This window comes from Coptis chinensis, chromosome 5, assembly GCF_015680905.1.
Source record: "Coptis chinensis isolate HL-2020 chromosome 5, ASM1568090v1, whole genome shotgun sequence".
In the NCBI taxonomy this organism is placed as follows: Eukaryota; Viridiplantae; Streptophyta; class Magnoliopsida; order Ranunculales; family Ranunculaceae; genus Coptis; species Coptis chinensis.
The window spans coordinates 74,004,165-74,076,253 of NC_141460.1; the positions used below are offsets into that span (position 1 = coordinate 74,004,165).

Below are 72,089 nucleotides of genomic sequence, written 5' to 3' on the forward strand. Positions count from 1 at the left end.
CGATGAGGAGGAATTGCAACTTTGGAGTATGAGTTCTAAAAAGCGCTAGGCAGGGTTTAACAGTCATTCCAAGTTCAAACAGTCAAACACCAAATAATATACTCCTTAGAAAGACATAAAAGTTCTCCAACAAACATTCCCCTTATTTCAACACATAAACATATGAAGCAGTCAACCAGGTCTATGACACCACTTCTTCAACTCCCTCTAATACTCTTTCCAGCAGACACATACTTATTCTTCATCGGCTCCCTCCTTTGTCAAACTTTTTTTTGTCTCAAATATAATCTGTCTGAAGAATGAAGGACCAAGTGATTTAGAGATTTGGGCCTTTTGTATGTTTCGTCTCTTCTTTTTTTTATAGCCCTTTCTGGGCTTTTATTTTTTTAATGTTTCCGCATAGTCATCCCAGACAATTTTCTGAATGGTTAGAGACCTAGGCGGCCCCAGCTAGTCCCTATTCTCAGAACACTGCACTATATTTTGGACTGCTTCGGTTAAGTGCTGCCCCCTAGAAACTTTTTAAACAATGTTCAGTGCCGTCATCCACACCAACGCTTCGTTTTTTTCCCCTAAAAGTCGATAGAACTGTATCTTGTTGCGTGTTATGTAGCACAGCTTCCTTACGACAAATATTTCTTATATTAAAACTATTCCTCAAGCCAGGCAGCTGATATGTTTGGGGTTTCCTGCATTGTCTTGGAAGATGATATGTTTGGGGTTTCCCACATTGTCTTGGATGATCATTGCTTAAATTACCCTAGTTTAATCTGTGTATGGTAGCGTAAGATGATATGATGTGGTGTTGTGTTTTCTTCTTGTATCACCTTCTTTTGCTTTTGTGTCAGTTGGTTTGCGTTTCAAACTATTATGATCTTATAGAATGCTTTCTTCACAGGCTGAGAAGCTACATACCAAGACTTTGCCGTTCCCATTCACATCAAAAGAAGTTTTTGAACAGAGTATACGAGTTCCTATAGGACCTGAGTTCAACCCTGCAACTTCTGTTGGAGCATTAATTCGTCCAGAGGTAAGTTTGACTAACCCTGAGCATGCCCTTAGATTGCGATATTCTTTTTCTGTGGAATCCCCTTAGTGGTTTTGTAAGAATTGTTTTACTGAAAATTCTAAAAGAACATTTGTTGAGGAATTTCTAGGTTCCCTTTTCATGCTAAATAACTAAATACTCCATTATAAAGAAAAATTGTTTCCAAGAAAATATATTCTTCAATGCTTGTTACTTTAAAAACTGAGATGCTCAGGGTCTTTTTTTTTTCTGTTTTCTTCGTCAAATTTAGTTTAATTCCTACAGGTTGAATGTACTTGGGTTTCTCATAGTAGTACCTTATTTTCAGGTGGTGAAGAAACCTGGGGTCATCATAAAGCCAATTAAGTTGGAGGAAATCAATCCTTATGAGAAAGAAAATGATCACAAGTCAAAGGGGCAGAATCAGAAAACAAAGATAAATAACACTAGCAGTCGCAAAGCGACCAAAAGGTTGAAAGCCAAGTAGAACAAAGAGCCTATTGGAAGTTTCTGCTAACTTGGCTTTATTTATGCCTAGCATTTTTGTTGAGGGTCTTATTTATTCAATATGTAAAACGGCACGTGTATCTACAAGATGAGGGGGGCGAGAAATTGTACTTGCTGATTGAGTGATTGAACTCGAGATGTAATACATGTATTGGAAATTTAACCAACAAAAACTAAAAGCCACAGAAAACTTGGATATGAGCACTCCATTCTTCAGTTGAGCTTTTATCTTCTCAGCATTGTAAAACTTCCGGGGAACATCAATTATAGTATGGTACATTCCAACAGTCTCACAGTCATAAACATCTCTGTCACCTTTTGCTTTGATTGTTAGTATGTCTCGCGCATCTTCTTTTCTGTACCAGTTATATAATTCCAAAATATCTCGCGGCATTTTGTTAGCATGCCACTTGTACGCACACTTTCTATCCATTTGCTGACTTTTAACGTGGGCTGTGTTTTTTATGGCCGCTGCAAACCTGTTCCCATCATTCCTATCTTCTTCTTCTTCTTCTTCTACAACCAAGAAGAAGAAGACTAGTAGTTGGAATGGGTTTCGAGCAAACTTAGCAGGTGACAATGATCCAATGCTCCAAACAGCCATTAGTCGTGCTTCACTTCGTTTTCAAGAGTCTCTCAAACCAGGTATCCCTTTGTTTTCAGATATAAGATTATTTATCAAGTACCCCATCCCATCATGGAATTTTATATTGAAAACCCACTTTCAGATGCCGTATACGTTTCCTAGAGTTCTAGCTTATAATCATCTTCCCATTGAATTGCCAAATGTTAATGCAAAGAGAGACCCTGCTTGTCCAAAACAACTATAGGACACAAGTCTCGGGCTAGAGCTACTCTGGATCCATCTAAACATGAGTACCAGGCTTAAGTTGATTCATATAGACTCTTGGGATTGATCCATACCACCTCAACCCTCCAATTTCTCAGGAAACTTTTTCTTTGGCCTATGAAAGCCTTTAAGAACACTACTAATATGTGGAACATGTTTATTTGAGTTCTGCTTCACGCGACTTTTAAACACACATGTGAATTGGCCTCATATCTCCAACACATTGAAATTTTACACTAGAGATAGGTGTGCATGATGGATTAAAAAAATATCAGTGTGTTATTGTAAATGTCAGTTTCTAGTTCAAACCTCGTAATATCGTCTAGACGCTAGAAGTTGAAACTTGCTATGTTTTTCCTACCTTTAGTTGATGTGTTTAAAGCATCCCGTTTTGTAATCATATAGCTTTTAAGCTTACTTGGCCAAAACCTTAATTAGCTTTTCAGTGATTTGTTTCTAATTCCAGATCTTTATTATTTGATAGATAATTGCACATCAATATGTCACAACTACTTTAACATGTTTGTGACTGGGTTTTACCCGCATCCATCTTTCAATGGCTTAGTCGATCATTGCCAGTTTTATGCAGTGTTTCTTTGAGATGGCATTTACGTGTTAACAGTAATCAACATAATTTTTTAGCCAAATAATTACGGTTGTCAAGTTGTACTTTGTGTAATAATGTTTTTTCTATTCATTGCAGAACCTCTTTTCCTTGACCCATATGCCGGTTGTTTTGTTGATTTTGATGTTCAAAAGGATATGAAGCAGAGCCCATTGTTAACAGCATCAACAAGCCACTACGGCCTCGCAACGAAGTTTATTGATGACAGGTTGCTTAGTGCAGTGAAGGGCTTAGATGGAATCAGACAGGTAGTTCTATTTTATTGAAACAATTAGGTCTTAATCCAGTCTTTCACCCATGTGGTTTTGATTTGCCATTACTATGATATATCATATATGAATATATACTTGTATGCATGCATTCTTGTTTAGCAAATAATGAATTTCTAGTTTTTAACTTATATCTTACAGATTGTTCTTTTAACAGATGGCATGGATACGCGACCATATAGGCTAAAGTGGCCAAATGCAACCATATTATTTGACATATCATCGGAAAGAATCTTTAACAGTGCAGCTCAAAAGCTTGAAGGTTTGTATGAGAGCATAACCTTGATTTTCTTCTCATGCTTTCTTGAACTTTGGTTGTATAAGGAATCATTAAGTTTTCTAAGAGCATAACCTTTATTTATTCCCCTTATTATTTCGGATGCTTGAGGATAAATACACAGAATAGGAACTAAATATCAGTTTCTTGTACCACTTGAGAGCTTACAGCCTCTAAACTTGTTGAAACATCCTAAATCAACCCATATTAGACTGAAGATTCATCACTTTCTTGGGAAGTGTGGCCCAATGTCGTCAGATCGATTCCCACCATCACCTGGAGGGATTTTTTTCTTTTGGGAGGGGGGAGTGGGAGGGAGGGGGGTTAGGGTTGAAAATGAATAAACGTTTTGTTTGTAACTATCAAAAAAGAGAAAACCATCACTTCCTTCTATTCAAGTTAGTTCTCTGAATATATTTTTCCTCCTATTGAACTTGCTTAAGTTTGTAATATTGAAAAAAAAAATTGATATAGAATAATGTTGATCGTCTTATGTGGGATCTGGTGACGGACATGGAGTATACATTGAATACTTTCACTTGTTTGTGAGCTTTTCCTCTTGTTGACTGTGTGGACCTTTTAAAAATAATCTGTGTCGGACATGGCACAAACACATATTATATGTGATATACCTCAATTTTTTGTATTTCGCCGTGTCAGACACTTCATATTTGTGTCAATGTAACTTAGGTGTGGACCAAATAGACACCCCCTAAGTTATGCCACGTGGCAGCATCAAGGGCAAGTGCAAGATTATGAAGCACCTCGTCAGCATTGAAGTTGCAACATAGCAAGGTAGGTTCATTGAACAATGTGGCTAATTAAAGAAGTTGAAGAAATCAATGGATTAAATTCTCCTTCTTGTATTATGATAAAGGAGACCTCAACTTACCATTAATGAGGGCTCGAATGTATGGAGAGTGAGGGATGAAGAAAATAGGGAGAATCATTATTATCATTAACGCAATCAGTGTGGACTGTGGACGTAAACACCCATTTGCCGAACCACAATAAAACCAGTCTTCTTTCTTCAATTTTTCGAATCTTTAAAAAATAGTATGAAAAATAAAGAGAGAGCAAGACACTTTTATTGTGGTTCGGCAAAAAGGTGCCTACGTCCACCCTAATGAATGTGTTAGTGATAATCATCGATCCTCCCTCTTTTCTACATGCATTTCTCTCCGTAGCTTCCAGCCCCCATTAATGGTGAGTTAGGGTTTCATGAATTTACAAGATGGGATTAACTAGTCAATCCCCTGATTTATGCCTTTCAAAGATCCCTTGATTTCTTCAACTTCTTTAATTATCCCGTGGTTCGATGAACCTGGCTTGCTTAGGTGGAACTTCAATGTTAAGCGGATTTGATGACCATGTAGATTATAACATCCCCAATTTTTAGACAACATAGATTACATTATTTGAATTGAAAATAATTATTATATTATGAAGTTTAGCTTGTTCTAGAATTTGTTTGGTTGTTGTTGATTTTTCAAAATTGTTTTTATTTGAATTGTTTGTTAGAACTTGTGTGGGTATTTTAGAATCATTGTTGGGCTTGAAAACATTGTTAAAATGTACCCATTGATATAGGTATGGACCTTGGGTGTTTTTAGACCCATTTGAGGCCCATATGTTAACTTAAACAGACTTAAAACATTGAATAAACAAGACCTGCGAATTTCCTCTGTAAAAATCTCATTATTCAAAAGCAAAACCCTAGCCTCCATTAAAAAAAATGTTTTTGATTGAAAGAAATAAAAAGGAGAAGAAGAAGAAAAGGGATTGGAGAAAAGGAAGCATATATGGATATTCTTTTGCAAATTCAATTTCGGGTGAGTAGTCTAAACCTTATTTTCATATAATTGATTTATTACTATGGTTTAAATTAGTTGCGTATTTAATTCTCTATAATGATATAGAACTTTGAGATCGAAATTATTTGTTTAATCAGAGACTTTCAGTATATTGAGTTATTGGCACCAAAAGTTTAGCTTTGATATATATGTGTTGTTGTGTTCAGGAGTATTTGTATACGGTAGTGAGTAAACCATGTGTTTATTGATTGATTGGTATTATTATATAGGCCTGCAACTGTTTTGAATGATGTGAAGTCATTGGATTCATGTTACAGTGTTTTGATTTTCAGAATTTCATAACTGTTCTTAGTAATTTAAGCATAAAAAATTCGTTTTTTATCTTTTTGATATGAATCCAACGCCTGTCTACTGTAGACACGCATATCTACAACTTTCGTGTTTTGTAAAATTTCATATCTAGTCGTTTTGCATACTGAAATTTAAGTTGAAGTCTGACGCAGAAACTGGGACTGAAACTGAGAAGTCTGCAGTAATAAAATCATATAAAATAAAATATTTACTCTTTTGTGTTGATTCCAAAACCATTAGAATCTAGACTTACAGAGGTACAACCTCATACTTTGACCCGAGTTCATACTCGTGTTTAAGATTATGAAAACTGACTTCAATATATGATAACTGTTTGTGCACATATTCTGGATATGTTGCATTGTAAGAAGTGTATATGACACTATACTTTGTAGATTTGTGGGAAACCAAAACCTAATGAAACCTTAGAGAGTCGTTTATCGGATGCATTGAGCCTCATTTAATTTGGATGAGTTACGGAAAAGATATGACCTCGACAATTCTATACGTCAAAAATTCTATTCGTCAGAAAACAGTTTTCTGCATAGGGTTTGATCACAAATTGCATAAAGTTAGGGGGAGAGTTAGAGTTTTTGTAAAACATGAAAAGGTGAGTTTTATAAGTCTTATTTCTAACTCAATTGGCCTCGTCATATTCGAGATCTGTGGAGGTAGATATGATGTCTGGAAGTTTGAGTGGCAGAAAACAGTGCGTCAGAAATCAGTTTTTGTGCACTGTGTTCTAACCTAGTTTTCGTATACTTAGAATGAGATTGAGTATTGTTGTAAAACATAAAAAAATAAGTTCTGTGTTAGATTTTCAACACAAAAAGCCTTGATGTATTTGGATACCTGTGGAAAGAGTTGTGATATTCGGAAGATAGCCCGTCAGAAATCTAGTTTGCTGAAATTAGGATTTTTACCGTTTTCAACCTAAGTTTTCTTTTAGATGGGCTGAGGTTGGGACTTCGAGTTATACATGAAAAAGTATGTCTACATACCTTAGTTTCTAAATAATTAAGTTACATATCATTTGGATGAATGTAGTAAAAACTATAGCAAATGTGGCTGATAAGAACTACGAAGGCTTGATTCCAATCTTGAAAGATTTGGATACGTAGGCAGCTTTGAGCAAAAGTGCAGCCACTACACTACACTATATTATATATATTATATATTAGTTTTTGTGATAATTATGTGTACAATGTTAATACTTAATTGTGTACGTGATTGTTATTGTTTAAAATGTATTCACGAGACATTTAACTAATGCGTTATTCCTGATGGAACATTTTGATATCTAAGATTTATATAATTGATAATGAGGTGAGTTGATTAGTTATTGTGTTTGGAATCTTTAGTAATGAATTATTGTTTGAGACGATATTTGTTTTGTAATGAAATATTATAATAACTGAGAACTCTTGAGTGTTAAAATCTGGTGTAAAAGTGTCAGGTGAAAATTTAATGTGTCGCCCACGTCTTTAGATCTCTCCACACCTCTTTGATGAAAAGAAATGAAATGAAATGTTTATGACTAATGATGTCATGTGAAAAGCCGCCTTAGAGAGGAATTAAGGCATTCGCCTTGCGGGTTGGCTGTATTTCTTGAATGTACGGGAATGTAGGTGGGTATTTCTTGAATGTGGCAGGAATAATCCAATGTATTCATTGAATGTGCCATGAATGACCTGTTAGTGTTATGATGGGTATTCCTTGAATGTGGCGGGAATGACCCAAGGTATTCATTGAATGTGTCATGAATGACCTGTTAGTGTTATGATGGGTATTTTTGAATGTGGCGGGAATGACCTGATATTTTGTTATGCCCAAAAGAGGTTTTGTGATTGTGTGTATGGGAAGCCCAGAGATGGCTATGACTCACAAGTTATGAGTTTACAAGATGAAAATATGTTTCTTGGAGGTGATATCCCCGCTTGGGACATATGTCTTGTAGTGGTACTCGGTGTGAGTGAGGCACACGGATATGTGTGATTTGGCAAATGTGTGTAGTGCAAATCGTAGAGTAGGAATTAAAGGTTGGGCTGTGTTTTTTAATAAATGAGTCAACGAGATAATTAATAAGCAAAGTAAAATATTGATTTTTACGTGTGACTGAGTTATTGCATATGAATATTTATGTATTATGATGTACATGATATCTTATAAGAAATGTATACGTGGTTTGTGTGAGTGTACTCTCGAGGGATGAGTGTACTCTCTAGCTGTGATATGTTTTCTCGTTCTCATAAGTAGACGAGTGATTTTTAAAAAAAATATTGGCTTTAAGTATGAGCAAGTTGTTGGACTTGAACGTTAATATTGATGATATATTATGTCAGATTGTATATTTTCATGGGTATTATGAGAGAAGTAGATATATGAATTAAATGTTTAGGTTTGGGAAACCTAACTTTGTTTTGCAGGAGGGTAGGACTTAATGATATTTTGTACAGGGACGCTGTCCTACCCTTATACAGAAGGGGATATCAGTAAGATTTAATTCAATGACTAAGTTATTAAAATGAGTTATTATCATGAGTTAATAGAATGGATGTCTTGCTTGGGAAGAAACTATGCCGGTTGAAATGACGGAACTACTACCTGTCTTCCAAGCTGAGAATGGTTAAGTTATGGGTACATATAAAGTGTTTGTTTGGATAATTAAAGTATGGAATTGTTTTTATGTTGTTGGTCAGCAAATTCAATTTGTTGACTCATGTTTGCTTTCTTTTGCAACGTGGGTGTGTTCTTGGAAACATAGATGTTAGAATGTAGTGGATGAAGACGTTTGATTTGGATTCGCTTTTGGAGTCTTACTGGTATAAGTTATATGAAGTATAAAGTCTTGATTTGAAACAGATGTAATAGAGTTGTTTTGAAATTCTTGAATTTGTACATTAAGAGTTGTTCTTTTGGTTTTAATTTGATCTCATATTTTAATATCGTGATTGATAATGGGTTATTAGGGTTTGGTTTCATCCTGGATTTTCAGAAGATGGAATAGGGTGTGGATAATTTCCTATTTTAAATTTTCTGAAAATTTTGGGGTGTGACATAGATGCCCTTTGATGTGTGCCATTCTGCCACATGGCATAATTAAGGGGTGCACAATTGGTCCTCACGGTGATCAATTAAAAAAACATCTTGTTTTTTACTCTTTTGCTATAGAGAGCTAATGAAAGCCGGAGTAAATGTCACCAGATGATCTGTGAGTGTCCATTGGTTAACTGGTCAAGACTCAAGACATGGGGGATTCTTCTTAACTTCCCCGAGGTCTGGGTTCGAGCCTACTCTCACATGTGGAGGGGTCTGTGAAGATTAGGGATTTAGTAATAGTAAGAATAAAACAAAGTGCCATTAAATGATTGGATGTGTGTTCGGGGTTTGAGCCTGCCAACATGGCAAGCAGTGGCGGAGCCAGGGGGCATCAGTATACTTTTCAAAGTAAACGATACAAAACACTTATTACTAGTTACGACAAGTAAGTAGAAAAGATAAAAATGTCATGCCAAATTTGAAAGCTTCGATTTTTGCTTGCTACTTTCCTACCCAAGAAGAAAATCTTGGCTCTGTCATTGCTGCTAGAGTGGTAGGAAAATATATGGTTTCATGGTACATCACCAAACGTTTTCTCTTCATGAGTAGACTTGACTATTATTCACTATGATAAGAGAAGTGAAAATGGAATCGTGCATGTCACCATGTCAGTCATGTACTTATGTACAATACAAATCAAACTGATATCCACACCCATGCCAGAGTCTTCATTTTCAAGTGGTTACAGTATGCCCCTGCATTGTATCTCTGCATAATCGGGTAACGTTTCACTTGATCCAATATATTTTTCTTGCTTTATGTTATTGACAATTGACATACTTCAAGAGTAATATAAAAGAAAGTAATTAGATTGGCATCCGGTGAACTTTGAACGTGCACATGTTAGAATTGAAACCATGTTGACTATTTTGATGTAGCATGTCAATTGCATTCCTTTTTTGGTTCTCTAATGTTTTCTACCTGTCAGTGTTCTGATTGAGTTTTGGCTTATTAAACCTTTATGGGCTTTAGGCCTTCCCATTGTTGATAATTCACTGCGTATGTCATCAAGGCGGAGTTAATAAAAGCAAAATAAACCTGTAGGTGTGGGTGCTAGTATTCCAAAAAGCTGCTTGTTTATCCATATTCCATTAGAGTCCTCTGACAAACAAGAGATCCTCTGCAGAAAAGGTTTTAATGGTACTAGGCCAAGCATATGGGCATTGCAGGTAATAAGCGGTTATCCATTTTCTGTTTTTTTTAAGGGTCCTGTTACTGTCGGACCCCATATTTTGTTGGGCAGACCCCAAAAACAAAAATAATTATTACAAGTGTGTCATTGGTCCCAAAAAGTTGTTTTGTGTTGGGCACCTTCCCAAACCAACTTGAATTTCACTTGTTGCAAACTTGCAACCTTTTAAGCCTTTCTCTTCTTTTATATTCTCTTCTCTTCCACCATCCCAAATCTTAAACTATGAAAATTATATCCTAACACTAACATTAAACACTATGGCTGAATATGCCTGTGACTAGGGATAAATATGCATGTGTGCAGTGGCTGAATGAGAAAATTCGAACACCTTAGGCTTAAACGACCCAGTTAGGTTGTTCGTTATGCAAACCAAACGGTCTGATCACACTGTCTGGTGAGTCCAAAACAATGTGGTCATGTCGTTTGGGATTTGGACTTAGAAAAAAACTTACCGGCGTGGTCACACCATTTGGACTAAATCCCAAACGACTTGGCCACACCGGTCAAGAGGCCAAAAAACAGAACTTCATATTTTTTCGAAGTTCAAATCCCAAACGACATGGCCACACCGTGTGGCCAAGTCGTTTGGGACTTAGTCCAAACGGTGTGACCACACCGGTAAGTTTTTTTCTAAGTCCAAATCCCAAACGATATGGCCACATCGTTTTGGACTCGATCGCATAATAATGACCGCTTGGTTTGTAATAAACCAATCCACCTAGGCTGGGTCGTTTAAGCTTTAAGTGGTGTTCGAATTTTCTATTCAAACCATCGACATTACATACATATTCAGCCCTAGTCACATGCATATTCAGCCCTAGTGTTTAATGTTAGTGTTAGGATATAGTTTTCATGGTTTAAGATTTAGGATGGTAGAAGAGAAGAGAGAAGAGAAGAGAAGGGTTGAAAAGGTTGCAAGTTTGCAACAAGTGAAATTCACGTTGGTTTGGGAGGTGCCCAATACAAAACAATTTTTTGGGACGAATGACACACTTGTAATAATTATTTTTGTTTTTGGGGTCTGCCCAACACAATATGGGGTCCGTCAGTAACAAATACCTTTTTTTAATGGCTATGGAGAAATGGAGATTAATTTATTGTATCTGGACTCTGTTTTAGGGGCTACCATTAATGACTTTGGCATGTTTCATGGATATTTTGCTCACTGTTAGTAATTTAGCGGCGGAAGGATGTTATTTCATTGGGGAATTGCCTGCCTGGTTAACTGAAACTGAAGTTGTAAGTAAGGTCAGGTTGCTCTGATATTTTCGGCATGTTTAGTTTTTAACGAAAATGGAACTCTAGTAAATGATAATCTTGAATTGTATTCTTTGAGAGTTTCCACTGAATTGTATTCTTTGAGAAGACTTTTTTAAATCACATATCTCACACTCAGGCTCACCATATCGTCAGACCTTTCTTGTCAAATCAATTTCCTTCATAATACTTAGATTTGGTCATTTGGGTGAAACAATTATCAGAGATAATCAAACAATTATTTGTGTGGTCTTAAGCAGTCTGACACACTGAAGTGGATAGACAAGCTTTTCATGAGTAATGGCTTTCGCGTTGATGTTATTACTTATGATGAAGCTGCGAAGCATGTGAGCAAGAACCCTCCTTCAGGAGACTATGGAAATATACTTTTTGTCGCAAAGCAGTTGCGGTTGTCCGACACTCAGGTATACACTTGTACCCAAACCACAAGTCTTTAAATTCAAGTCACTTCGTATATAGTAAGTTTTAAATTACATTGTTGAAGTGAGAAACATACATTTGTTTAAATGTTGTGGTAGATTACCTTTTGGGATCAAATTTATGTGGATATCTTTTGGGTCAAGTTGAATAATGCAAGCTGCAATCATCTTTAAGATTGCATGTGGATTTGCTAAAATATTCTAAAAGGATCGTGCATTGTTTCTCTAATTGCAGATAGATAGCTGGAGAACAGAATCTTCAAGGATAGAGGCCGAAGGAGATGAAGAGGGGTTTGAGGAACTTTGACAGCAGAACCTGTTGAGCAAATAAGTCTAAAATGATTTAATATAAGTATATCGTTAGGTATGTGCAAGTTCCTATTGTAACCACATTGATAAAGCTATCATTTCATATGTTCTCAACCCCAATATTTATTTATCAGTGGCATCCACTCCTCTGTTAGCGTTCTGACAAGCATGACGCCATGTTCCTATTTCTTCCTTGCATGTCTAGTAGCCCTGTTCTTGCAGGCTGTTCATACATCCTTTCCGAACATCCCAGAAGCATGGAGATGCAGTTTTCTAATATTCTCGACCCAAAGCAGCATGCACGGTCCCCTCCAACAAAAACTCGGGCCAAGCCTGCATTCCTCATTGAAAGGGCCTAAGCAAAGCAAGATTACTCATTATTGCAGGTGCCGACTAGCAAAGTCAGTAAAATCTTTGGGTGATGATACCAGAGGTCTGGGGTTTGAATCCCGCCAGCATCATAGAGTTACTGATCTCATTTAAAACAGGCTTTGCCAATACAAAAAAAAAAGAAAAAAAAGAAAAATAAAAATTACCCATTATCAAAGCAAGCCCGAGTCAATTGGAGGTTAAAAGGTTTGAGACTTTGAGCATGTATTTATTAAGCAATTTCAGATGAACAAACGTTGAATCTAGTTGTTTAACCACGAATCCAGATAAGCTAACGAGGTACTCAAACCGTCAAACGACAGATGCATTTACAACAAAATTTTCTTGCTAATAGAGCTAAAGTCAAAAACCACACGAAAAACAGGATCACTATAGGACATTGTATACATTTTTTTTATTGGCAAGCCTGTACTGACAGTATACACTGTCCATACAAATTGTTTGTGTGCATGAATCAGTTCAGCATTGTAATGCATGTTGTTAACTTTTATGTGAGGACACTTGCAAAGTTTTAGTCTATTCCTGAAATCTTCACACGCGTACTATATTTGTGAGAAAAGCAACAACCAACGTTCCCGTGAAGAAACATGTGAGAGGCAATCTACTCGTAAATCGTAATCTCATACTAAAATTTCCTCCTCGTCATTAGAGACCATCTAACTTCTAGTGAGAAAGCTAATTAAAATAAGTGAAATATGAGGAATATAGTCTTCAATTAGTAAACAGAATGAAAGTGACCAGGGCCTCATCGATTCAAAATGTTCCTCTTTAGTTATCCTAGAGACAGTGTTCTAAAAAACGCTAGTGTTAGTCGGGCAGTGGGAGAACGCCTAAGCCTTCTAGGCAGTGCCTAGACAGGTTAGGTGTTAGGCAGTTTTTTTTCCTAATATATCTTATAATATATATAAATACACACCTATACTAAAAAAAAAAAATCATTTACCATAACTCAAAAAATAAACACAAATAAAGATACTTATTACAAAAATGCGTAATAGTTGAAGAATACCGACTTCATAAAAAACACATACTCTTTCTTATAGTGGCATATCTATATAACAAAGAAGAGAGGAGTGAGACGACAAATTCCATCTCACAAGGTGATGTTTGGTCGTGTCACCCCCTCACCATAGCCACTAGATTGTTTTCCTAAGTGAGTTAATAAGTTTTTTGGGATGAGTTTAATTTTTTTTTCTCACCTCACCCACCCTTACCCAAAAAAAGTGTGGGCTGTTTTTGGGCTGAACTTTTATAGGATGTTGGGCTCTGGAAATATGAGTAGAGGGGGATGTGCACGGGAAGGCGACGATCCGTGGTAAATGATTCGAAAACATGAGTAGGGGCGGATGTGCGTTGGGGGCGCCGAAGCCGAGGGCGTACGTATATGTGTGTCTTAGCGGATGGATGTGCGGGCCACCGGTTGCCCGCGTAGCGTATCTATGTCGTACGGGAGGCGGATGCGTGTCAGGGGTGCCGAAAATGCGCGTATCTGTGCCGTACGGCATGGGTAAATACTAGTCTATTTAATAAAATAGAACGGTGTGGGGCCGAAAGGCCCCCATGCCGACGGCTCAAAATCTTTTTAAGCAAATTATGACATGGTGAATCCAAGTGATTTAGGGATTTGTGCGATTTTGTTAAACCAAATCAATATCCATGGGATCTATCCAAAAATCACTCAAAACTCAACAATTGCGGCTGGGCTTATAAACATTGGGTTAGCCCATAAACTGTTGGGCCTCCAGATTTGATATGGTACTGCATATAGGGCTGGCCCAATTGATACTATTGGGCTGGCCTTGGTTGGGTTTTCTGGCGCCGAAGGCGCATCGAGTTGTTCAGTGTCGTACGGCACCAGCAAACCCTATAATTTACATTAGACTCTAGTCTTTTAAACTCATTCAAATCTTAAGCCTACACGGGCCTTTAATTTTCAACATTTAATCATTCAAAAAAAAAAAAAAAAAAAAACTTGATTGGACCGTCTAGAGACCGATTAGTCCGCCTAGACGCGCCTAATTGGTCCACCGATTTTTTAAACGATCGAGTTGGGCCTAGGTGAGTCGGTTGGGCACCTAGCGCCTATAGACCGCACAACCTAGACCGATTTTTAAAACAGTACCTAGAGACCTAGTAGGGTTTAAAATCTCAACCCAAGCCCATCCAAAATTTGTCCGGGCTCAGCTTTTCTTGCAAGTTAAGAAAGAGCCCAGCCCAAGTAACGCGAATATTCAAAGATCAGAACTACTCCCGCCAAAAAGACATTTGATCAAATGGCTGAGAGAACTTGGCTTGAATCTCAAGCTGGAAATATTTGACAGCCGACAATTATCTCTATAAATAAACGGCCCACCCATTCATCAAAAAAAAAAAAATCCAAGAACGAAGAAGGTACGTACATTGTTTTCTGTAGTCTATAAATAAGTGATTTATATGTAGTCAAGATGTTTCCGGTTGGATTTCATTTTGTTCCAACTGAGGTTGAGATGATATATTATCTACGTGATTCCTATGCCTATGGAGGAGGTCTACATGGGATAATGAAGAATATTATTGTTACAAAAGACCTATATGGGAGCGACGAGCTTGCCGAGATATTCAACGGAAGTTCGGCAAAAGAGATGTACTACTTCTTGACTGTAGTCAAGAAGAAATCAGATAATGGCGGCGGAACGAATGTAGATAGAACAGTCGGCGATAAAGGAAGGTGGAAGATGCAGGGTCGTGGCAAGACGAAAGGGGGAGTCAGAGACGCGGCGATCTACGACCCTCAAGATAAGTCTCTAATTATTGGGTATATGAAAACTCTGAATTTTTATGGTAATGATGAATCAAAGAAAGAAGTAAGTTGGATAATGCATGAGTACACTTTGAGTGTTAATCCTCCTGGTCAACAAGTATGGGCTCTTTGTAAGATCATCAAAAAGTCTAATAACAGCGCATGTTCAAGTTCAGATATCTTAGAGCAGAATACTAGAAAGAGGGTTCGGGAGGATAACGACCCCCTTCCCTACACGCCCAACCCTAAACCTGCCCGAACTTCTTACCAAGGTTCTCCTATTCGGCTTCAGTTTACTGATTATACTGATGACTCAAGTTCAATGTTGCATCCTTTAATATGCACACCACATGATGATGGTAAAGTAGAATCTGGTGGTGCTGTGAGCGTGCCTACTGATGTTGATATGTTTTCCAGTCCAGACATTCTCATTAACCTAGATGAGTTATTAGCTTCTCTGGAAGATGAGCCTAAATCTCCATCTGATCTTCTTGCTCAGGCATCGAGTACTCAACTGTGTACTAATAATAACAATGACGACAAGTTTGGCTTAGAGGAGTTTTCAAATAAACTAGAATCGGAATTGCTAGAAGAAGAGGAGGATAATGATGCCGGTGAGGCTGATTTAAAAGAGTTTTCAAGTAAATTGGAATCGGAACTGCTACAAGAAGAGAAGGATATTATTAATGTGGAATGGAGAAACTTGCAGAGGAGTGTATTGTGGAATCATCAGCAGACAGTCTGGGCGTTCTTAGTGAAGAGGCAAAGTTTCAGTCTGATGAGGATAATCAACTAGATCATCATGCTATTCCAGCTCAAACTAATTGGGTCCCTTATAATGAAAAAGACATGGAATCGGCTTACGTAGATCTTGACAACTTTAAGTTCTTAGAGGAACTAGAATCTATTGTGGGTACAGATAAGTATGAGTTGCAAGTAGATGATCCGTTTTGTAAATCATTCATGGGAGAGATGGATGTCGCATCTGTAATGCCAGCCTTAAGTGTTTAATTAATTCGCCTACTCGATCAATGTGGCGCAGTACTGATGGTGTGCCAAATATATAACAATCCATGGGCATGAGAAAAAGCTTATGCCGGTGATCTATATAGAAGAGAGGAGGAAGAAGAAAGAATGAAGAAAGGACATAAAAACGAAGAGTATAATATATAGTCAATTGGTGGTGCACTACTGAGGGCTGTGTGCCAAGTAGCAAGCAATGGACATGTGAAGAAGCTTACATCATATCTATTGAAGTATTGAACAGAGGAAGCAGGAAGAAGCTACTGATGGTGTGCCAAATAGCAAGCTATGGGCATGTGAAGAAGCTTGTGCCAGTCATTTATAGAGAAGAGAGGCAGAAGAAGAAAGAATGAACAGAGGAAGTAAGAAGAAGAAAGACGAGATTATGTGCTAATTTCATCTCCAAAGGCAATCCATGTATCAAAACTTGAACTTAATGAAATGATTCTCGCTCCCTGTGGACGTAGGCACAATGCCGAACCACGTAAATCTTGTGTTGTCTTGATTTTTGTTTTTGCTTCTTTTTCAATTTTCTTGTTAGCATAGGAGCTTCTCTAGCTACACATACTCATAGTCAACGATATGCAGGAAACTTTTGCTCAAGAATATGGTCTTTCCTTAGTTAAATGAAAAGAGGCCTTCTTGTCTGCCTAGCTCTATTCCATTCCACTCTAATGTATAGAAGAGTACAGGGACACAGGATCTGTCTGCCCTGCTTTATTGATTATTTATTTTTTCATTTTTTTTTCGATTCGTTTCTTTGATTTCCTATGGTTACATCCTCTTTAGTCTTTGTTTTGCTAGGTTTCGCTCACTATCAAAATGTGAATTTAACTGTCTCCGATTATTGGCTTAGTCTGGTTTCAGGAGTGCTTTCTCTAAAAGCTGATGTTCCATGCATGTGTAACGTCTTCTTATTCATGACCTTGGTCCTTGGAATCGGCGTAGTAATCATCAGAACAATAACAAGAAGCCGAGAAACAACATAAAACACAAAAAGCCAGCCCTTATATCTTCTCATTGTGCACCACAAAAGTCTTTGTCATTACAATGTGTCAGTTTAGTGTATCAACATCTCTCCTCTTACTTAAGCAGATATTCATGATTATGCCTCCTAAACTTGTGTGTTGATCTCAAACTTGCTACTAAGAATTACCTGGTCCTTCCATGTATTTTGTGTTGTGCCAGCAACATAGCGTGTTTATTGTTGTGGGCTTGTGGCTGTAATGGTAAGGTTTCACATGTCTCCTCATGTAGCAGTAGCAGTACGTATATCAACTTCATAGGGTAACTTTGCATTGTAAAACTGAAAGTGATGATTGGAGAGGATCCCACTATCAAATCATATACTCAACTAAGATATTTCTGTGTTATTTATTGCGGAGAAGATTCATAATAGAAGTGTTAATAGGTTGAATCACTAACTCAGTTCATAGACAAACAGTGACTTGGTTAAGCCCCATATTTTCTTTCCATACCTTAGAGAAATAGCATATTAGAGTTGTTACGTTTTCATATCATGACCTGAATTAGTTATTAGGAAGGTACGAATGTGTTTGATTATGGTTGGTGCCTTGGTGGATCTTTCTGTCTTTGAAAACATCAGATGTCTTTCTTGTTTACAAAGTTTTTGACTGCAGCCTCTGGGAATAGAATTATAGAAGTAGAGGAGCAGCTTATAAGCCAAAGATAAGATTGCACTACCATTAGCCCATTAGGAAACAATGATACATTTACAACAAAATTTTCTTGCTAAGATAGCTGAAATCAAAAGCCACACACAAAACGGCCAGAATTCAAGAATAATAATACACAAATGTTTGCACCCACAGATACCGAAGTCCCCAGAAGGAAACTTCCAAATGCAAGCTTCAAACACACGTAGAAGTCCCTCCATGATGGCTCAAGTACTATCCGCCTCGTTCACCATTTACCAACTTCCAAATACAAGCTTTGAACTTTCAAGTACTATACTAGTAGAAGTCCCTCCATGATGGCTCAAGTACTTTTTGCCTCGCCCACTGTTTACCAAGCACGCAATCTAGCTACTAGACACTCTAGATCCAAGACCCAGTCAAGCCATTTTTTCAAGCACATTATCATTCATCAATTTATTTGCAGAAGCTTTCTTACATATGGCTGGCCAATCCACATCAGTGCACTTTGCATCTAATGGAATGCAACACTACAACTATTACATACTAATCACTAGTGCAGGTCTGGAAGGGTAGGGCGTGATCTGACAACATTCAGTACTCCTCTTGCAGTTGTCTGTTTGATAAGATGAAGGGTCCATTAGTTGTATTGATTTGACCAATGAAACTAGAAATATCATGAAGCACATACAATATAAAGTTTTACCTCAAAGAAGGAATTGAAGTTGAGACGCAAGAGAAACCTTCTCAAGAAGGGGGCTCGTTGACTACCAACAAGCCTGCTACTTCGCAGTATAGTGTACAAAGAATTTGATTTCTTATTAAATTCCTGTGGGGGAGAAAACATTAGGAAACCATAACAGAAGAAACAAAAATGGAACAAACCACCAAAAACAAAAAAGGATGGAGTAAACACAGCCGCATACAAGATATACTTCCAACTTCCTCTACCTCATTCTGTCAAAACTAATCTCGCGAGAGGCTGACTGAACTCTACCACCACAAGAGCAGTCAGCCAACACATTCTTTCTTTTCTGTTTATGGTCCAACTTACTTTTAACCCTAGATCCATCGAGGTGAAGGTGAAAATAGATCCCAAGATTTTTCCGCAATCCTCCAGGCTTGACATCAGGCCTTTAAAGTTTAGTAACATTTTACCTATATGGAGTTGATGTAACATTTATTACATTGCTACCTGACATTATAAGGAGCGATTGTTTAACAGCCAACTACAGGTTTACCATTCCATGTTCTCTTTTGAAAATCCCAGGAACTTAAGAAGTCAAATTGCAAAAATCAGAAAGCAGACATCAAGATCTTTAGTTGGGTATATAGTAGAAATTAGATACTATGTACGAATGAAACGTATTTGTTGCTAGTTGCTACCAACATCAAAGCATGAAAGAAATTTACTTACTCAACAATCAATATCTTTGTGTTCTAATTTTCAAAAACATTTATATACATTTTCTTATGTACATTTCTTTTCTCAGAAATGCATTAATTTACTACAAGTTACTACTATTTTAACTACATATGTGCATATTTATTCTTCCTGCTGCACACAATAGCAAGGCAGTATCTTATGTATACCCTGCCTTACATAGAGAAACCACACATAATTAAAAATATTTGGGCCATACCTCAGTTATATGTTCCAGTTCTGTTGTATTAACACTATCACATTCTATGTTCCAGCAAAACTGCAGGCAAAGCTTCATTATGCTGTCCAAAATCCTCGAGACAGATCCAATGTCCAAGAAAGATTGTGAAATCAGAGCGGACAAGTATCTAAACAAAAGCATAACAATAAGCACACAATTAAAAAGTATACATCATCAGGAATCAAAAGAGACACCGTGATCAGTAAATGAATACTGTGGAGATCAACACTAAGTTAGAGAAGTCCCCTTTGATATATGATCATGGAGATAATTATAGAAACTTGAAAATATATCAAGGAGTCATTGGGATGAAGGGAGGCTCTCAAAGGAAGTGGACAACAAGGTTTTTGCTGTTAAAACGTAGGGAGCACCAACAATGCTGTTTGATTATATCGATTGACAGTATGTCTATGCAAGAAAAATGAATATATCCTGCAATAATCCTTGCAACAATCATATAGGCAAGATGAGGTTTATGTTCAATCAACTGTTCTATCATTCAAAGGTCAAATATGAAGAATGTGGTGACAAGGTATTTGTTAAGATCAAGTTTTTTTTTTTGGATTGGCAAGCCTGTTTTTAAACGAGATCAGTAACTCATTGATACGGTGGGGTTCGAACCCCAGACCTCTGGTATCATCACCCAAAGGTTTTACCAATTTTGCTAGTTGGTATTCGTTAAGATCAAGTTAGAGGTCCATTTGGCCTCATTCAATATCATTTTATTATCGATAAGACCTATTAATTGTTATATCTAAAAAGAAGTATATCAACACCACATTCAATATCAATAAGAGAATCTTGGCAGAATAAGAGCCAGAGGGCTACCTGACATTTGTTTTTAAAGATAAAGAGTAAAAAAGGCTATTTGCTTAATCCATTAGACAATAATATTTGCCTTTATGCATTCAACATATGTTTCAAAGGAACAAAATCTTGCCTAAAAGGGTAAACAAAAGAACAGTAATGAAAGGTTATTTCAGACCATATCCTCAGTTGAAGGTTTAGAGAAAGACGGTAAAGTTCACAAACCCATCTAATAAAAAATCTAAAAAAGAAAGTAATGGACATCCAAAACAGATTGTCATACTGCGTTGATATGAGGTGGGGTCTAGGTGCACACCTGTGTGTGTGTGTTGGGGGGGGAGGGGGTGGTGGATATGAAAGCCATTTAACTTACTCTTGGTGAAACCCTACAAGTTCGGTGAAATCGTGAGAATCTTGGACATGAGCATGCAAAACGTTCCATTGAGATTCTATCACATCAACCTGGAAAAGAAATCAGACCTTATTATGAGAAATGGAACTCTCAAACTGATAATATTGTACAAAGGGCCTGAGACTCCCACAGGCAACGAAGTAGTAAGACTCTGATGAGACGTTCATGACCTAAATATGGGGACAACATTTATCTGTAAACAGCTGTAAAAGGACCGAAGCAAAATATTACATCAATCTTATCAGATCAGATTCTCATTGTATCCCAAAGGTTGGACATACCTGAATATCCAATATCCTATTGAAGTTTTAAGAAGACACTCAAATTTAGAAGATCGGATCTAGGCTAGAAATTAATGAACCAGATAAGGTTTGTGCATGATCAGATCTACTGATAGACACCTTAATGGTGGATAATCTAAAACCCAAACAGTTTTCGATACAATATTAAAGAAAAACCATATGTTGTCAAATGCGTCCAGGCAGCACAGGCAGTAATTAATAATGAAAATAGTTACCGGTGTGTGGTACACTAGTGTTATACACGCACAAAGTCAAGTGCTACACAAGAAGAAAGTAAGCTAAGTACTACAGAAGCATAACATAGGCACAGTGCTACACATGCACAGTGTAATACAAGTGATACACAAGCATAAACGCATGAGATTCACAAGAATGTCAACCTTTAAAGAAACAAATATTCTAACAGATGTTCTGTAAAATAGGAGCATAATTCCCTCATTTGCTCCGTCCCACAAGCCGATGTTGCATACTTGCATAAACTCAACCCTAAGGAGGATTATGTAGAATCTGTTGAATTTGTATTGCAGCTACAGTCTCTGCCCTGATTAACTGTTTTGGTTGTTCCTATTTCCGCGCACGCGGGGGGGGGGGGGCATCCAATCTAAGGATAACTACAATTCTGAATGATATGGCCCTTCTCCCCACAGGGGTAGCAGTAACCCCAAAAACGTTTGCCCTGTTCATCTCTCAATAGTAACTAATGATTCCTTAATCTGTTGCTTCATATGATAATATTGTCCTTGTCAGGTGATAAATGTTATCTTGCTCTAAGAGACATGCTTGATGCTTTTACCTACAACTTCACAAAGTATCCGGTGTTTGTGAGTGATCCGTTAATCCCTCCTTAAATTCCCTGCCCTTGTGGGACTCATCCAAACATAATCGAATAGCAAACGGAGCTAGTCTCCTACTCAAAAACAGTCAAGGTACCCTGCCTTAAAACTTTCTAGTCTTAGCTGATCTAAGGCTCTTTGGAAAGTACAGCACGGGTGAGTACATGCTTCTCCTCAACTCTCGTGACTTCCATCAAATAAAAACATCTCCTCTCAGACAAACTGGAGCTCTATATCTGCACTTCTGTCTAACCCATAACAGCAAAAAGAGTTTCCATATTTTCTCACCAGTCTTTGCTTCTGTAGGATCACTCGTACCACCAAATTTAGGTAAGGATCCATCTTCAAGAACCTCCCTGCCTGTTTTTTCCAGTCATCCTGGTAAGGAACTCTCCCAGCCACGACTGCAATTGCATGTCCTGTTATAGTCCCAACCTCCAACAGAGTCACCCTTTGTGCCCATTGTCTTAGTTGTTTGGTCTAAAGGCCTAGTTAGCTAACCACTTTTCGGGAACCTATCCTCTAGTAGCTCCTGGTGGTGGGCAGGGGGAAGTACTTGTTGATGGCAAGCATTGGCATAGAGACGCATCATATACCACCACCACCACAAGGAGTTACAACAGGAGAGGAACGTGAAAACTGGTTAGCTAATGTGACTGGTTTTTAAAGCAGATGGCTCAGACAGTTAACCAAACTTCACAAAAGGTGACTCGGACAAAAGGTTGGGACTACATCAGGGGAAGTCGCAATTGTGCAGGAATGGTATGACTGATCCTACGGAGGCGGAGAACTGGAAGGAAGATATGGAAACACTTTTTGCCAGTACAGGTTATAAAAACAGGAACAGAGGTTAGTTGCAGTTTGTCCGGAGGAGATGCTTCTATCTAGTGAAAGTTCGTGACTAAAGATAAAGAGCAGCGTCACTCACTTGGGCAGAGCTTTACGAAAGATTCGACTTACGATACTTCCCAGAAAGCCTTAAATACGCCAAGAGTAGAGTTTCTAGGATTAAAACAGTTACCATTATTGTTTTCAAGTCCGAGAATCATTGACTGTCTCGATTTGCTACTCTGTTACATTTGGATGAGGCCAAAACAAGCAAGCAATTTGAGAAGAGATTAGAGGATCACTTGAGGCCACTTGTGAAATCTCGCAAACACCAAACACTAAACACTTCGAGAAGTTGTGGATACAACGAGTCCGCGAGACTCATAGAGCAAGATCATATTGATCACACGCAACAACATCAATGACAACATTATAAGAAGAACCAAAAGACTGGGGGATCATCATCGTCAGTTATTGGATAAACAGATCAAATCTTTTTTGGGGTACTATCAGTACCGATGTGGGTAGAAGGGCCATGTGAGTAAGAATTTTAATTATCTAGAAGAATAGGTACACCCACAGATAAAGGAACAGCCAAAGAAGACACATTAGGCAGAGGCCACATAAAGAAGGTCACATAAAGGACCGTAGAGAGGGGGAGTGGGAGGCAGAGCCGGGGGCACGTGAAGTGCATGATCATGTGTATGATATAGCACCTGTAGTATCTGTTCAACTGATTCCTCCACATGGTCGGACTTATACAATAGCAGCCCGTGCTGGAGCGCAAACGAGGCAGTAGTGGAAATTATGTGCCTATTCCACACAATACTTGTAACAATAAAACTGTCATTCTTGTGCTTTTATACTTGTGTATTGTGCTTGTGTAGCACTTGGCGTACTTTGTGCTTGCGTAACACTTTGGCTTACTTTGTGCTCTTGTAGCAATGGGCTTATGTTGTGGTTGTGCAGCCATTCTGCACTTGGCTTACTTTGTGCTTATGTAGCATTGAGATTTAGATTCTGTCTACGTAGCGGTGAACTTGCATTGGTTGTGTAGCACTACTCATAGATTAGCTTGTGTAATACATCTGAGCCTAATGTATTTGCTTTGTTCTTTGCTTAGAAGAGAACATCCTAACACTAGCTAGCTCGGAACATACCGTTAGGTCACTGGTGTCGCACGTGAGCCAATCACCAAGCAAATTTGAAAGACACCTATTTTACTTGCATGACCTTATAATTAAAATGTTGTCGAATATCGGACGGTATTCCTTTTTAAAAGGGATAAGTTGGAATAGTGTTAAGTGGTAGGTCGTTACAAATTTATAATGATTCCCTGAGTGGGTTTTATCCCACATCAGTAGGAAACCATCGAGAAAACCACACACGTATGATGCACGGATACTCCTAAAATGCCATTGCACCCATATCGGTCCCTGGGTACTGGATACTTTTAGGGTACTGGAATCTCTGAAATAGACCTGATCCGATAGTTCTACTCCATTGAAATGTAAATTGTTCTTGAGACTTCAAGCTGTATTGACTTTGACATGTGCTATAATAGTTTTTCACATGTTCCTAACTAACTTTACTCAAAGAACTACTAACATAATTTTCATTATACACATACTTTAAAATATTCATATTCATTAGCCATACCAATAGGCCGTACCCGTATCCTAATATTTCAAAAAAGTCGTATCGTACCCCGTACCCGTGTCACCGTATAGGTATTCGTACCCGTATCCGTGCATCATAGCCACACACCTATAATGGGCATGCTTTGGGTGGCTAAGTGGAGACCAGCAACCTCTATTGATACAGATTGGAAGTCGTCTTAGATCATGGATAAATTGTATTACTTACCACTTACACATGTCAAGGCCTTTTGAGAATACTCTACAAGTGGTATGTGATACAATTATTCAAAATCCAAGAAAGCTTCCTATGCTACGTGGGATTGAACACACTCACAATATCACACAAAAATACAAAATTTCAAAGCTAAATATGAAACCATCTAACCTAAGTGTCCATTTTATTTATTACGTAAGTGTCCATTCATCACTAACTTAGTTACATTTACATACTACTAATAAATTGATAATAACAACACTAAGGACAAAAACACATATTTAAATGAAATATGAATATACACAAAATCTCAACAACATGATAATCTCTTAACAATATTTTCAAGCAATAAATTGGAATGCCTACTCCCAAAATGTTTTGGGTGTTTTCGAGTCACTCCTCACCCCATGTATTTTTTACTTTGAAGTATGCGCCCACTATTTCATGGTCTAACAGCATAGGCTTGCCTAATAAGCCGATTTTGACAATCCATTTTTCCACCTATTTTTTTATTTTTTTACTCTTTTATAAGCTTGTATATAGCTTAATCACGGAGGTTGAATTAGCCACACCCCTCACCACACATACTTTTAAGACCAAGATATACTTCCTTTTTCTTTCCATACTATGGTACCCATCACTACTCTCATTTGAAAGATCTCATTTTGGAGCTTTTCATAAATGATAATTTTTCCCAAAAACTGACTAATTGATAACCACTCAGCATTTTAAAATTCAAAAACAACAATTCTATCTTTACCATGTAATGTACACCATCTCTCTCCTTCAAAGAGGGAGTGAAACCTAACTACCAAATCTATGATTATCCCCTTTTTACCTTAAAAAAGGAAGAAAAGAAAAACAACGAAATCCCACATGCAGTCTTTTCCCTCAATACAAACCCAACCTAATTTATGATGAAGATAATTGTTCCAGTGTGATGGATATATATTCATAGGTTTTGTTTGTGTAAGTTAAGTAGTTAACACATATACGGATATAAAATCAGAATTTCTAATCAAGAAAGCCATATGCTCCCTCACACGCCACATTGGTCTAATTCCTTGTCTTCGTTGTTGAGATATAGAGCAGTTTATCCGATCATGGCGATGTTTAGCAAATTCTGTGTGATCTTGATGCATCATTTGAAGCCCATGATTTTTCCAATTCCATTTTGCGTCCTCTTCACTGAGTAAGTACTTGGAAAACCTTGAGGTACCTGAAGCACACAAACTGTTTATATATATGGAAGGAATGAGGACGATAGATTGGAAAGTATACGGTTTTGCTTCAGTTTTGCAGGAAAGATAGCCATATAGTGAAGCGATCTTTAAATATGATTTTGTTGACTTTTCTTGATGCAAAAGAAAAAGAAAGTGGAGGGGGGCTTACTTTGAGAGCACATCTTGGGTAAAGAATAACTGCAAGGGCCAATCCACATTATATTCAAGAGCAATACCATCCCATCCATCTAGGGACATCTCTGAAGCAGGATTTCCTTGTGAAAGAAAACCTGAGTTTTCATCAGTGCTAACTCTCACTTTTGGTAAACTCATTTGGGTGGACGCCATCGTGATTCCAAATGAAGGCATCCTAGTTGGAAAACATAAAGTTAGTTTAACTTAATGAAACGGTCAAAAACTGAATTGAAAATGGACAACTAGAGGGAAAAAAGTCCAGCTAGATAGCAAGAGTCATTTTTTGGCCGGTAACCTTAACGATACTCTAGAGAAGTATTTGTCTTCATCACTTATAGTCTTTATTGCAGCCTGCATAGCAAAAATTAAAAACCTCATTAGAATTCATTATTTTATACCATCAGGTTAAGTTTCCCAAATAAAGAAAGGAATGAGAAAGTTAATATGTAATCTACATATGTACAGTGTTATCAAAGTCGTACGATTCTCGACTTGAATCGTACGACTCGAGTCGAGTCGTAATCAAAAAGATCAGAATCGTACCAGTAAAGACAGGAATCGTTACAAAATCGAAATTCGAATCGCAAAATCGTAGGAATCGGAAATAATAACGATTCCTTCGATTCAAAAAAACAGCAACAGGTACAGATCAAGAACAGAAGAAAAAAGAAAAGAAAAAATAGAAAAAAATCAAAGAACTTACAGGTAAGTTTTCATACACTTCTTCTTCTTCTACTTCTTCTACTTCTAATTCTTTTTCTTCTTCTTCTATTCTCCTTTCTTTTCTTTTTTTTTCGATCTGAACTCTCCTCCTTCTCAATCTGTTTTCTTTTGTTGAGGAAGCCAGGAAGGGTTTCTTTTGTTTCTTTAAGTTATATGGACCTGGGTCCAACCCAACCTAATAAGACCTGGGTCAGGTCCATATAACTTTAGCCCATAGTCTATTTCGAAAATTAGACCAATTTCAACGAAATTTCGGTCTTTTTTTAAAAATTTCGACCATTATGTCTCCATTTTTTCAGAAATTTCGAAAATTAGAGTATATTTATATATGTTAAAAATTTACAACCCCTATATATAATATGGCTTGAATCTTACGATTTACGACTCGATACGATTTACGATTCGGTAAAAATGGAAAACGATTCTCGTTTCAATTCAAGAGTTGACAACATTGCATATGTATTCACATTTAGAGTCCAATTATTTGCACTTGCGATTTTTTTTACAGATGAGACGTATTAGTCATGAAAAGAATTGCTAAAATTAGTCATGACTCATAAGGAATTTAGGTAAAAAATACATTATAGAATTGATATCAACATACAAATTTAAATTCTCATAGATTTGTACTAAAAACATTTAAAAAAGCCAAACAGTGCTTACATCTAAATCTTAAAGAAAGAGAGGGATGATGCGTTCAAAACATGGACAAAGATGATAGACTACGGCAAATACGAGAACATGTGATGCGAGGGCGTCCATAGATTATCATGTGCACAACACATGCATACTAAATCCGGTAAAAATATCTCTTTTAGTTTGTATTTCTATTTTGATTCATAGTTAATTTAGAATTAGAATAGGTACTATTTTAGTTTTCCCAGTACAATTTGGAGTAGGAATTGTTTTAGAAATTAGTTTCTCTATATAAACAATTGTAGGCATAATACTTTTAGCTTTGATATTTTCTTCAAAAAAGATATTCAATTCCTAATCCTAATTGTACTGGGAAAACTAAAATAGTGCCTATTCTAATTCTAAATTAACTATGAATCAAAATAGAAATACAAACTAATAGAGATATTTTTACCGGATTTAGTATGCATAATCTATGATGCCCTAACATAGTTACATCAACCTGTTCTTCCTTTTTTCATTAAATGGGCAAAAAGGTAATGTCTTAACTCTTAACTAGTGATAAGCTGACAGAGACATGGGCAAAGCAGATATAGAAATGAAACGAAGTTGGTTAGTGCAGTTGTGAGGCTTCTAGTTATCTCAGTTTTACTTAGTTGAAGTTAACGTCTATTAAACATATAATTGGATGAGGATATTTGAGAATGTCCTAATTCTGACCATGGCTTAGAATTAAGCTGATGGCTTCTACAGGAAATGCCCATAGTAACCATGTGCTAGTGGGTTAACCACTTTACATGTGTCAGATAGAGGGACAACTGAAGGATTCTTTATTGGCCTGTTTGCTATGGCCTATGAAGCACCGATACGTCCCTAAGGGTGAAGTATCCGTGTCCGACACGGATACGCCCCGATACGTGTCGGATACGCGATTTGGAGTATCCGATTTTATAATTAATTTTTTAATTCCGATACGCGGGGGACAGTAATCTCACACATACAAGAAATTTTTTTAGAACTTCAACAACAAAAAAAACAAGTGAAATAAAATCCAAGTTAAGAAGAGATGCAAGAGAAGAAAGATGAAGTAAATCCAAGTTATACATGTAAGTTGCTGCTTAATGTGTTTGAATTGGTCATTTTATGAAGTAGAATTGCCATTTTAATTTGAATTTGGTGAAAAATACTCAATTATATAATATTTATATATATATTATTCAAACGTGTCCATGACGTTTCCGTGTCCTATATTTTTTTAAAATGTCGTGTCCGCGTATCCGTGTCGCGTATCGGTATCCGTGCTTCCTAGGCTGTGGCTCAAGTGCCCCAGCTTGTTTAGTAAATAGAGATAAACAAAACAATAATGATACTTGTATAACCCTATGCACTTCAGTATGTAATGAAAAGGAATATGCTGAACTAAGCAAATCTCAGGTAGACTAGTGATGAAATTCAGAATTTACATTAAGAGAAATAGATGGGGGAACACATCAGAAAAGAGAACTAAGAAGTCAAAAGTAGGGGTTGTCAACCTCCAAAAAAAACTTGGTTGGTTAACAGGCAGGTCAAGGATCTCATTAGAAGTCAAATGTGTGCATTTTCCAACTAGGAGAAAACTGATAGCAGCATAAAAACATAATGATGATGACAATGATGCAAAGAACATTAACAAACTAACCAGCTGAAATGGAACCATGAGATCAGATTCAGCAGTTGACTGACGTGGTGGTAAACGCATCAAATGGCGACTTTCTTCAAGGAAACACTGATACATTTAGTAAAAACTGTATTAGTAATGAACATAGAGAGCTTTTTCCAATTTCTAGCAAGTGATAATTTGATCTTCTATAAGACCAAGAATGATCTTATTAAACATTATGTTTATACTAAATTAATTTTGGGGGTTGACAAGTATGTCAATATATTTTTATGATAATCACAATTCCAACAGGAATGCTTAAGAAGATCAACTTTGGGCTTTGCCAAGGATGACATATTGCAGGAAAATAGTATACGGTCTCCGTGACAGAAGTGCGCAGTCCAACAAAACAAAGATGAGACATGTATAGTCCCTCAGAAATCATACCATGTATCCTACTCTCCTTCTACTGTTAGTTTCCCTAATGAAGGCAGCCAAGGTGTGTTATCCTTGAGGGCCGTTTCTCTTCGAAATTTCCAATTAAAGGAGGAGGTCTCAAAGGCCGGACGTGTCTATTTTAACTAAAGCGGAGGTATAAGAGGGCAAAACACCTCACCATGTTGTGACTTGGATACATCATTATTTATTTCTTTGCTACCAAGTTTAACCCGCAAAGCTTAAAGCTTTTGTCCTTCGGACCCAACCAAACCATGGGTGAGTGGTAACAACTGCCTCCTGTCTTCAACAGACAAATGATTCTGCTTCGAAGGAAATGTGCTTTTGCGCTGGTGTATAACCAAATCTATTTCCTCCAAATCCTAAAAAAACAATCCTTCAGAAGGATATCTCAAGCAAATATTCCAATGCTCTTCGATCTCAATCAAAGTTCCCACAGTCTTTTCAATGATCTGAATACTCAAAGACCCGCCAATAATATACTGCAGAGTGGGCATCACTTCTTGCAGAGGGAATGAAGCTCTCTTAAATTAGGAGAAACATTTGAAGGCGTCTTGCGCTCCTTGCTAGTTCTCCCTAGTAGAAAATATTAAACTACTTTGTTTTCTCTATGTAGTGGGGGTTTCCACAAGCTCCAATTTTTTTTATTCAATTCTCTTCAATTGGAAGGCTTTCTTTCTTCAAACTCAGTTCAATGGCTAAACTAGAAGAGCGGATTTCTTTGTTGGTCCATTCCCTCTCCCCCAGTAACAAAGCTAAATAGATAAAGTAACGTAATTAAGAGTCAACGAATAGTACCCACCCCTTCTCTCTCTTCCAACTTCAATTTTTATCTCTATTTTTATTCAAAGTAATTTATGTCCACCAGTCAGTTGCAGTGGAGGTGTCTATCCTGTCTGACTTCACACCTTACGCATGTTAACAAAGAAGGCTAGAATGGTAGATGGGTGTAGACATTCTACAGCAAACCAGTAAATACTAATGAGCAGAATGAGAGTAATCAAGTTGAAGACATATGCTTCCCATAAAGAACCAATGAACCATTTGTTACATTTATGGTCTCGTAAATACTTGATGTTTCCTCTTACATAAAGACATTTAATATTATTTTCCAGGGCAGCGACCTGTCACTTTCAAAAAACACTAAAGATAATTTGAATGATAACCATGAGAATCTGAAGAAATGGAAAAATACTGTCTTAAGTTACTTGTTTACAGTACCAAAGGTGTAAGCAGGATAGAGCTTGTAACACGTGCACCAACATCTTGCACAGGGAATGACTAGTATTGTTCATACCACACAATATTATTCCACTGAGAACATTAGCACGATGCAAGTGGTTTGTCCAAATATTAATAACAGCAGTCTTTTACAACTATGATTAGGAGGACAGCAAAACATGAAGTCTAATCTTTTTAACAAGCAAAAAATAAGGACAACATGTATATGCAAAGTAAGGTTCTTTACAGAATAAAAAAATTGCAGGAGATAAATGAAAAGGTCGGGAAAGGGGTATTCTTTACCTGGAAAAAATCTCCTTTCGCCAGAAGAAAATAATCTTTAAGGGCCTTAAGGTGGCCATTCAAGTCAGCGCGTACAACAACAAGCTGGAAAAAAAAGGTCGGGCTAAATACATGCTTCAAGTGCCGAAAGAAATGAATTGACATAAACTTCACCTGCCAAAGATGACTAGCCGCGATAGCACGAATAGAGTCGACAACGTATTCAAATGATCTTTTGCGAAACTCAGATGATTCCTACACGTGTTGAGCCACAACATCAGTCTAAAAATTTGATACTCAATTAGCATAGGAAAGAAAAATGTAGTTATCATTCATGACAAGAACTGAAAAATGAATATCAGGGCAAGAAGCCACATTAAGCACGATCCACTATAAAAAGTATCTCTAAGAACTGAGACATGATACCGTCAACTCTTGCAACATAGCATCAATTTTATCAGCCTCTGGCTGTGGAAGTAACTCTTCTCCGATCATCTTTTTATCAACAGAAGGTTCCTTCTGCAAAGCAAAGCGTCCTGTAAATCCTTGAATTTTATGTGTTTCCCTTGAAAATTGATGGTGAGAAACCACATCCTGACATTTGAAAGCAGGACTTGGATTCCTCAGCACCCTTATTGCTTTACCAGAAAAAAGAACTGACTCTGCAACACGCATATGGATATAATCTGGTAACATGTCCTGCATAGTTTATGTAATATAGCTCAATTAGTAATGAGTTATAGAACAACTGAACAAGATAACTAACAAGCTTTCAGAGAGCAAAATACTTATTATGAAGAAAAAATATTGTCATGAACATGTAATGAGTTACACAGAAGTCGGCGAGGAAAACACTTCATGCTACTAAACTATGCTAATTGGAAGATCTTTGTTCCATAACAACGATTCAAGAATAGATTCACGAGCTGATATGGTAGTTTAAGAAAATGAGGAAACATGAGTGTTTGGGAAGTCACCCAATATGAAAGACTAGCTTTTTCAATGTTATAACCAACCCTTTTACCCAATGTATACATGGGGTAAGGATTGGCTCATTGGTGAGAAAGAGTATAAATTTGTGGAACTGGTTATTAATCCAAAACACAATTAGCATGAATGGTGAATGATCTCATGAAGATAAGTAGCATGACCCTAAACACCTTGTGAAGTGAAGAAAGTGACGTCTTTATAGTCATTCATCAGAAAAATTCATCACAAATTCTTGTCTATTAGTAGTTAGCACCAAGTAAACAGTCAGATTCCGATGCCTTTTGGTACTGCTTTAGCAACTTAAAGTGAAAAAATGAGATGCCAAATACAACGACAACATATATGATAATTAGTAATAACAGTAAACTGATATTGATAAAGCTATCAAAAACCATAGTGACAATCATAGTATCTAATAATAGTGATATTAATAATACTATAGTTAGTATTAAAACCAGTAGGACATAGTAAAAGAAAGCAAAATAAAAGAAATGGTGGTACCACAAATCAATGTAGATACAGGAAAAGAAAAAGATGTGATGGAGGGAAATTGGACCATTGGATCCAAATAAAGAAGAAAAAGAATTTCCAGCATGTCCTCTATATGTAAAAATACCAACTCAAATAATAGGACGCAAGTGTGTGAGTGCACAAAATTACCAGGTAAATATGGAATCCCAAGTGCCAATCAGTTAAAGATGCATCCTCAGGTGATTTTTGTACTGACTTGGCAATCATCTCCAGAGAAAATGGCGCATTTTCTACACCCATATCTTCCTGCCTGAAAAATAATAAGAACATAGTATAGCATATGAAAAGTGATACCCATATGCAACATACTCAGATCTGGAACTTATAAATCAAACTGTAGGAAGAGTTCTCTTTTCATGTTGCATTTGCGTCTATTAAGTAATAAGTAAGTCACAGCTTAATAAACAGAGATTCAATACCTTCTTATAAAAAATTCTCCATACTGATCTTGAAGAATTCCATAAACCATCCAAGACGCAAGTTGGTGGTACATAACCTGATGCCCATGCCAAAGAAGCCTATACTTTTGGTACGTAAAAAACAGCAAATGAAAATCATTTTCAAATTACATAACCAAAAACACAAAAAGAACAAATCTGTATACAGTAAGGAAAATTAACTTCTTATACCTTTGGATACATGCTTGCAGTTCAGGCACTCCACAGTGGCATCGTTTGTGCAAAAGGTTAAGAAGTTGACCACCACGAACGTCATCCCGTTCAATCTCAACAATGAGCTCATGAAGAGGTGGTAAAAGCACAAAAAACTGAAACAAAATAAACCACTCTTATCTTCCGTCTCAATAAATAAAATTTTAACAAAAAAAAACATCTACGGAAACACTAATTCTATCACGTACAGAAAACAAGAACACAATTAGGCTCTGTTTGACAGTCATTGTTTGCCCATAGTGGGTAAACAATTTTTTGTGATTAGATTTGCCAATATTTGATCGGCAAATTCACCCACGATGGACAATGCCCACTACATAAACAACAGATTTATATACCCCACTTGCAATATGCCAATGTTAAAATTTTCCACTAGCAAGTGTACAAACATTTACATTTCCCCACTACATCTCATACCAACACAATAATACTCTTCTTTTTCTTCATTTATAACGCAACACAACATTAATTTCACAACACGTAAATAAAGCGCGCAAAACAATAAGTAATTCATACACACCTTATTAAGACCTTGAGTAACAGAAGCCAAAATAGGTACAGGATCAGAAAGCAAAACTTGCTCCACATGCAAAACAGCTGACCTGTAAATAGACAAAATCTCCACAATCCCATTCCCAATTGCTCTCCTATAAACACTATTTTTACTTCCTTTTCTCTCCTCCTCATTATTATTATTTACCCAACTTAAATTCCTTGCATTTGTAGCAAATCCATCAAGTTCTTTATAGTAATATCCTAGTTTTATTAACCTCTCTATTACTTCCCTGCAGTCAAACAAAAAATAAATAAAACATATATAAAGTAAAATGTCGGGTTAATTTTAATTTTTTTTTTACCGTTCGGGGGTTTGGAGGAACGTGATATCTGGAGCGAGTTTGAAAGTGGAGTCGTGGGGGATTATTAGGTCACCTGTGTAACCTAAGAGTGATAAAAGGAGTTCGTGTAACTTTTTTTTTTATGTTTGTTTGGAAATGAGGAAATTGAAATTATTTCGTGTGTTTGTGTTTGGGGTTTAGACGTGGCGCCCAAAATTGTGTATGTGGGCCGAGTTTGTGTTTAAAGAAAATTACTTGCTTTTGCAAGTCCTTTTTTAGAATAGTTAAGACCGAGAATAAGTTAGATAATCCGCTGCCCTATTACACTCCCTAAAAATATGATGAAAAGACACATCTTCAAAAGCATACATATGGTTCTGTATAGCCTTGACAACATCTTCACAATACTAGGGTGGCTTCTCCAGCTTGTTGATAAGTTGTATTGCTCTTTTGGAATCAAATTCAACTTGGACTTGTTTGAGCTGCAATCTAGCGCATTGAGCAATCCCCACTTCAATTGCCTTAAGCTCCTGGTGTAATACTGAGTCTGGTCCACCGCTCCCAATATAGGCAGAAACCACATTACCATGCTCATCTCGAATGATGCCTCCATGTCCACACCTTTTTGCAGCCACTGATCCATCCGCATTTAGTTTAAACTTTCCTTCTTCTGGACATTTCCATGAATAAAACTTTTGGACTGGCTCTGTAAATTGTACCTGTATGCCAATACTTGCGATAATCCTCCTTAAGTAAGGAGAACCAATCAAATCTCGAAGGGTGACTTGCAAATAGCTTTTCAAATCTCCGCATAGCTTTTCGAACACCACTGTCACTGCTAATCTTTTAGTATTTTGAAATCGTCTCGCATTCCTCTCCTTCCAAATCGCATCAACACCAGCACAGATGTATACCTTGTATACTTCAGCCACAGGTCCGATCTTTGACATATTCTGATAATCGATGACCATTCACGATTTGAATTCCTATCATCAGTTGTGACACCGATCAGCCTTTTGATGCTGCGAAACAATTCCTTGGAATACTCACATTCGAAAAAGAGGTGTTTAGAGAATTCTCTACTTCGATTACATAAGCAGCATGATGATTGGGTGAGGATTTTCTTTTGTATCAGCCGATCTTGTGTGGACAAGCTATTCAAAAGGAGTTGCCAGCAAGTGAATGAGTGCTTGGGAATCACCCATTTTCCCCAAACTACTTTGCTCCATTTCACCTTAGGAGAGACTGCTCTTAGGGCCATGTACGCACTATTAGAAGTAAACTGACCTGATTGGTGTGGCGTCCAAATGACTCTATCTTGATCAAGATTCCTGTTTATGCAAACCCCAAGGATTAGTTCTTTCAGTTGTCTGTTCTGAATGTTGTGTACCGCATCTGCCCAACCTCCATTCTCAATGATATAGCTTACTTTGGTATCAAGTGGAAACTGCCATTCAGCCACAACCAAGGGATTTTCCAGCAGAGGAGCGTTCCCACACCATAAGTCGTGCCACAGCAGAGTATTCTCACCATTTGCGATACTGTATGTGATCAATTTTCTGGCATCAGTCCTCACTTGAAGCACATGTCGCCATGTCCAGGAGCAATCTTTGTGAACCTTCATAGTCCAAAAATAATTGTCCTTGATGTGTTGTTGCCAACCAAGTCCACTGAACCTAAACATTGTTATCCCTCGAAGCTATCTTATGTACCAGCCCACAATAAGCTCCTCGATTCCAACATTGTAGATTCAGAATACCTAGTCCTCCTTCATCCTTGAGTTTGCTGATTGTACTGAAGCTAGCTTGATGAATAGTCCTTTTCATAGTTGCACCCCTCCAAAGAAATTGAGCACAAATTCTTTCAACACTCTCTAAACAAGTTTTGGGGAGTATGAAAGTTCTTGACCAGTATGCGTGAAAGGCCATCAGCACCGAGTGAATAAGTTGAAGTCTCCCGACATATGATAGAAATCTTGACTTCCAGTTAGTGATTCTGGCTGTGACCTTTTCTATGAGCGGTTGGCATTCTCTAATGCCCAGTCTTGTCGAAATGAGAGGTAACCCCAAGTACCTCACTGGGGGTTTGATTAGTTGTACACCCATAATTTGAGCTAAAGTTATTCCATCTTGCTGAGTCACTGCTCCGGTTAACAATGAGGTTTTATAAGTGTTGATTTGTAAACCAGTGGCCATACCAAACTCATTCAACCCATCCCTTAAAGCTGAGATAGAATCAATGTCACCCCTACAGAAAATCAATACATCATCGGCAAATACAAGATGTGACAATTGGCTTTTTCGGCATTTGGAGTGATATTTGATCATCTTTGACTCCAATCTCTCCTTCAGAATGCATGTCAGGATTTCCATCACCATAACAAAGATGTATGGAGATAGAGGATCTCCTTATCTCAGACCTCTGTTGCTTCGAAAAAACCCTTCTGGAGCACCATTAATTAACACATAGAATGATGGATTAGAAATGCACATCTCTATATATTTCTGCATAGAAGCTGGAATGTGGAATGTGCTAAGCATGGCTCTAACTGCATCCCAGCTCACTGTGTCATAAGCTTTTTTGATATCAAGCTTTATGGAACATCTCGGAGTGCCATATTTCATGTCGTAACCTCGGAGTAATTCATGAGAAAGCAGAATATTATCTTGGATCATTCTACCAGGGATAAAAGCAGATTGATTAGAAAAGACCAGATAATCAATCACCTTCATGAGCCTAGTTGTAATCACTTTGGATACACATTTATAAATAGTGTTACAGAGGGCAATGGGTTTGAAGTCCTCTACCTTAGAGGGATTCAAAGTCTTGGGGATAAGACAGAGAAAGGTGGAGTTAATTCCTCTAGGCATGTTGCCTGTATGGAAAGCATTTCGAATAGCTTTAATAAAATCCTTACCTACTGTTTCCCAGTAACTTTTGACAAAGAAATAATTAAATCCATCTGGTCCTGGAGCAGAATTATCATTCATCTCAAAAAGGGCAACTTTGATCTCTTCTTCAGAAATGGCCGCTTCTAATTCCTCCTTCTGTTCATTTTGAATCACTCCTTTAACCTTCAATGAATTGTAATAATTACTATCACTGATTGGCCCAGAATAAGATCCAAGAAAAGTCTTGTAATACTGCACTATGATCTCAGAAACCTCACTGTGCCCAGCTACTGCGATACCTTACTCATTATGTATACTCCAAATCCCCTTTCTGGCTTTCCTTTCTTTGATGGCATTGAAGAAGTATGTTGTACATTTGTCACCCCCAATCATCCACTCCTCATTGCTTTGTTGCTTTATATCTGCTTCTTCATCTTTGAAAAGGTCAGAGTACTTAGCAAGCGCCACCCTCTCTTTTTCACACAAGAACATGTCTTAGGGATTCGACTGTAATAGTACTTGGACATCAAGTAAATCGTGTTTTGCTGCTTCAACTTGGCCATGTAGATCAGAAAAATTAGTCTTAGCCCAAGCCTTAACCTTTTTCTTGAGAATCTTCATCTTCTCCATTAAAACATACATCGGATTCGAGTATATCTTGGTGCTCCAAGCTTGTTGCAGTAGAGTTTGGAATTCTGGTTTGGCAGCCCAGAAGTTCTTAAATCTGAAGGGGAAAGCTTTCTTAACATAATCCGTCCAGTACAACAAAATGGGAGAGTGATCGGACACTCCATGGGCCAAGAACTCTGCTTATGAGGATGAGTAAGAGCCTAGCCAAGCATTGTTTACCAGACATCGATCAATTTTAGTCATCACTCTATGGCTTCCCTCAGCTTTATTACTCCATATGTATTGGAACCCCAAATACTTTAGATCATCAAGTCCTGCTTGCAATAGACAATCCGCAAATTCTACCGCTTCATTAGGATGCATAGGAGCCCCTCCCACCCTCTCATGAGCAAACCGAATATTATTAAAATCTCCTGCTACACACCATGGTAAGTGTATATTTGACGCAATGGAACTAATATCCCTCCACAAATTTATTCTATCCTTTCGAGCATTCCTTGCATAGACAGTAGTTAACAAAAAGTTTATGTACTCGGCAAAAACAGTACCTTACAGTGAATCATTTGGTCTGAAACTTTGAGAAGTTGCATGCTTACCAGAGTTGGATTCCAACATATCCATATCTACCAGACGGATCTTTATTATAGTTATCAAACCCTTCCCAATTGGGACAACACAAACTACAAATTTCATGATATTTGTTTTGTCTCACCTTCGTTTCTAACAGCCCAAAGATGCAAATCTTTTTTTCCACTCTCAACTTATTGATTTCCTTCGCTCTAAGGATGTCATTCGTGCCTCTCACATTCCATATGCTGATTGGGGCAATCATTCTTAAAATTTGTGTTTATTTTTGGACCATTTAGGTCTTCCCCTTCTTTTCTTACTCGACTGCCCCTCGCTCATAGGATTTCTCTTCTCCTCAGTTTTCTTAGCCTTATTGCCTTGAGCTGTGCTTGTGTTCTGATTCTCAACTGGTTTACAGGGATCCTCCAGTAACATTGTCATGCTGGATTCTTGCAGTTCCACATTCTCTGTGTTAATAACTTGATCATTGAAATGTTCCATTTCAGGGAGAGATATCTCATCCTCCGAGGGTACCTTTTCAATCTCGTGTTCTCTTTCATTGTATTCCTCCATTTCAGCCCATGGAATACCCATCTGGATGGGTTCATCTACAGCAAACTGATCTTGGAATACTATCATTTCACTCCCAGTCTTCAGCCGATCCCCTATCTCATTCCCACTCTCCATTATATCCATATCATGAAGGATCGCAAATCTTGGCCCACTAGATTCTGCTATATTAGTTCCATTGTACGCATCCACTTGCTCCCCATTGTTCTCCACTTCTTCAGTATCTTGATGTGCATCCTCAGCTTGTATTACTTCACTGTACCCATCCCCACTCACTGGTGTTGTACCCGTGTCATTGGGTATACTAGGCTCTCCTTGGTCATTTCTGACACAACTAGTTCCAGCCCCTTCAGAAGCCTATACATTGACTCTCGGCACCCAAACTCTCCTTGTTGTGTCTTCACCAGGACCATTTCCATCATACATAACCGTATTGTTGCCTCTATCGATTCCAAAGTCTCTTCTCATAGCATAGTTTCCCCTATTCTGAAAACCGCTTGCATCAGTTCCTACTCTATTCTTGTAGGATGCTCTCTGATCATGATTTTGCTGCACTGTTCTTGAACATTTGTCGTTTGTATGCCCAAAGATGTGACAATAATCACATCGTTTAGGGATCCATGGATATTCATAAGAAATCTTCCTTACATCATTTGAACTCAATCGGATATCAAATGAGTCAGGCAATGTCTCATTTACCTTGTACTCAACACAAACACACGCATAATCTAGACGCCTTCATTCCTTTGTTGGACGGTCCTGGCAATGAGGTTCCCCCACCTTACTAGCAATAAAGCCTAAACCTTCATCAGTCCACATCACTTTGGGTACATTATGCATCTTAACCCAAATGGGAATAGTATTCAGCGATTTCATCTGCAGTTCAACATTTTGAGTCCATGGTCCTATAACAAGGCATCTTCCACTCATAAACACTGGACCTTCATCCAACACAGCTTGGCGATCTTCATCACTTCTAAATTTGAAGTAGAACAAGTCTTGATCAGCTGACATCTCAAAAGACCCCTTTGTTTTCCATTTCTGTTGCAGTACCGATTTCATGTGAGGAAAAGATAATATTTTCTCTAGAAAGAAGCCGACTAAATACTCCCTCCAAACTGTTTCACCTCTCATAATGAGGTCCAATGGTGCATCTGAAATACCATCTACCTCATATATATCAAATTGCTCCAGTATAGTATCTTGAGAAACAAGTCGAGAACTGGAGAATAACGAGCTCTAAGAGAAAGGTTGTGTCTTTGGAGCGCCAGGCATCAAGGGAGATCCACTCAACAAGGGTTGTTCAGCTGCGTCATCTCCAGAGGCAACTGAATCTTCAACAAAGGAGATAACCATCCTTGAGAAAATCCACTTCAGAACTCAGACTGTATACAGTGTAGGATTTTACCTGAAGTGGCAAAGAACAAGAAAATAAACAGATAGGAAAACCATCCGAAGGGTTTTATTCCTATTCTAGGTAAGAAACAGAGCACAGGATCAGGATGTAGTAAGATTAGGTTATCTCACTACCAGTCTCCCTAAAAACTGTCCCCATTAAACTAACAGAGCACCGATTTTTTTTGTGGCGACTACAGTGGGAAAACTGAATAGCCTAACTGTTTATACCTAACATACAACTTGGGAGAGCTGAATAGCCTAACTGTTTGTTCGCCCATGCGGCTAACCTGTCAGCCTCTCCATTAACATCTCTACTAATCCACCTAAAGTTCCAGGATCTAAACTCAGCCACTATTAGCAGAATAGCTTACCTAACTGCTGCCCATTCCCATATGCATGAGCTGCCTTGTAACGCACCAATAACTTCCTTGTTGTCCCCCTCAAACACAAAATGTTGTTTGTCTAACTGTTTTGCCAGCACACTTGCCACTTCAACTGCTTCCAACTCAGCTGCTGCTGCTTCCACAACCTTGAACATTCTCACTGCTGCTCCAACTATGCTCCCCTCATTTCAATTCAATAGCAATAGCCCGCCTCTTTGACTGATCTGATCTCTCAAGAATAGGAAGCATCAAATCTAATTATAATGCAATCATTATGTATGACAGGAAATATTATCTTAATATTATTATTTCCACAAAATAAACTAGGTTTAGGGTTGAGATAGTACGTCTTCCCTGTATGCCAGATAACACTTGTTTGCTTCCACTCCACTTTCTCTTATCATTCTTTCGCGATTAGCCTTCTTCTTGTCAAACTTGATTTCATTTATGGTCTTCCAGATTTGTTGGAGTAAGAACACTATATGGGTGCCAGCCAATCTCTTTTCATGTTTTGCTACATAGCACCAGTCTTTCTCTAAGAGAGAGCTATTGTTCCTTTTGTATTCTTGCTCCCACTTGTGATCCAAACCACAAGGTTCTTACCCAGTCACATGTAAAGAACAGGTGTTCTACACTTTCTATCTCTTTGAGGCAATAAGGACAGGAAAAGTCTCCTGTCATTCTTCTCTCAGCTAGGATGTTCCCCATAGGTAATATTTGTATATACAACTTCCATATAAACATCTAAGTATGAGCTGGGATGGGAGCTTTCTAGATATGCTTCAGGGTGAGGATGTTACAGCTAGAGCTCTGTCCCACCTCATCCTTAGGATTCAGAAGGTGGTAGGCTGATTTCATAGTGAGATTGTCATATATATCTTTATCCCACCTCATCTTATCAGCAGTATTCACATGTGGCCTGACTTTGATATCTAGAATCTTAGCACAAGTGAGAGGGTCCAGATGTAAGCTTAGCTTGGCCTCATCCCACCCACTCTTGTCTGCCTTGAACAGCTCAGAGACTTTCCTGTTATTCCAGCCAGGAGCTTTCACTCCCAACTCCGCAAGAGTTATGGGTTTATCATTACATTTGATCCAAGGATCTATCATGATATAGAAGTGGAATTTCCATTGTCAATAGCCCATATCAAACCCCCACTGATATCATTGAAAGTTTTATGGATGCCTTTCCAAAAAAAGGAAGCTTTGTCAGGGGGTTTCTCCTTATCCCCTATCCAATTATTTCCATATATGCTGAACAAAGTTTTTGTCCATAGAGAGTGGATATCAGTGGCAGCTTTCCAAGGGAGCTTAGCCATCATGGCCTTGTTCATGTCTCTAGCCTTTCTCAGGCCCAAACCCCCAATAGCTTTGGGTTTACAGATGTGCTCCCACCCCAAGGTGTGGACACTTTTTAAGGATTCCTTTCTAGACCATCAAAAATCTCTACATGCCTTGTCAACTTTATTGCACACAGAGACTGGGAGCAAATAGGTTGACATAGCATATAGAGGGGTGGTCTGAATCACAGCTTGGATGAGAGTGGTTCTTCCAGCCTGTGACAGAACCTTAGCTTTCCAGCCTCTAATTTTATTATGAATCTTATCAACCAAGTAGCTAGTCAAAGTCCTCAGACTTCTTCCTTGTAAGCATGATGGGGACCCCAAGATACTTTTCTTTGGGGGCAAAGTTTCTCACTTTCCAGAACCTTTTAAGTTTTATCTTTTGTCTATAAGAGACATTCCTGCTGAAAAAGATACTGGACTTCTCATAGTTAATCTTTTGTCCAGATGCTCCACAATAGTCATCCAGAATCCTTTTTAGATTCCCACTCTCAACCATATTTGCTTTAATGAACAGGATGAGATCATCAGTATAAAGCAAATATGTTAGAGCAGGGGAACACCTTTTAATTTTTATCCCATGTAACCTTTCTTCTTGCTCAGCCTTGGTCACCATCCTAGATAGTGCCTCAGAGACAAGAATGAAAAGGTATGGGGATAGAGGGTCCCCTTGCATGACCCTTCTTTTAGGGATAAATCTCTCAAGAGGGGACCCATTTAACATGACTTGAAATGAGACAGTAGATACACATTGTTACACTATGTGTCTCCACTTATGGTTGAACCCCAACTTTTCTAAGATATTATCTAGGAAAGACCACTCCACTCGATCATAGGCTTTGGCCATATCTAACTTTAGGGCCAACCACCCATCATCCTTAGTCCTCATGTTCTTCATATTGTGAAAAACTTCGCAGGCTAATCCAACATTATCTCCAATGTTTCTGCCTTTGATGAAAGCCCCTTGGAATGGGGAGACAATTCTATTCATCAAGCTTTTTAGTCTGTTAGCCAAAATCTTGGAGATAATCTTGTAGCCAAAGTTGCACAAACTGATGGGTCTGAACTTGGAAGCATGATCTGGATTATCAATTTTAGGGATTAAGGTGAGATGAGTCTCATTTAGCTCAGGGTTGAGGGTCCTTTGGATGAAAAACTCTTGCACAAAAGTAGTCATAGCAGGACCTATGATATCCTAGCATTTTTGATAAAAAATGCCTTGGAAACCATCAGGTCCAGGTGCTTTATAACTTCCCATCTTCTTTATCACAGCCCAAATGTCCCTTATGTTAGGCACCGCAGTAAGAATCTCATTTTCTCTTTCAGTTACACAGGGCTGGAACAGATTGAGAATATATTCATTTCTCTCAGGATGATCTGAAGTGAAGATCCCCTAAAAGTACTGATTAAGGGAAATCCCCACCTCATTTCTCCCTTCTTTCCAGTCACCATCATTATTATTGATTTTCTCAATGATGTTCTTTCTCCTTCTATATATGGTGGAAATATGAAAGAACTTAGTGTTCCTTGCCCCATCCTTTAACTAAGAGTTAGAGGATTTCTGTTTCCTCCTCTTTGGTGTACCACTCAAGCATCTCATCTTTAAGCCCTTTAGCTTTATTGTAATTCACAATGCTAAAGGGCTTAGCCAGCACTGAGTCCAACTTAGCTTGGGTAGCATTTATATTGGTAAAAATATTACCAAAAACATGTTTATTCCACATGGTTAAGTCTTTCCTAGTTTTTTCCATCTTATTCAGAAAGTTTATATCAGGGATATCATGGGAGATCGAGTTCCATGCTTTTTCAATGACCTCCAGACAGGTCTCATGATTGAGCCACATGTCAAAAAACTTAAAAGGTCTTGGCAGTTTCTCCTCAGTTTCATCCAAATTGATGAACAGAGAGATATGGTCTGAGATAGCAGTTGCCCAAATCCTGACTTGGGCATTAGGAAAAGCCCCTAGCCACTCAGGTGTGGCCATAGCTCTGTCCAACCTTTCCAGGATGTGATCTTTAGGCTTTCTATTGTTACTCCAAGTATACTTGGTCCCTTTAAACCCCAAATCTACCAGCCCTAAGTCATTAATGAAGCTATTAAACTCATGCATACTTTTAGTTAATCTACTCCTAACCCCAATCTTTTCATCTAAGCTAGAGATGACATTAAAATCACCAAATAGGCACCAGGGACCTGGCACTAGAGGAGCAATCTCCCTCAGTTCAGCCCACACTTTAATCCTATTATGTGCAGCTGGTTCCCCATAAGCAAAGGTAAAGAACCAAGGATCCTTATTAAAATAATTTAAAACTTTACCTGTGATTTGGTTGCGAGAAGCTCCCAGAATCTCCAGCTCCACATCTTCCTTCCACAAAATAGCCATACCTCCACTCAGACCTTGGGCTGGCTCAGCAAAAACACCACTGAACTTTAGCTTCTCACCTAACTTATTTACACTATCCTTACTAGCCTTGGTTTATGACAAACAGATAATATCGACATCAAAATTCCCCACAAGGTCCTTTAGTTGTTGAACTGCCGTGGTGGTACCTATCCCCCGGCAATTTTAGGCGTGTATCGTCATGGAAATCGAGGTGGCTGTATTAGGACAGCCACCGCGAACCCTGGGAGAGATATCTGCAGACCCCCACTGCTCATAGCATCATCCTTAGCTTCAGTATACTTTCCTTGTGCTGGAATGTCCATCCTTGGTGTTCCTAACTAGATATGCTCTGTCTATGACTCTCCCCATTAGAGCTCCCATCCTCACTGTGCTCCTCAGCATCATTTCCTTTCTTCTTGTACTTCTCCTTCTTACATTGTTGACTTCCATTTCCATTATGTGGTTTCATTACCGTGGAATCATCTATAGCCAATGGCTGTGGTTGAACAAATAGAGATTGAATCCCACTTTTATCATATTCATATCCACCCCCCTCTTGACTTCCTTGGAGAAGATCCTCTGGTGCATTTCCCACTGAGACCTCCTCTGGCGACTCAGTATTGAACACCACCATATCCAGGTCTTCCTCCTCTGATGGTTTTCTTCTTCCTCATCCATAAAGGCATCAGATGGTATTTCATCTTTTGGGATTTCTGGTCCCCATCCCTCCTCTGATTGTCCACTTGAATCCAAAGAGTGGTTTGATATAGATGGATCCACAGACTCCATCGAATCACTGGATATAGAAATTAGCGGTGCTTCCTCAGGGATCAGTAAATGTCCCAACCCTTTTGCTCTTAATTAGATCATCAGGCTCTCTCTTGGCTTTCTTTGATTGTCTAATAGCCAGCCTCTCACTATGTCTGCACCATCCATCATCATCCATGTTTACCTGTGCAGCACCCACCCCACTCACTGATTTTCTCTTGCTTCCCACCCTAATTCTTTGCGCCTCTTGGATATTTGTTTTTGTTCTTCTCTCCCTCTTGGAATCTTTAGAGATCGGCACTTTGTAACCTCTCCCTCGTGAAGGTAATTCCATAAAATGAAAGTTTGGTTTCCCAATCTCAACAGCATCGGCCGCGTGATCTTTCCCATCAATAACGTTGGTTCTAAGAAGGGGAATGATGATTTGGGGAAGGGGTTTGCCCAATTTCGGCGAGGCGTGATTCAGCCTCAAATTTTCTCGAGTTCCCAAGTATCCACTCTCTGCATCTAGCTTCCCTAAGTCTCCAGATTGGCATGCCATCATAGCCCAGTCCTTCTTTCGTCCACCCACCAGTCCATCTTCCTCATGTGGGCCTAGTTCCAAACCTTGGGTCTTTGGGCCTTATTCAAGAACCATGTCCATCTATTCCAGTTCAGGGGTCCACACTATAACAGCCCTTTTATGGGCCTCTAGACCAACCCCTGACTTTGGCCCCTTTTCAGATCCATATTTGGCTTTTCCTTGATTATGTCCTGATCCTAGCTTGGATTGTAGCTTGGGTCACTGGGCCCCCACAAAAAGAATTTGAATTGGAATTTGACTTGGAGCCTACAACGGTAACTGACCCCCTTTCTTTGTCTTCTGAACTAACCGTTCTGACTTCTGCCACCATGATTTCCATCTCCTCCGTACCCTGCACTCTGCCTCCTACCTCCCTATCTGCCGGAGTTGCGCTCAGTGGTGTTGACAGCAGCCTTTTGCCATTCCAAAAACGTCTCATCGGGGACCCCCTGTTTCTAGCCGGAATTTGATCTGGTCTAGGTTTCTGTGGAGTGCCGGAGATGGTAATCCATGCTGGCTCTGCACTCGCTACTCCATTAAAGAACACATTGGCCCTTAGTAAGAAAGAGAAGTTGTTCTTGATTTCTCTAGGGGAACCGCCATGCTTGCGCAGTTACATGCCATATGTTGCTCTCTTACTGCAATAGTGAATATCATGGCCTATGCACCCGCAAAAATAGCAAAATATATCTTACTTTTTATATTTGAAGGTCACCTGAACCACTTCCCCCACCTCAGTACAGAGTTCTAGGCCTTTCATCAGCCTCTCCTTTATATCCATTCGCACTCTTACCCTAGCCACCGAAGTTTTAAAATCAGCTCTACATGTCAGATCAACCTTCTTGACTTTACCAATGCTCAACCCCACTTTCCTGATATTCTCATCATTTATCCGGTCTCTTGGGAAGCCAAAAATTGGTACCCAAAAATCCACCATATCAAACTTCTGTGATGTAGTCACTTCATCTAGATGTACCCCTTTCTTAACAGAGAAGATAAAGCCTTGTATCAACCAAGGGCCATTCTTCATGACATGGTCAAACTCCTCCTCTTCTTCAAATTCCAGCTTGTAGTAACCTTTGGAAATCATTTATACTTTTGTGTTTCCCCTTGTTTGCCAACTTTGGTTAGGTCATCCACCGTTTCTTGTAGCGATATGTTTTTGCTCCCATACCATTTTCCTATCATAGTGGTTTGATCTTGATTGCTCTCAACCATATTTTTGCATTCTATTTTTACAACTCTTTTTTCTTTTAAACTAAACAAATTCCTCATCTCTGCTTGTAGCTGTTCTAACTTAGCTTTGGTTAATTCTTCCTGATCTGAGGAGCTAACCATAGTCTCTTGTGTAGATTCCATCTCAACTCCCAGCTCTAGTCAAAATCTTCCCTGGATTGCAACCTGACACAAGAAGGTTGGTTGGTGGGGGATGGTTTTAAGGGGTTGTGAGCGATGGGGGTGAGGAGCTCGTATGGGGGATGGGTGCTGGTGGTATGAGAGATCTGGTGAAGGGCTCATATCGGTAAAAGACACATCTAAAGAAACTAGTCTACCCACATCCAAGCAATGGTAAAAAGAAGGATTCCTATCCTAGACCAAACATATAAGATACAAGAACTAAAAGGAATTATCACAGTAAAGGAAGAAGATAGAGGGGGGGAGGGAGGAGACACCGGTGTAGGTTGCTCTGCTTTTAGCCACAGGAGAGCTCTATGCAATTATCGATATGATTTCAACATCGTCTATTTTGACTCATTAAGAGCATCTCTATAGGGGGTGGTAGTATACTCTTCAAATTTGAAGAAAAAATTTAGAGAACCAACTCTAGGTAGTCGCAAATATTAACTGCAAAATTGATTGTAGACCCCACCATGCGTGCCATTAGTAATCTCAAGCGCCAGCACTAATGTCACGTGTCATGGCTGTCTAAATGTCGCGCGACAGTCGGACTTTTGTCATTTCACACATTTTTTTTCAACTTAGTTTATCTAATTCTAACAAAAAAATAGATTTCGACGATGAATATGTCTATAATAACCAAACAAGATAGAGTGGTGACGGTGAGGAAGATGAACATAGTGGTAATAATGCACTGGTTTGGAGCAATCCCATGGGTGATCTAGATGATGAACCAAGAACTTGTGTGCCAAAATTGTGTTGTTCTCAATTGTGAGTTTGTTGGTTGGTGTGGACATTGGCTGGATGGTTTTGGTTTAATTACCCTTAATTAGGTGTTTGATGTATGTAAATTTTGTTGTCTGTTGATGTAAGAGATCTCTATTTTGTTTGTTCATGTAAGAGATGTCTAATGATGTTTGTTCATGTAAGTAAGACATCTTCAGATGTGTTTTTGATGTAAATTTGTAATTAGTGTTTATATGTATTTTGTTGTGTAATGTTATCTAATGTTGATTTATGCATGTTTTGATCTCTAAGTTCTATAGGAAATTCCATTGGTGTGGGAATTGGCTTGATGGTTTTGGTTTAATTAGGTGTATACAAAAAGGTGACACTAGCTCATTTTTGACAATTTTGCAATCTTGATTGGTTGTTGAACCCTAAACTCACTAACCAATAAGATTTTGTATATAGATCAGGGTTTGGTTAGGGATTAGAGTTTTGTATATAGATTAGGGTTTCGTTATGAATTTGACATTTGAATATGAATTTGACCTTGAATATAAATTTGACGTTGAATTTGAATTTGACATTTGAATATAAATTTGACGTTTGAATATGAATTTGACGTTGAATTTGAATTTGACGTTTGAATATGAATTTGACGTTAAATTTGAATTTGAATTTGTTGTTGAATTTGAATTTGTCGTTGAATTTGAATTTGACCTTTAATTTGAATTTGTCGTTTACATATGAATTTGAATTTGACGTTTACATATGAATTTGACGTTGAATTTGAATTTTTGACGTTGAATTTGAATTTAACGTTGAATATAAATTTGACGTTTGAATATGAATTTGACGTTGAATTTGAATTTGACATTGAATATGAATTTGACGTTTACATATGAATTTGACATTTGACATTTGAATAATCATTTGACATTGAATTTGACATTTGACATTTGAATATGAATTTGACGTTGAATTTGAATTTGATGCGGAATTTGAATTTCACTCTAAACGATCTTGTCAGACCGCTCAAAATCACTCTAAATGATCTTGCTAGACCGCTTGAATTAATACCTAAAGGACCCCATCAGATCGTTTGGCTCTATAGACCAGCGATTTGCAGAGGTTGTTAAGGCCAGTTTTGTCTGTGAACGATATGTGGGGATCGTTTTCTATGGTGATATACGATCAGCTGGGTGGATCGTTTGGACCAAAATCAAAGCAAATGAACTATTTGATTTAGTTCATTTCATATCCAAACCAAATTCATATACGCACATAACTTCAACTTCAACTTCAACTTCATATATATACAACCATATTCAAATTGAAACTCAAATTCGCGTTCAAATTCATATTCAAATTCAAACACACATTTTCATATTCAAATTCATATACATCACTTCAAATTCAAACTTCAAATTCCAACTTCAAACCCTAATCCAACCAAACCCTAATCCAACTTCAAACCCTAATCCCTAACGAAACCTTAATCCAACCAAACCAAACCCTAATTTATATACAAAACCTTAATCCAACTTCAAACCCTAATCCCTAACGAAACCTTAATCCAACCAAACCAAACCCTAATTTATATATAAAACCTTTATCCAACTTCAAAGCTCCAACTTTAGACACGATCACGACGGTAATGCCTACCAATAAACTTGCACCGGGTCAAGTTTTCCGCTTCGTGGAACAATCTCCTTGCTTCCTCGGGAATCGCAGGCCCACCAAATTGCAGACCTTTCTCAAGCATGAAAGTAGTTTCGTCGAGAACGTTGCTCTGTAAAAAGAAATGCAAACCTAATTTAGCATATACATTTTTAAAAGAGCAGAACTACAATTCTAAAAGCACAAAACTCACCAGTCGAGTTCCTAGGGAACTAAGAAATGTCTGCAGGGAGATATGAATAGGAAGCTAAGGATTTATCAATCAAATATGAGTATTCATTTCATACTATTCCATGTAGCCAAACTCACACTCCAATGGATAACTTGCCAGGGGTCCTCGATTTTGGGGTTGGATCACGTGATTCTCCCATATGGTCCAATATGCCGAAGCAAGATTCCATTTGACCTCGTACCCGCGTCCGTTGGTAGTTCTCGTCGCGACATTTGGCTATGGAGGATTAGCGGGTATAAGCTGCAGGTGACCCAACTGATGGACCGCCCTACAAACAACATAAAGCTCCACGACACCAAAAAAGGATATAAAGCCCTCAAAATAAACAATATCATCCACCGGGAGTAAAGCTCTAACATTGTTGTAGGACCACTATTCAACCTATTATATGAGAAAATAAATCAGTAATCACATACTCCAACTATCAATTAATCAATAAAATATTAAACAAGCCCATATACTTACCATCAAACAGTATATTCCCATTTTGGATCGGACTTTTATTGGATTGGTTCTAGATTAAGTTTTGATCGAACCATTTTGGACCCGATCCGGTTGAAATGAGGTTCAAATTATTATTCTTCGTATATTCCCATTTCCTTCTTTAACGTTAATTTTGTATTATTTTTTAACATAATAAAAAAGATTGTTTCTATCTATTGAAAAATCTTCCCTTACAAATTTAGATTTCAAATCATCCATTATGCCCATTCAAACCACAAATCATGAAATTAAGATTTGAATTCCTAACTATCTAGTGCATATTCCAAAAAAATAAAAAAGGAATGATATCTTTCCAAGGTAAATTCTCTATAATCATCTATATATACTTCATTCTTTACTGCTACCATCACAAAAAAGTAGCAAACAATCCAATGTTTTCTTAATGTAAGCCTCTTAGATTTCATATATTTTAGATACATTATTTTTAATTATTATTTTAGATCATATTGATAGATACTAATTTATATTACTTTTGACTTGTTTGGTGCAGTGAGTGAAGTTATGAGTAATCCTATTCCCATTGTTGAAAATGTTACCCCTGCTGAAGCTTCATCTCCACCATCTGGAGTGAAAAGGAAGCTAAGGTCAAAAGTGTGGCATGATTTTGACAAGAAAAAATTATCAAAAGGTAAGGACATTGCTACTTGTAAGCATTGTAGGAAGGAGTTTACTACATGTAATGAAATTGGTACTAGTCATCTAGCAAACACACTTGAAGTCATGTCCTAGAATGAAAAACAAAGATGAGCTTCAGCCACAGCTTTTTGCTAATAAGGATATCCATGATGGAACTCATGTTATTGAAGCATTCAAGTTTGATCAAAGTCGAAGCCGACTTGATCTAGCACGAATGATAACAAAGCATGAGTATCCATTTTCAATGGTTGATCATGAATTTTTCCGTATTTTCATAAACAATCTTCAGCCACTGTTCAAACTTGTAACAAGAAACATAATCAAAAGTAATATTCTTACAATATATAGAGAAGAGAAGAAAAAGCTTTACAATTTTCTTGATGATTTTTCTGGTAGAGTCAGTTTTACTACTGATTTATGGACTTCTGAAACACAAGATACATATCTTTGTTTGACTGGCCATTTCATAAATAACAATTGGAACTTGCAAAAAAAGATTTTGAGTTTTGTGTTTATGGAAGCGTCTCACACATCTGATGAGATATCAAGGGTTGTCATGGCATGCTTGCTAGATTGGAATGTGGATAAAAAGGTTAACACTATTACTGTTGATAATGCATCTAATAATGATGCAATGTTAACCAAGATTAGAGCCATGCTTAATCGTGATCAGTTGTTAGTCCTTGGGGGAAAGTTTTTACATGTACGTTGTACCACTCACATTCTTAATCTTATTGTCAAAAATGGTTTATCTATTATTGGGTATGCACTCTCTAAGATTAGAGAGAGTTGCAAGTTTGTGAAGGGAACACCACAAAGAAAACTCAAATGGAAATCTGCAGTTGATCAAGTGAAAGTAGCAACAACAAAACATATTTGCCTAGATGTTCCAACCAGGTGGAATTCGGCCTATAAAATGCTTAAACGTGCATTGCTGTATCAAGATGCATTCTGTCGATTGGAACAGAGGGAGTCCGACTTTTTAACGAACCCAAGCTAAGAAGATTGGGAAATGGCCAGAGTGATTTCTGGATGTTTAAAGGTGTTCTATGATTCAACAAAGACTCTTTTAGGTATATGGTTCACTAACTACTAATTCTTATTAACTAGACTATTTTTTTTTTCTTTTACATGTTTCTTGTTTTAGTTTTATCTCTTGGTTGTTTCAACTTTCAAGTTAGTAATGAATTATTTGATATACAGGCACTGATTATCCCACCGCAAATATGTATTTTGCTAAAGTGTGTGAAATTCATGTGAACTTGCTTCAATGGCTAAATCATGAAGATGTATTGGTGATTCTGATGGCGGAGAAAATGTATGAAAATTTTAAGAAGTATTGGTCTGTTTGTAGTTTGCTTTTAGCTGTTGCAATGGTTTTTTGTTCAGTTTTATTATAATCTCATATATGGAGCTGACGATGAGGTTTATGTTAGTCAAATACGAGGTACTTTGTTTGACTTATATAATGAGTATGTTTCAGAGTCCAGTTCAAACTCAAGCACTATTACTCAAGTTTTCCATGGTAGCTCTTCAAGTGAAGCAATGACAGGGATTAGTAAGACAAGCTCAAAAGGTTTGAAACATGGTGCCATAATAAGGAGGGTGTTATGATGGTGCACCACAAAAATATGAGTTGGAGCAGTATTTGGACGAACCCATATTTCCTACTAATAGTGAGTTCAAGATACTAAATTGGTGGAAGGTTAATAGTCCAAAGTATCCTATTTTGTCTAAGCTAGCACGTGATGTTCTTACAATTTTTGTTTCATGAGTCTCATCTGAATTGGCCTTCAGCACTAGTGGCAGGGTGCTCAACGAGTACCGTTCTTGCTTGACTCCATATACATTGCAAGCTTTTATTTGTGAACAAGATATTGGTTGAATTCGGGTACTGGAGGTATGTATCAATTGCAAAAGTTTAGTATGTCAAATTATATATGATATCAGTTTTCCCAAGTTGGTTTTTTACTTAATAAAGTAGGTTCTTCCACTGTTCAAATAACACACATGGATGTCGACAACGAAACAGTGGCTTTGATGTACTAGGTTGGTGGGACTTGGACTAGAGTATGGTTTGGAAGTTGCTGATTATAGGAACATCAAGTTTTTTTTTCTATAAGCAGGAACAACAAGTTAATAAGGGATGTATGCAGTTCCTAGTAGTTATTTATTAGTTTTTTTTAATAAACAAGAGTGGGCGTATAGTGCAAGATTGTAAGCTCTTATATTGGCTTTTTATTGAGTAATGAAAATTTTCTTATTTTATTTATGTGTTGCATTTTTTTTTTATTTCTGTGCATTGTTTATATTTAGACAAAGAAGTTATTCCACCTGATCAACAGAGATTAATCTTTGCTGGAAAGCAACTAGAAGATGGACGTACTTTAGCTGACTACAACATTCAATCTTTAGATTTTAGGCAGGTCATCATAAATTGCACTGAGTGCCGAGTGGTTTAGCTTGTACTGCTACTTTATTTCCTTTTGTGGACTTGGTTGTTACTTGTTAAAGTTTTGTAAGTTGTAACATCTTAATATGTTATTGGTTCGGATCCAATTACAAACGACCCAGTCCACCCGGTCCAAATTAAGGTTATTGGTTCGGAACGGATCGGGTCTGGAATCAAGAAAAAAATTTCAGTCTGGTTCTGGTTCTCAATTTCAAATTTTCATTTGGGTATGGTACAGTTCTGGATTTACACTGTTGAAAAGCAGATCGGTTCTGGATTTTCAAATATCCAGACCGATCCAACCCATTGTTAGCCCTAACTCTAGTCAGGCCACCACCATATGTGACTAGTTGGTACTCCTTGTCTTTCTTCGATTTTCTCACAAAAGTTTGAACAGGACATACCACCGGTGCCTCCATTGTTTCCCCCACCACTTCCTCCTCCTCATCATCATTCTCTTCCTCATTGTCATCCTCCTCCAAATTGTCGTCAACCTCCTCCAGATCATCATCCTTTTCGTCCCCCTCCTCATCCTCTTCACCATCCTCCTTTTCCCCTTCCTCATCACCATCAGCATCAGCATCATCCTCTTCCCCTTCCCCATCACCATCAACATCCTCCTCTTCACTATCACCACCATCTAAATTCTCAGGAAAAACTACATCGACATCTTCATCCTCATCTAAATCTAAATCTAAATCTAAGTCTTCATCTACAATAGGAGCCCTTATTTCTTTCTTCCTTCTTCTTTTATTTTTTCCTACTACCTCTAAATCACCTACACCTACTACATTACTCAGATCGGTGGCTCCTCGATCCCCTCTACGGGCGGATGCCGACGTTCCCCTTCCTTTTTTTTTCTCAGGTGGGTCAACACGACTCAAACTACAACTGCCGCCACTAAGCAATTTCTTAGCACCTGTGTAGATGGTTTTCGCTACACTCTTCATATTCTTTGATCGAGGAGCCATTATTACTACAAAAAATAGTAATAAACAAGTATTAGTAATAAGGTAATTTAAAAAATAGTTGTCGTCTTCGGAAAATGACAACAATTCCTTCTTTGTATGAATTCAACAATTCTTTTCTGAGTTTCCCCGTGATATGTATATTCTACAACTAATTCAATTAATAAACAACTCAAAACCAAAAATAGGATTGATCGTCTTTGGCAAAAGGAATTGACTATATAACATAAGGAAACCTCATTTTTCATTCACAAACTTAGTCATGACAATGCAATACAACCACTAACGAAAATTAGGTCATGACAATGCACACACTGAACCAAATTCACAATAGATAGTGTAATCATAACAATCCCATTTCAAGGGCCCCCATTTCAATATAGATAACATGCATGGATATCAAGTACCTTAGTGTAACTTTATAATTGTTTTCAATACCTTTATACTAAATCAAAACAAAAAATAAGAAAAAAAATACATAACAAACAAATTTCACACCTAATACTTAGACAGGCTTCAAAATTTATAGACAACATTGACAATAAATAACCCATATACAATTAACAGTAAATAATACATTGACAGTAAATAACCCATATACAAGTAGTTTTCAATTAAACTAGCAATGTCATAGACCCACTTCCTAAAACCAAATTTGCATCACCAGAATAATTAAACTAGTAATACCATACACCCACTTCCTAAAATGAAATTTGCATCACCAAAATAACAATTAGAGATGGGGTAAAGATTAAAGAAAAAAACATAAGATAAAATTACCTGATAAATGGATGAGCACAAAACAAATCAACCAGAGCCCAAATCAAACAGAAGAACTGCTAGCAAAAAAATATCCAAATTTCAAAAGACTGAACCCAAAACTAATAGCAATAACTATTACTACCCCAATGAACTGAACTAAACTGAAAATGGCCTGCAGTGGCCTATCAGTGTACTGGGAGTTTATTCAAGTACTCAACTGGCCATTTTCAGTACACTGATAGGCCACCACTGGCCATTTTCAGTTCTGACATATTTTTCAATAGCTTAAACAAATCAAATGCTAATACAATCAATCATATGCAATTTCCTCCCATCCAAACACCAATTCAATTTGTAATAAACTCCCAGTCCAAGTCCCAATTTCAACACTCTCCAAACAATAATAACTTTATCAATGAATGGGTGAATTTAATACATTTACATAATCAAAACAACAAAAACTAGAGCAATGTAGAAAAAACAACAATACAGAAAAAACAACAATGCAACTTGAAGAAATTGAAATTTTTTTACTTGCCTAAAGCCTGAAAACAGCAATACAACTTGAACTTTATTTCACAAGTAGAGAATTTGGTTTAGTTTGAGAATTTGAATTTGGAGTGGTTATGTTTGTCAAACTTGTTTTCGTTTTGTTTTAATTTGGTTTTCGTTCTCTATTTCGCGAGTGGAGAATTTGGTTTTTGATTTGAAGGGTTTCTTTTTGTTTTATTTTGTTGTTTTGTTTTCGTTTGATTTTGCTTTTTGCTGGTGTTGAATTTTGTTTTGTTTTTTGTTAGTGTTGTTGGGCGAGATGAAGGGTTTCTTTTGTTTTTTCTTTCTTTACTTTTGTTTTAATTTTGACCGTAAGATTTCGAGATGATCTTGGGATATCGGTGGCTACGAAATGGAGTGGGTTGGAGTGGGCAAAACTGGGAGCGGGCGTATCCATATATATATATATATGGTTGGCTACCTTGACAGCTCCAATTGACAACTTGTCTTGCCAGCTCGTCACGTCCGTTCGATCACAACTAATCCAATGTCCAAGATCTATTCCTTATCAAACAAAGAATTCAGGATGGGTATAATGGTCATTTTGATTTTCTATTCACGAAAAAAAAAACAAAAAACCCAACAAAACCACCCGAGACTTCTTCTTCCTCTCTCTCTTCCTCACTCACTCTCTACAAAGAAATCCACACCGATTTCTTCTTCACAAAAGATCACCCAAATATTCAATTGGAGCTTATTCTCTTTCTTCTTCACAAAAAATCACCATACTATTTTTTTTGGAATTAGCCATATCTGTAAACCAAGGTAAGTTAATCTTATTTTATCGTTATTTTGGTTTTTCCGATTCGTAAGAAGTTAATGTTCTTTGCTTTGATATTGTCCTTTTGAACTTGAGTGCTTTCTTTTCGAATTAGAATTCTTAGTTGTTTGTTCTCGAAGAATTGCTCTATAGCATAATCGTTTTTTGCTAATTAGAATAGATGTTAAAATTGTCAATTTAATATATGGGAGTCATTGATATATATTTTGCGTCGTTTGATATTTTTCTCTTTTTTTTTTGCTAGAAATGGAAGAAAATGTTAGAGCTTCTATTGGCTCTTCTTCTTGTTGTACTAATTCTCAAAGTAATGACGTTGATAGATTAGTTGCTCCACACTTAGGTATGAAATTTAATAGTGTTGATGAAGCAAAGACTTACTAGAGAGAGTTTGGTAAATAGGAGGGATTTGAGATTCATGTTTGGACTACGGATAAAAAACAAACGGGTGTGGAATTGCCTTCTAGTTGTCTATTGGTTTGCCCACGCGAAGGGGTCCATAACAAGAAATAAGAAATTGAAGGTGTAGCTTTGAGAAGTACTTCAACTATTAGGTGTGGTTGCCAAGCTAGAACGCTAGTTATAAAAAGAAAACTTGAAGATATATATGATGTAAGTTTGGCTGAAAATGACCATAGCCATGGTTTCGTCACTCCATCAAAGAGACAATATATGGAAGGTAACAAAAATATGCCTGAAGTTGCAAAGAGTTTGACAAAGGTTTTTCATGACAATGATATACCTGTAAGGAAAGTTGCATACGTTTTCCATGGGGATGAGATTGGGTTTAGGAGAAAGCATTGTTGGAACCACCATTACAGTTTGATGAGAAAAATGCCTAAAGATAATGATGCAACAGTCGTGTTTCACTTTTTTTGGCAGAAGAGTGCTGAAAATCCTCAGTTCTACTATGTTGTTCAATTATATACAAAAGGTGTTGTAGTAAATTTCTTTTGGGATGATGGAAGGTCCCGTGTCCAATATGAGTACTTTGGGGATGTCGTATCTTTTGATACAACATATAGAACTAATGTTTGCCTTTTGCCCCTTTTACTAGAGTCAACCACCACATGTAGTCCATTCAGTTTGTGTAATGCCCGTATTTGTAATCCGTATTTATTTATTTATTAATTAATTTATTTTTATTTAAAATTTGTTGGATTAGATTTGGGATACGTGGGCCTTATTTCTGGGCCCGAGTATGTGTTGGGCTTAGGTTTCAAACCCAGGTATATATTCATATTTTTCCAGAGAATAGGGTTTTTAGATAAAAAAATAAAATAAAATAGAGGCGGAGATAAGGAAACTCGATTGCTAGAGAGTTAGAGTGCAACGATTCGGACTATGATGGATTCGTGGAGCTTTTAATTAATGTGAGTAGATTAGTTTTTATATTTCACGGTCTAACTGTATTGTCCAAGGTTTCCGCTTATGTTTTCTGCTCATTCTTTTGTCATCATTATTATTTGTAATGTCATTGTTAAAACTTGTTAAATGGTAGTGCTATTGGAACTTTGGGGATGGGGCTGTTGAAGCTCGAAGGAGCGTCAATGGCGGCGCGAGCCCCAAACTAACATTTGTATTGTATATCGTTGAAACTGTTGTACTGTTGTTGTGTTAAGATTATATTTGTGAACTGTTAAATTGTGGTTGGATTGGTTGATTGATGATTGGAGGTAGTGGGGGGTTGAGTGTTGTTGATAGCTTTGAACAGCGTCAATGGAGGTCGAGTTTTTCTATAAGTGGTGAATGATGTAAGGAATCGAGTTTTTTAGTATAGTATAGTGTTGGGTTTTGTTGGGGATCAAAACCCAACTGTTTCGATGGGTGGTAAGGTGCTGTTGAAGCTTGAATGTCCATTAATAGCGTAAAAACGCTATTTTGGAAGAGTAATGGAATTTCAATTGGGTGGTATCGGCATGTGGGGTTTTTCAATCGAACTGGTTCGGGTTGTTTTGGAGTGCCGGTGGGTGGTTGATGGTGGCTGGAACGTGGTGGAAGGAGCTGCTGGTGAGGGAGAAGGCGACCTGTTGGTTTCGCTTGGGCTTGGGTTGTTTTGTTTGGGCCGGACCAATTTGGTTTAGTTCCATGGGCCAGTTTCTTTTGTTTAGTTTGGGCCCGGTTTAGTTTAATTTGTTTGAGCCAAAAACTAATTAGTTTTCTTAGGCCGGTTTCTAAGTTTTGTTGTGGGCTTAAGTAATTTTTGTGGACCTATGGGTCGGAACTAAGTTTTGTTTCTTTGGGCCAGTTTCATTAGTTGTTTGGGCCATTTCTATTGTTATTTTGGGCCGGTCCATATAAATTAAAATAGATCCAATGGGGTCTTTAAATATTTGGACTTTTGGGTTTTGGTTTTGGACTTTGATTGTGGACTTTTGACCGTTGAATTATGCTACATTTTATGTTGTAAATTGTATGGACAAGTCCAATGATAGAATATTACGAAAGCCTATATAAATTGGTTTGTCATTATCTAACAAAGATTTGACGTGGATGTTGTGTATTTTAGACACGTGACGAAATAGAAATCTTAGGAGACATAATATTCCTAAAACGCTATAAAAATGTTATGCGGTACGTTTAGAGAATTTGTGACATTATGTGGTATGTGGAAATTGTTGTTATGTTAAATGATATCATATATTAGGATATCTATTAAATACAATATCTTTGAGAAATTGATATAAACGCTCTATTATTATATATGTGAGATGCTACTATGAGGTAGTATAGTATTTGTAGATATTTTTTCCCACGGATTGTGGCTTAGTGCAATAATATATTGGCACGTGAAAGAAGGAAAGTTGTTATGAGATGTATTGAGATAATTCTAAATATATTTAGCTTAGTGCAATAATGTATTTGACATGCACGTGATATAGTGAAATGATTATGAGACATGAATGTATGACACCTGAATAAATTATGTAATGAAAATCCTAGAACCTAGCTACCACAACTCATGTGATTTGGCCCTTGTGATAAGCGTATGTGATATGATTTGCCCTTCTGGCATTTCAGTGAATCTGAATGGCCCTTCTGGCGTAAGTAATTTCATTGGCCCTTCTGGCGTTTCAGTGAATCTGAATGGCCCTTCTGGCGTAGTCAAATAGTGACTTGATTATTCCGTTCACAAAATTAAAACGAGACGCAGCGCAATATTTTATGTTGAATAGTGGCAGTACTCCCATAATGGCTTTCGTGTGAGGGTTACCTGGTATGCGATATCCCGCTTAGGGCAGCTACGCACGGAGTGGTTCATTATGTGAGGGGAGGCATGTAGATGTACATGTTCGGCGTTGAGTAATGATTGTTGTGGCCAGGGAACTAGGTAAGACATAGAGACGACGTGATTCTAGAGACACTTAAAGAAACTCTAAATAATAATTGTGATGATATATCAAAGCGTACGTTAAATCGATAATAAATGATTTATTGTGGTTGTGAAATTGGTCTTTGAGATGGTTCTTGTTGGTTCAAATGAGATGTTTGGAATTAGGTATATGATATGCTTGTTCTATTGTAACTTAGGTTGCATTCACAAGGTTTTGCAGAAGGGTGGGTTGAATTGATTAGTTATGCAGGTGTGACCCACTCTGTGATTTGGCCTATACCAGTGTACGTAAGTAAATAGTAAGTTTATGTTTGTTATTTGATTATTAGATATAGGTGATATAGTACAGTTTGAAGCTAAGTGATATTAGCTTTTCCTTACGTTAGAGATTAGAATCTCTAATTTGGTACAAAAGCAACTCAAAGTTCCTTACTCACGATTTTCATTTTCGTAGAGCTAAAGTAAGGATTCGAACCAACCTAAAGTCTAGGACAACTACAAATTTGTTGTTACAATAAAGGGAACTAACGAGTAAGATTATAATACTAATGCTAGGTTTTCTTTCCTACACAAACATTAAGAAAAACATTAAAGTTTGAAATCATGCACTTAATACAAAAAATACAAATTACTAAGAAAAGGTGGGGAGCTAATTCTCCTCATGTGAAACTAACATTTAGTTGTTGATTTGAAAAGGTTTATTGATTCTTCCTAGACTCATAGACAAGTCCCTAATGGAAAAAAAGACTTGATCCCTAGCATGTATGGCTCACTTAAGAGCTCATACATGCTAGCAAGTGAAACCAAGCAATGACTTATCTCTAAGCTCATTGCTTGATTCCTAACTAGACACTACACCAACTATCATTTTGGGATAGGATGTAGAGTTAGTTGTTCTTCCTAACAACCTACCAAACCAACAACAATTGTTTTTCCCTCACATAAGTTGGATTAACTCCCCAAAAGGGAAGTTAGCTCATGATCCTTGAGACAAGGAATTTCAACTAGAGAAACAAAGATAGAGAGAAAAAGGAAGAAGATAAACAATCAACTCACTTCTTTTTATTTTCTAGAAGAAAACAAGTGTTTCCTCCATTAAAACTATTACAAGCTTTTCTTATAAAAACTAAAAACTACTTATGATTTTTTTTCACTAAGGAACTAAAATAATGCCATGTAAGGAAAATAAGTCAAGGGAGTAAATGGAGTGTCTCCCACCTTTGTCTAATTTCTTCTCCATTTGAGAGAAATCTCATTTCCTCCCACGTGAATCATCAAACCACATTAATTCATTTTTATCCACCACATTAAAACAAAGTAACACCTTGCCTTTTTTTCACTATTAACACCTAATCTAAATTATTACATGCAAGGTGTCAATTTTGCACCAATAATTTGTTATTTTTGTCTTGACATGCTCTATGATTGATTACTCATCCAATCTTGTGGCCCCGCATAGTGGGTCCATGTGCAGTCCAGTGGCGGTCCGATAGTTTGGGCAGTTTTACAACTTCCCGCTTATGCGTAGAGTTCATCGCCCTGATTGTCTGAGCAGCTCTCTTGTCGCATTCGGAGTCCTGGTTCGAGAGGTAGGAGCTTTGGAAGTTTGATGCTTCTGTACGGATTTGGAAGAATTCATATATATGTCGTTCCTCGTGCTTTATCGCAAGTTTAACCAATATTTCCATTTTTACTGTAAATACCTGTAAAAGTATGAAAACATATTTATTTCATGATTATTAAACACATAATTAACCAAATTTATATGTCTCAATGGGGTTTCATAATACACTTTTGGGTGCTTATCACTAAAGCACCTCGGTGGAGGAACTAAATGTCTTACTATTAATGAATTAGAAGCTAAGGCGCCTCAGTGGAGGAACTACCTGCCTTAATTATTGTACTTAAGGATGTTGTATTAGTCGTTGGAAGTTAATGCGTCTCGGTAGAGGAACTAACTGCCTTATGGATTGTGTATATATATGTATAAGTATATTTTGTATTTTAGGGCTACTCACACCAGCATTGTTTATAATGCTGACCCGATTTGCATGTTTGCTTATTGGGTTTGTTCATTAAATGAACATAGTTGATAAGTCTTGACAGGTTTAGTGTTGAAGAAGGTTGGTTGCTGCTTGTGGTTTGCATTAGCGTCGCATTCGGGATATGTTTTGTTTTCCCTTAAGGTGTAATAGATTTTAGTTGAGACAATGCTGTTTTGTATTTTTCAGTTGTAATTATAATTAAAGAGTTGTTGAAAGAAGTTTTGTAATTTAATCATATTTGGGAAAAAGTTGTAATAAAGAGGACTTTTGTTTATCTTAAATTTTTATAACATTTTAATTATCCGCATATATAAACTGATTATGGGTTTTTGGGAGTTGAGAGTGCATCACACCTCGAAAATCGAAAAGTTGGAAACAAATATTATTTTTTCGAATTCTGTCGAAATTCGGGGTGTGACAGTTTGGTTGTGCCCTACTACTTGATGAGACAGAAGAGACATTTGTGTAGTTGTTTCAGACATGGCTTGCAGCTATGGGTGGTCGTCCACCAACTTCAATACTTACTGACCAAGATTTAGCGATGACTACAGCAGGTTTGTGCATTTTTTTGGGTTAATTGATAAAGGAAATCAAATGACTAGTTTGCCCCCGTTCTATTCTTTAGTTGTTTGGGTGTGTGATTTGGCCATTGGATTAGTTGTGATCGATCGGACGTGACGAGCTGGCAAGATAAGTTGTCAATTGGAGCTGTCAAGGTAGCCAACCCTATATATATCCAGTAATTCTCTAAAAAGTAGCTACTTAAGTTAACTTAAAATAAGTACGTACGTAAAACTTCACCTACAAAATGAATTAAACCTAATGTTTTTGTGGTTATGAAGCACTCACCATAATAATTATCTTCCCAAAATTTCAGCTCATTTGGAAACCTCTAACATAGATAAAAATTGTTGTCATCTTTAAAAAGAAATCTAACGGTCCAAAAATATTGAGCTTTTGTAATCGTTTTTTGCCGACATTATAGGTTTTCAAATAAACTGAAATTTTGTAGAGATGATCTTAATATTGAGTATATCATATCCACAAAAAAAAAAGGTTTAAATTTATTTTGTAGGTTAAGTTTTACTTACGTACTTATTTTAAAGTTAACTTAAGTAGCTACTTTTAAATATATATATATATAGTCATTCTCTTAAAATATATAGCCCGACTCTTAAAAAGACCTTAAATAAGTACCAAATCTAAAACACCAACAACTTCACCTACAAAATTATTTAAACCCTAATCTTTTGTGCATATGATCTACTAACCATAAAGAATATCTCTACAAAAATTCAACTCGTTTGATATTTTCTAACTTAGATAAAATTATTTTCCACTTTTGAAAATATATATAAAGGTCCAGAAATGTCTAGTTTTTGTAATCATCTTTTGCCAGTATTAAAAATTGTCAAACGAGTTGAATTTTTGTAGAGATGTTCTTTATGGTTAGTAGATCATATGCACAAAAGATTATGTTTTAAATCATTTTGTAGGTGAAGTTGTAGGTGTTTTAGATTTGGTACTTATTTAAGGTCCTTTTAGGAGTCGGACTATATATATATATATATATATATATATATATATATATATATATATATATATATATATATATATATATATATATATATATATATCGGTTTGGCTATCTTGCCACTCTAATCTCACACTTCTCCTCAGCCGTCCGATCTCGCCTCAAGATCTGATGATCTAATTCACTGATAAAACCGATATTTCAAAATTTTGCGTTATTTCAAAATTTAAAAAAAAAAACCGAAAATCACCAAAAACGCGAAATTTTGTTCTCTCTCTCTCTCTCGGCTTCTTCTTCTCCAAACCGTACCAAGCTTCTAAATTAAAGTATTTTTCCACTTTTAATTCGTTTGATTTGTTGTTTAAGTAGCTTGGATTCGTTTGAAATAAACCTAGTAAACTTTATTCTTGGATGTTGTTTATATTGTTGTTTAAAACGCAAAATTGGCTCTCTCTCTCTCTTATAGTTTGTTTATATTGTAACGTCTCTTGGATTTGATTTGCCTTGATAACTACAAGTTTCTGTATTTGAAGAAAACATTAGACAACCGCGTGTATGAACTTTATTCAAATTGGGTAACCTTTTGTGTAGTGAATTTATTCAAATTGGGTACATGTAATAATTTTGCAAATTTCCTTGAAGGGTTTGAATGGTATTTATTTAGCTTTAATGGTATTTTCGTTGTCGTATTTTTCATGTCGTATTCTTCATGCTTTAATGGTATTTAATTAGGTTTAATGGTATTTTCGTTGAAGTTTGAATGATATTTAATTAGCTTGAACTCTGTCGCATTCTTCATGTCGTATTCTGTCAGAGTTCGGTGAACTAGCATATTCGGTGAACTCTGTCAGAGTTTTAAATTATGTCAGAGTTCGGTGAAGTAGCATATTTGGTGAACTCTGTCAGAGTTTAGTGAAGTAGCATATTCGGTGAACTCTGTAAGAGTTTTGAACTCTGTAAGAGTTTTGAACTAGCATATTCGGTGAACTCTGTCAGAGTTTTAAATTCTGTCAAAGTTCTAAATTCTGTCAGAGTTCGGTGAAGTAGCATATTCGGTGAACTCTGTCAGAGTTCAGTGAACTAGCATATTCGGTGAACTCTGTCAGAATTAATTGGGATTTTCTTCTATTTAACTTTTGTTTGTTCATTTGTTTTTTAATGTTATTGTTTTAGGGTTCCATAGTTATTACATATTTAGGTGATTTTACATTTGCATATTTTGATATTTTTTAATTTTTTCCTTATACAGTGAAATTCGATCTATAAATGAGGTGCCCTTATTGTGGAAGTTCAGTTCTTAATAGAGTCTCGAACACCCAAATGAATCCTGGACGATCTTTCTGTGTTTGCGAAAAAAATGACAAACGTTTGCCTAAGGATAAGAAATGTAGGTATTTTAAGTGGGCGGATGAAGAAAATAATTGTGGAAGCTCGTCGTCGTTGAATATAACTGAGAGTCAAGCTCCAACATTTTCCCCAACTGAGAGTCGAGCTTCTATTTGCACAAGGAGGATAACGACTGATTCGGAAATTCACTCAATTAGAATGTTAATATTTAAGTTGTTGGTGGTCTGTCTTCTCTTAGTGATTTTGTGTATTATCAAGTGGCTGGTTAAGGTGTTATTGGCTTAAGTTGCTTTGGATGCCGTGTGGCGTTGTGGATGATGAGTTATCCTAAGTTGCTTTGGATGTAGCTTCTGCTTTGAATGATGTTGCTATGGAGGTAACCATCAGTTAGACTCGGGGCTTTGGAACTGTATTTTCGGAAAATTCAGGTGTATTTGATTAGTAGTTTGAATTTAGTATGTATAAATCTTGGAAGGATTTGGTATGTGTATTTGAACTCTGTCAGAGAATTTGGCATGTGTATGTGAATTTAGTATATGTATTTGGTTAGTAGTTTGAATTTATTATGTGTAATCTTTGTCAGAGCTTCTTTCACAGGATTACAGTTATGTGCAAAAATTTACAGTTATGTTTCGTAGGAAGGTCTTCTTGCATTGGTACACTGGCGAAGGAATGAATGAGATGGAATTTACTGAGGCTGAATGTAACATGAATGATCTTGTCTCAGAGTATCAACAATATCAAGATGCGATTGTTGAAGAAGAAGTAGATTATGAAGACGATGCGGAAGAAAACTAAACTGGGTGAACATGAAAAAATTGTGCTCAAATTCCAATTGTGCTTGATTATAAATAAGGTTGATGAGCTGAAGTTTTTCATGTATTTGTCTTTGGGTGTACTTATTTATATTCGGGAGTGAGAAATAGAAATTTCATATATTATGAATTTCATGTATCAACTATGCCTTTCAGTATAAAACTATAAGTGGCTTATTTAGTTATTTTCACTCTTTGGCTTGTCTTCTGGTATTTGTGAGGCAACTCGATTTTCTGGGCAAAGTTGTGAGGCAAAAGGAATCAAAGAGTGTATAAATTGGTTCTAGCTATTGCTATCCCACCTTGAATCTTACACTCGCTATTAATTACACTCCCTTCCACAAGACTTGGCATCCCCTGGGAATAAATCGTTTAACATGATCATAAAACAAAGTTCTCTTAACTATTTTAACTAACAAAATGCAAATAACAATCACAGCTAAGTCAAATATTTTGCAAAATGGAAGAAACCGAAAAACTAATCGACCTTGGGGGTAGCTTATATTCTCCTGATAAAGAAGTAGCTGAAAGGGAAGTGTAATGAAATTTGCTTTTTCTTATGTCGGCAAAAACAAAAAATCGAGATTTGCTACAAAGTCACCTGGGATTGCTACAAAAACAGAAAATCTCTACAAACTTTGTAGCAAGAAGACCTTAGTACACATCTCTTGAGCAAATTCCCTCCAAGATTGATGTTGAAACAGTTTCGAAGAACAATATATTCAAGTTGGGGACATCCATCGAGGACAGCTTGTAAGCCACTGTCTGTCAGTGTGCATTCAACAAGACGAAGAAAACGCAACTGAGGCAGGAATTCTACAATAGCAAATGCCTCTTCGTCACAATTTCGGCAAGAACGACCCAACTCTTCAAAAAGTGGAAGTCTTCTGTCAGAACATTGCTCAAGTTTTCTGTCAGAACATTGCTCCTGCAACAAACAATCAAGCAACTTAAAACGATTTGGTAGAAATGTGGCAACTTAAAACGATTTGGCATAAAACATTAATCTTCTTCTTAATAAGCATTGCTCCTGTCAGAACATGTCATGAGGTAATCAAAAAACATTAACTAACCTTCCAACATTTGGCAGAAATGTGGCAACTTAAAATATCACTAGCCAAAAAAAAAAGATATGCCCCCATTCAAAGTGTACTGGTAAACCAGTGATTAGCAAAGCACTCATGTCACAGATCAAACAAGTGACATACCAATAGTGATTGGGTTTAAGCTCCCTAGAGTGAGAATTGGCTATGCTTTTGGGTGAGCCATCTAAATACAAAGTAAATCAATCCCATCCAATGACTAAAAGAATGCATAACAACTTTTAGGCTCAATGTCCAAAAGAGTGCACTTAAAGAAGACTTATAGAATAATTAAATTAGGAGATGGAACGTGTCATATGTATAAAAAAAATTAAAACAAACTTTAGAATTCATAATACGAGATGATATGAATAAAAAGATGAAAATATACTCAAAAAAACTTAAGCAAGGAAGAACATGATCTGAAATATAAGAAACTGGACATCACTAACAGAAGTGCTTGTTTCCTATCTAGAGCCTAGAAGGCAACATTAGATACTATCCAATGGACATAATGATGCAATAGAACACAACCCTCGACACAAATAAAATATTCGACGCGCAGATAAAATATCATTAGAACTAGTTTTGAATAAAGCTATACTTACATTTCACAAATTATGTATTATTTTTCTCCGGACAATTTCTCGAGTCATGGTTAGCAATCTGTCCACATTTGTGACACTTTCTTCCTGAATTGTTTACGGCTATCTCATTGTTTAGGGCTATCTCTTTGGAGGATTTCCATCTATCCGCTTTCTTCTTCCCCCTCCCTTTTGTTTGAGAAATGTTGGGATTCAAAATCAATAGCTGAAATAAAGACCGAATTAAAATAAATATTTATATCAAATTAAAAACCGAATTAAACACTAAATTTATATCAAATTAAACATTCAAATAAAAAAAACCTGTGATATATTAACCGAAGGTATCGAAGGCTCTGCAACTGGAGGCTCTTCATCATCTGCGTCTCCTTCGTAGGAAGTTTCATTAAAGTTTGAAATTCCAATAGCCATTTCACCAATCTTTTCAATAAAATATGAATAACCCTCAAAAGTATGCGACGCATCGTAAGCCACTTGAGAAACAACCTTGATAGAATGAGCCTCTCAAAGGTTCATTTGAGACATACCCGACCACAAATCCAGTACCAAACTCCGCTCTATAAGTGTTAGCCTTTTGCATCCACCGAGTCAATCTAAAATGGCTTGAAATCTCTTCAATCTCGTAACGCATAAAAACCTTTAAGATATGACCACAAAGCAACCCCATAAACTGAAAGTACTTGCATTCGCAGTCTCCCTCTAAGGTTCCTCTATCGAAACTCACTCTCCAAACAGACTTCTTCAGCGGGTCTCTCCATTTCACCATGTAGCTTCCGGTTCCATACCTGTCAATCTGTTCCCCATCAATTTTGTACTCCATCTTTGCCTTTTCTAGTTGCTCCTTAAATTTATTGAATATTGAGATCGTATAGACCTTCGCGGCATGCATAAGGAGGAAAGCATCGTTAGGCACAATCCGTGAACTATGCTCGGTGCGGTAATCGAATCTCTTTCTTTTCCTAGCAAGCAAAGCCAAAGACTTCTCATTACCATGTACAAACTGCATAAGCGTAGTCGTCGAATTGACAAACTGGTCATAACGAGCATTCATCGATTCACTTCGACCAGTCGTGTGCATACCAACAAAAAAGGTATCATTGAGATAATAAGGAACCCATTTCTCCCGCATTGAATATATCTCTGTCAACCAAGGATTTTCAGACAACTCATACTTCTCAATGATTGTACACCATCTTCTCTCAAAATCAACAATCCTATACGAAAAAGAAATAGTGTTCTTCAACTCAGTTACCAATGTCTCAAATTTGGTAAATGACATCTTCTCTTGGAATTTCTGTATAATATGCTAAAGACAGTAATGATGACGAGTATTAGGAAACACTTTGGCAATGGCTGTAGTCATCGCTCTATCCTGGTCAGTGATGATTGCAGTTGGCGCACAACCACCCATGGCTGCAAGCCAGGCCTTAAATAGCCATATGAATGTATCTTCTGTCTCATCAAGCAACAATGCACAACCAAACTGAATCGACTGATAATGATGGTTGACTCCAATAAAAGGGGCAAAAGGCATGGAATATGCATTGGTACGATATGTGGTATCAAAAGACAACATCCCCGAAATAGTCATACTGGCATCGAGACCTCCCATGAACCCAGAAAAAGTTCACCGCAGTCCCATTTTCATCTAAATCAATAGCGTAGTAGAACCGGGGATCCTCGACACTCTTCTGCATAAAATATTTTAGCACAACAATTGCATCACCTTCTTTAGGCATCTTTTTGGTCAAACCATAATGATGGTTCCAACAATCTTTCTGTGTAAACCTAACTTCCTCTCCATGGAAAATAGATGCCACTTTCCCAACAAGTAAACTGTTATCACTAAACATCTCGATCAAGCACTTCGCTGCTTCAGGCATATGTTTGTTAGTTTTCATACAAATTCTCTTCGGTGGGGTCACCAAACCGTGACTATGGTCATTCTGAGCAACGCTGACCTCATATATATCTTCATGCATTATTTTCTTAATACGAATTCTAGCTTGGCAACCACATCGGATAGTTGATGTATTTCTTGATCGGACTTCATCTCTCTTGGTAACCCCTTCACGTGAGCAAACCAGTAAACAACCACTAACCAAATCCACCTGATTTTGTTGCTTGGAAGTCGTCCGAACACGAGTCTCAAATCCCTCTTGTTGACCATACTCTTTGTAGTAAGTCTTTGCTTTGTCAACACTTGTAAAAGTCATTCCTATATAAGGAGCAGCTAATGTTTGCGTGCCTTGAACAAGGGCTTTAGTAGACAAAGACCCAACTACATCTTCTTCGATATTGATTGATGTCTCTGTCTCCATTTCTATAAATCAAAAACATTAAAAATATAAATAACTTAAACAGACAAAAATCCCAATGTACATAAACAGTGTAGATAACTTAAACATCAAAACTCTGACAGAGTTCACCGAATATGCTACTTCACCAAACTCTAACAGAATTTAAAACTCTGACAGAGTTCACCGAATATGCTAGTTCACCGAACTCTGACAGAATTCAAAACTCTGACAGAATACGACATGAAGAATACGACAGAGTTCAAGCTAATTAAATACCATTCAAACTTCAACGAAAATACCATTAAAGCTAAGTAAATACCATTAAAGCATGAAGAATACGGCGACGAAAATACCATTAAAGCTAATTAAATACCATTCAAACCCTTCAAGGAAATTTGCAAAATTATTTCATGTACCCAATTTGAATAAATTCACTACACAGAAGGTTACCCAATTTGAATAAAGTTCATACACGCGGTTGTCTAATGTTTTCTTCAAATATAGAAACTTGTAGTTATCAAGGCAAATCAAATCCAAGAGATGTTACAATATAAACAAACTATAAGAGAGAGAGAGAAGCCAATTTCGCGTTTTAAACAACAATATAAACAACATCCAAGAATAAAGTTTACTAGGTTTATTTCAAACGAATCCAAGCTAATTAAACAACAAATCAAATGAATTAAAGTGGAAAAATACCTTAATCCAGAAGCTTGGTACGGTTTGGAGAAGAAGAAGCAGAGAGAGAGAGAGAGAACAAAATTTCGCATTTTTGGTGATTTTCGTTTTTTTTATTTTAAAATAACGCGAAATTTTGAAATATCGATTTTATCAGTGAATTAGATCATCAGATCTTGAGGCGAGATTGGATGGCTGAGGAGAAGTGTGAGATAAGAGTGGCAGTATAGCCAAACCATATATATATATCCTGGTCCGTCAGATCTCATCTTGAGATCATTAGATCTAATTCATTTAAAAATCGTGAAATTTCAAAATTTCAGAAACCAAAAGTGGGGTAAACACTTCTTTTACGTCTCATCCTCTCAAAAAAAAAAAAGACCTGGATCAATTCTATGAAACCCATTAGTGAGAGGATCAACAACTTGAGAATAAGATCAATAATCGAGTTGCATCTGGTCCAAGTTACGATTTCGAATCTTAGTAATCGAGTTGCATATGGTGTAATTGGGTTTTTATTGATGAGCCTGAGATTGTTGGGTTTTTGAATTTTAAGGTTGCTGTTTTTCCATCTAAGAGTTTTACTATTATATATTGTAGTATGGTAGTTAGAGATATGTAACTTAAGTTGTCATATGCAAAATGGTGTTCAGCTCTATGTTTCCGAACAGAAGGTTTGAGTAGTCTGCAGATGATTGTTGTAAAAAGTGACATAATATATAAGTATGACAGTTATAATATCATATCTACTCGTAAAGCTTATATATGACAAGAGTATGAACATTCATTGTTCATAGTCCAACAAGATATGACACTATAACTATCATACTTATATGTTATGTCACTTTTTACAACATACATCTGCAGACTGAACATTGAATGTTCATACTCTTGTTGGACTATGAACATTCAGTGTTCAAGGACTATGAACACTGAATGTTCATACTCTTGTTGGATACTCTTGTTGGACTATGAACAATGAATATATGTTCATACTCTTGTCATATATAAGCTTTGCGAGTAGATATGACACTATAACTATCATACTTATATGTTATGTCACTTTTTACAACATACATCTGCAGACTACTCAAACCTAATCACGAAATGTTCAGTTTCCAAACAAAGCCAACATTCTTCCTCTTCTTCTTCTAACGTGTTAGATCATCGGTGTACATCAATGAAAAGTTCTTGTTTTGGAAACTGAAAGTCAAATGATGATTAACTCTCTCTCTCGAGTTGCGTCTGGATGGTGATGATGCTGGAACCATCTCGGCATCTGTTGGGGAAATTATTGCAAACTTGACAAAAACTATTCGTTGGCCATCCCAAAACTTGACAAGAATTTTAGATGATTTTCATGCTACTCAAAAACTTGATTTTGCTGAAACAAAGTGGGCTGGAAGTTGAAAGTCTCACTAATTGTGCATTGTTTGTGGGCTTGATTTTCAGATCTAATTTTGCTGGAGAAGAAGCTACGAAATCTAATTTTGGATTTGAGAAGAAGCTATGAAATGACGTGAATACCCCACGTGAAATATTTTGAAATTTCAAAATTTTGCATTTTTTAGCAGAATTAGATCTGATCATTTTAGATTAGATCTGATGGACTAGGAGGGGGTGTAAGATAAGAGTGGCACAATAAGAGTGTCACTATAGCCATATATATATATATATACGGTTAGGCTAGAGTGCCACCCTTATTGTGCCACTCTTATCTCACACCCCTCCTGAACCGTCCGATCTAATCTACGTTTCAAAAGATCTAACACTCCAAATTTCAAACAACAAAGTGGGGGTAAAAACGTCTTTTCCTAGCTCAAATTAGAAATCCACACTTTGGATCTCTCTCTCCCCCATTTCGACAGCAAGAGAAACCATGATTTCTATGTGTTTTCTCCATGGTCGTGATTGGAACTCTCTCTCTCTCTCCTGCTAAGAATCAAGTTGCTATGAACCTAATCAACATTGTCGGGGCTTATGTATGTCTTTCCTGAACAAGATTTGCGTTTGAATTTGTTTCAAGGGTAAATAAGCTCATCTTCCTCTTTAATCACTTCCATAATCCATCAATAATCAGGGCCTCGAGAGTCTGTGATCTAAAATATTTTAGTATTTGAAGTATAGAGCATAGCTAGTAAAGCAAAAGTTCGATCACGTCAATTACCTAAGATTGCTTTTAAATATTCGGTCCAATG

The 72,089-nt window shown here is 37.1% G+C and overlaps 4 protein-coding genes across 7 annotated transcripts in view; 2 read left to right on the top strand and 2 right to left on the bottom strand.

Annotated features, from left to right (window-relative positions):
- The window catches only part of LOC147498835 (U3 ribonucleoprotein (Utp) family protein), a 9,000-nt gene extending 7,245 nt beyond the window's left edge, over positions 1-1,755 (top strand). Inside the window, exons 10-11 of the mRNA XM_086560714.1 lie at positions 899-1,030; positions 1,356-1,755. Of these exons, the coding sequence (XP_086416840.1) occupies positions 899-1,030; positions 1,356-1,514 (291 nt within the window). The 3' untranslated portion in view covers positions 1,515-1,755. The remainder of the gene's footprint in view (positions 1-898; positions 1,031-1,355) is intronic.
- A 200-nt stretch (positions 1,756-1,955) lies between these two features.
- LOC147498836 (S-adenosyl-L-methionine-dependent methyltransferases superfamily protein) lies at positions 1,956-12,177 on the top strand. Of its 4 annotated transcripts, none has more exons than XM_086560715.1 (7): positions 1,956-2,179; positions 3,088-3,257; positions 3,420-3,540; positions 9,864-9,988; positions 11,131-11,259; positions 11,526-11,693; positions 11,944-12,177. In XM_086560715.1, exons 1-7 carry the CDS (start codon positions 1,999-2,001, stop codon positions 12,013-12,015), a joined length of 966 nt encoding a protein of 321 aa, XP_086416841.1. In that variant the 5' UTR covers positions 1,956-1,998; the 3' UTR covers positions 12,016-12,177. The 4 variants fall into 4 exon arrangements, with proteins under 4 accessions (XP_086416841.1, XP_086416843.1, XP_086416844.1 ...); XM_086560717.1 differs by having other exon boundaries at positions 11,131-11,250; XM_086560718.1 differs by having other exon boundaries at positions 1,957-2,179; positions 11,131-11,250; positions 11,529-11,693.
- A 5,708-nt stretch (positions 12,178-17,885) lies between these two features.
- Positions 17,886-34,104, bottom strand: LOC147498837 (gamma-tubulin complex component 4-like; the record flags this gene model as incomplete). The annotated part of the gene is given in 17 exon segments (XM_086563352.1): positions 17,886-18,480; positions 18,571-18,693; positions 19,508-19,655; positions 20,709-20,797; positions 25,560-25,709; positions 25,711-25,783; positions 25,957-26,157; positions 26,278-26,333; positions 29,020-29,106; positions 30,961-31,044; positions 31,114-31,194; positions 31,366-31,638; positions 32,590-32,710; positions 32,880-32,978; positions 33,090-33,226; positions 33,652-33,916; positions 33,989-34,104. Coding segments are annotated over 17 exon segments (2,166 nt in total), but the record flags the coding sequence as incomplete, so codon positions are not given.
- A 9,195-nt stretch (positions 34,105-43,299) lies between these two features.
- Positions 43,300-44,133, bottom strand: LOC147498838 (uncharacterized). The gene has a single exon (XM_086563353.1). It carries the CDS (start codon positions 44,131-44,133, stop codon positions 43,300-43,302), a length of 834 nt encoding a protein of 277 aa, XP_086419479.1.
- Positions 44,134-72,089: the final 27,956 nt, after the last annotated feature.

Excerpts from the sequence above, each read along its gene's own strand:
- LOC147498838 (XM_086563353.1), bottom strand. The coding sequence starts at position 44,133 with ATGGCTATTTTGTGGAAGGAAGATGTGGAGCTGGAGATTCTGGGAGCT.
- LOC147498836 (XM_086560715.1), top strand. The coding sequence starts at position 1,999 with ATGGCCGCTGCAAACCTGTTCCCATCATTCCTATCTTCTTCTTCTTCT. Across the intron at positions 3,541-9,863 it reads TGCAGCTCAAAAGCTTGAAG|GTGTGGGTGCTAGTATTCCA; the intron begins GTTTGTATGAGA and ends ATAAACCTGTAG. Across the intron at positions 9,989-11,130 it reads CAAGCATATGGGCATTGCAG|GGGCTACCATTAATGACTTT; the intron begins GTAATAAGCGGT and ends ACTCTGTTTTAG.